The sequence below is a fragment of the Anoplopoma fimbria genome, chromosome 12 (genome assembly GCF_027596085.1).
Source record: "Anoplopoma fimbria isolate UVic2021 breed Golden Eagle Sablefish chromosome 12, Afim_UVic_2022, whole genome shotgun sequence".
NCBI classification, from domain to species: Eukaryota; Metazoa; Chordata; class Actinopteri; order Perciformes; family Anoplopomatidae; genus Anoplopoma; species Anoplopoma fimbria.
In genome coordinates this window covers 26,046,086-26,117,172 of record NC_072460.1, presented here as the reverse complement: position 1 = coordinate 26,117,172, position 71,087 = coordinate 26,046,086, and the positions used below count along the sequence as shown (strand labels likewise).

General features: G+C 39.8%; 4 protein-coding genes across 10 annotated transcripts; 3 read left to right on the top strand and 1 right to left on the bottom strand.

Annotated features, from left to right (window-relative positions):
• Nucleotides 1-18,873: 18,873 nt before the first annotated feature.
• LOC129100238 (uncharacterized) lies at nucleotides 18,874-23,981 on the bottom strand. Of its 3 annotated transcripts, none has more exons than XM_054609817.1 (7): nucleotides 23,912-23,981; nucleotides 22,373-22,690; nucleotides 21,157-21,489; nucleotides 20,837-20,953; nucleotides 20,164-20,259; nucleotides 19,855-19,895; nucleotides 18,874-19,518 (listed from the first exon to the last, which is right to left on the bottom strand). In XM_054609817.1, exons 1-7 carry the CDS (start codon nucleotides 23,949-23,951, stop codon nucleotides 19,402-19,404), a joined length of 1,062 nt encoding a protein of 353 aa, XP_054465792.1. In that variant the 5' UTR covers nucleotides 23,952-23,981; the 3' UTR covers nucleotides 18,874-19,401. The 3 variants fall into 3 exon arrangements, with proteins under 3 accessions (XP_054465792.1, XP_054465794.1, XP_054465793.1); XM_054609819.1 differs by having other exon boundaries at nucleotides 18,932-19,518; nucleotides 20,837-20,911; XM_054609818.1 differs by having other exon boundaries at nucleotides 18,932-19,518; nucleotides 22,373-22,687; nucleotides 23,912-23,975.
• Nucleotides 23,982-29,065: 5,084 nt separating this feature from the next.
• Nucleotides 29,066-37,753, top strand: LOC129100220 (uncharacterized). Of its 3 annotated transcripts, none has more exons than XM_054609800.1 (8): nucleotides 29,066-29,135; nucleotides 30,306-30,623; nucleotides 31,517-31,849; nucleotides 32,095-32,169; nucleotides 33,422-33,517; nucleotides 35,674-35,711; nucleotides 35,801-35,959; nucleotides 36,527-37,753. In XM_054609800.1, the coding sequence occupies exons 1-8, from the start codon at nucleotides 29,096-29,098 to the stop codon at nucleotides 36,704-36,706; spliced, it is 1,239 nt and encodes a 412-aa protein (XP_054465775.1). In that variant the 5' UTR covers nucleotides 29,066-29,095; the 3' UTR covers nucleotides 36,707-37,753. The 3 variants fall into 3 exon arrangements, with proteins under 3 accessions (XP_054465775.1, XP_054465773.1, XP_054465774.1); XM_054609798.1 differs by having other exon boundaries at nucleotides 32,053-32,169; XM_054609799.1 differs by having other exon boundaries at nucleotides 29,070-29,135; nucleotides 30,309-30,623; nucleotides 32,053-32,169.
• A 5,811-nt stretch (nucleotides 37,754-43,564) lies between these two features.
• Nucleotides 43,565-52,475, top strand: LOC129100161 (uncharacterized). 2 transcript variants are annotated; one of them, XM_054609718.1, is made up of 8 exons: nucleotides 43,565-43,638; nucleotides 44,823-45,137; nucleotides 46,043-46,375; nucleotides 46,553-46,672; nucleotides 47,862-47,957; nucleotides 48,466-48,503; nucleotides 48,593-48,751; nucleotides 50,914-52,475. In XM_054609718.1, the coding sequence occupies exons 1-8, from the start codon at nucleotides 43,599-43,601 to the stop codon at nucleotides 51,091-51,093; spliced, it is 1,281 nt and encodes a 426-aa protein (XP_054465693.1). In that variant the 5' UTR covers nucleotides 43,565-43,598; the 3' UTR covers nucleotides 51,094-52,475. The 2 variants fall into 2 exon arrangements, with proteins under 2 accessions (XP_054465693.1, XP_054465692.1); XM_054609717.1 differs by having other exon boundaries at nucleotides 43,569-43,638; nucleotides 44,820-45,137.
• Nucleotides 52,476-52,781: 306 nt separating this feature from the next.
• Nucleotides 52,782-59,677, top strand: LOC129100217 (uncharacterized). Of its 2 annotated transcripts, none has more exons than XM_054609793.1 (7): nucleotides 52,782-52,853; nucleotides 53,768-53,863; nucleotides 54,579-54,749; nucleotides 55,065-55,166; nucleotides 56,085-56,122; nucleotides 56,216-56,365; nucleotides 57,673-59,677. In XM_054609793.1, the coding sequence occupies exons 1-7, from the start codon at nucleotides 52,817-52,819 to the stop codon at nucleotides 57,847-57,849; spliced, it is 771 nt and encodes a 256-aa protein (XP_054465768.1). In that variant the 5' UTR covers nucleotides 52,782-52,816; the 3' UTR covers nucleotides 57,850-59,677. The 2 variants fall into 2 exon arrangements, with proteins under 2 accessions (XP_054465768.1, XP_054465767.1); XM_054609792.1 differs by having other exon boundaries at nucleotides 53,768-54,097.
• The last annotated feature ends 11,410 nt before the right edge of the window (nucleotides 59,678-71,087 follow it).

Below are 71,087 nucleotides of genomic sequence, written 5' to 3'. Positions count from 1 at the left end.
CCCTTACAGAAGTATTTCCTGGATCCAGAGGTATTAAAGTAACATGCAACTAAGACATTTCCTCCAGTTCTTGAATAGAGGGTTTTTCTTCAGAAGGATCTCCATCCAGCAGAGCTGTAGACAAGATGAACAATCAATAGTTACTATCTGTAGTTAAGATGATGATTCACAGTTACACTGTTACATATATTAATATAAATGAAGTTCAGTCAGGAAGACTCTCTTCACACTCCTTTTCATTCATAATCTCAGTCTCTCTCTCCACGTGACTCCACCTTCACTTAAAGTTAACCAACCAGATTCTACAGAGGTTCCTTTAGCCAATCACATTGTTGCTGTCAAACTTTAAAATGTTCTCCTCTCTGCTGCTGTCAGTTGTCAGTTGTCCCTCACCTCCAGTCAGCATCACAGTCATACTCCTCATTCATCATCAGATGACTCCCTACATCACCACCACCACCAGTGTCTGGACATCAGGGGGATTATGACTGTCTGACCTCAGCATCACTGCCCCTCTTCAGGATGGAGTCCAATACTTTACAACATTTATATTAAGTAATAAATGAATGTCCATTCTAATGAACTCCTGATTGTAATATGTTGTGTTGGCAGGTGAACACTATTAGTACTACAACTAGTAAATAGTCTACTACCTCTTCAGAAGCACACCCTGTTGAAACTGTAACACCTCTACAGGAAAAAGTCTAGAAAATACCGTTCAAAGCATCCACAATGACACACTTATATCTATCAGCTTCTGCCACTGATATGAAATCAAAACAATAAGTGGTTTTGTGTGTAGTCCACTTATACTATGGATCAGTTTGATCAGTTATACTTAACAGCAGACCTGTCAAAATGTGACTAATTGAATCAGTATTAATGTTAAGGTCTTCTTCAGACAAGAAAGAACATTTAAATGACTTTAAGTAGAAACTCACCATCTACAACGAGGACTTCAATCCGCTGTGGTGAATATCTAGAGCCACACCTGTACAGTCCTGAGTCAGACTTGGTCAGCTGTTTGATGGTCACATAAACATCTCTGCTTTCACTCATCCATTCAATGCTGTATCTGCCTTTCTGAGCTCTGACATAGGTTGTTTCAATGAGAATGTCTTCTTGTTCACACGGTTCCTTACAGAAGAACTTCCAGCTTCCAAACGAAGAAGACGGACATTTAACTCTGACATCTCCTCCTTCAATTCCTGTATAGAGTTGGACTTTGACCAGACCGTTGTTTCCATCCTGCAGATCTGCTGAAAAGATGAACAATCATTAGTTACTGTATGTACTTCCTGTAAGATGCTGTAGTCTGATCACGATATTTCCTGCTTCACGTTAACAAAGATCCACAGAGTCACACTGGGAGCTGCCCAGTTCAACCAGTTAGGTCTGTGACTGAAGATTGGAGACTTTGACATCTTTGTTCTTCTTCTAGACATGTTACATTAACATAAAGTGTCCATGTCCTACTTAATGGGCTACATTAATGCAAATCATTATTATGAACTCTTATTTTTTCTTATTCTGTGAACATTTGCACACTCTTTAGTCCATGTTCTGCACACTCCATCTTTATTCATTTTAAAGACTTTACACAGTGAGGTAGAGAGCACAAACAACAACGGCTGCTTGACTTTCAACATTTACATGTGAAAGTTCACCTGCTGCCTTGAAAAGGCAATTCAACTCAACTTGAAGACCGCCTTTGATTCAACTCAGAAATTAAAGTTCGTTAAGTTGATTTAACTGCAATGGTCTAGTTGTCTCAACATTGTTTTTTATGTTGTCGGAGTTGATTTAACTTTTTGTCACTTAAAACAAAGAATTGTATTACATTATCAGTTTAACTCCTCCAATGAATCACCACCTTATCGTGGTGGAGGGGTTTGTGTGCCCCAGTGATCCTGAGAGCTGTGTTGTTGTGGCAATAGCTCCTGGTAGGGTCTCCCAAGGCAAAGTGGTCTCGGGGGAGGGGTCAGACTAAGAGCGATTCACCAAACCTCAATGAATCGGACGATACAAGGTTGAAACCGGGGCACCCTTCTGGAGCCAGACCTGGTAGGGGAGCTCGCCGGCGAGCGTCTGGTGGCCGGGCCTTGGCACATGGGGCCCGGCCGGGCCCAGCACGAATAAGCTACATCGTGCCGCCACCCTGTGGGCCCACCACCCGCAGGGATAGGCATTGGGGTCGGGTGCAATGTGAGCTGGGCGGCAGGCTGGGGCGGAGACCTGGGCGTGCTGACCCCCGGCATCACAGACTAGCTCTAGGGACGTGGAATGTCACCTCTCTGGCGGGGAAGGAACCGGAGCTGGTGCGGGAGGTGGAACACTACCAACTAGATATAGTTGGGCTCACCTCCACGCATAGCACCGGTTCTGGAACCCAGTGGCGGTTTTAGACACGGGCCACCCGGGCGGTGGCCCGGGGCGGCACTTTTTCAAGCCACGTGGGGGCGGAACGACCAAGTAAATAAATAAATAATAATCTGGGCTGCGAAGCGGTTTTCTATTATCTATCATATCACTGTGGGGAATTGGCGAATTGGCGCCCCCTGCGGCTGCAGGCGCTCCTGCTTGTGCCCCTGCTTGCTAAGAAGGTGACATCTATGTGTGAAAACGGGGAAGGGGAGGGAGGGCGGGGGAAAAGGGGTCTCGCCCGGGGTGTAATTCCATGTAGAACCGCCACTGCTGGAACCAAACTCCTGAAGAGGGGCTGGACTTTTTCCTTTTCCGGAGTTGCCCAGGGTGAGAGGCGCCGGGCGGGTGTGGGGATACTCACAAGCCCCCGGCTGAGTGCCGCTGTTCTGGAGTTCTCCCCGGAGAGAGAGAGGGTCGCCTCTCTGCGACTGGGAATTGCAGGAGGAAAGTCTCTGACTGTTGTTTGTGCCTATGCACCAAACGGCAGTTCGGAGTATGCGGCCTTCTTGGAGTCCTTGGGTGGTGTTCTGGAAAGGGCGCCGACTGGGGACTCCATAGTTCTTCTGGGAGACTTCAACGCTCACGTGGGTAACGATGGAGAAACCTGGAGGGGTGTGATTGGGAGGAACGGCCTGCCCGATCTGAACCCGAGTGGTGCTTTGTTGTTGGACTTCTGTGCTAGTCATGGACTGTCCATAACAAACACCATGTTTGAGCATAGGGAGGTTCATAAGTGTACTTGGTACCAGAACACCCTAGGCCAAAGGTCTATGATCGACTTTGTAGTTGTGTCATCAGCAGGCCCGGCTCTGGGCATAGGCAGTATAGGCGAATGCTACGGGCGCCTCCATCCGCCGGGGGCGCCGAAAATATGTTTTAATTTTTTTTTTTTTTTTTTTTTTTTAATAATTTTTTTTTTAATACTGTATTCATCCAACTTTAACTTCAATGTTTATATTTCTTAATACCAGTAGTTATGTCGAAATAAATATTAGACAACATAACATAACATGCAAAGAGCGCCTAGTTTCCACTTCCTCCGCGCCCCCCCTACCTATTTGCACATCACAGCTACCTATTGCATATCAAAGCTACCTGTTTTGTACATCACAATGTCAAAGAAAGCTAAACCCTCTGGCGCCCAGGGGAGGAAAAGAAAAAGAGAAGAGGAGGAAAAACGGGGGAAAGACAGAGGTACAGTAACTTTAATTTGTTTATCTTTAATGTAGGCCTTAATGTGTGGTTTTATTATTTGGTAAATATAAATTGTCCGCCGGCGCCAACAGGCCCCGACAACGGGGCGCGTTGCCAAGCAACCGGCGCGTAAATTGTACCGGCCTGCCGCCTACATCATCCATAGTAATCCATTCCAAACCTGCCTGGCAACAGACGATCGCACGTCGAATGACGTGGGAAGGTTCTTGAACATTCGCAAACTCGTTCATTGAGCGCGACAATACAGATAACACTTATTTTACAAATTACATTTATTAGCGTTCCTAACTTTATATCTGTATTGTATTGCATTGTATTTATCTATTTCCCTACACAGTAATAGCTACATGTTGAAGCACTTTGAGATTCTTGAATATAAAGTGCACTATAAATAAAATGTATTATTATTATTATTATTATTATTATTATTATGTTATGGGGATAACGTCAATAATAATAATAAAAAACATTTACCAGTTAGTAAATGCCTGCTCACCTATCTATCCATCTATCCATCCATCCATCCATCCATCCATCCATCTATAATCTATTCTCTAAATTAAATTAAGGAAATTAAATTAACACAAGCTAGCTAGACTATGATACACATTAAACACTCGAAATTCGATTAAACAATTAAATGCAATACAAATATAAAGTAAAAACAAGTGTTATCTAGCGATCCGTTATCTGTATTATATTATTTCGTCTTCGGCAACATGAGCGCGATTGAAACCTGCCTGGCAACGGACAACCCCTTACGTATACTCTTCTCTCTCCAGATGCACTTTTCCAGAGATTCCAGAACATTGCAGAGGTGAATGGCAAGTTTGGAGTCCTCCTGAACTTTCCAAACATGACCAAAGTAGAACAGCTACAGCACTGTGAAAACCTGAGTGCTGCTCTGACCCATGATGGACAGACAGATATTGATGGGAGGCAACTTGCTGCGGAAATGCAGAATTTTCCACATTTCCCTTCCAAAAAGATGTCAAACATGGACCTCTTGACCTTCCTGCATGATGGAAGGCTTACAGAAATATACCCTAATATGTGGGTTGCTCTGCGAATCTCTGCAACTCTTCCTGTCACAGTGGCTGCTGCCGAACGAAGCTTCTCCAAGCTCAAACTCATTAAAACCTATCTCAGATCTACCATGATGCAAGGACGTCTAAGTGGTCTTGCCATCATAAGCATCAATCATGTGGTATCAAACCAGCTGACATATGATGATGTTATTGACGAGTTTGCTGGAAGAAAGGCAAGAAGAGGGAGGTTTTAGCAAGGTGGGGTGAGCCTGTTGAGGTGTGAGATTGAGGTCAGTTCTAGATGTAGACAGATGTTACTTGTTGGAATAGCGGTAGAATTTCAAGATAGGTTTCTGTAAATATTATCTTTGTAATATAGTTTTTCAAGTGTTTAATTATTTAAAGTTCTAACGTTCTAACGTATGCATACCTTATTTATATTGTATTTATGATTAATTTGGTGTTTAATTTTCTATTTAAAATAAAAGAGTCTCAAAGACAAAGCTTTGCAGTTTCTCTGAGTGTATGAACATTGGTAGTCAAATTTACCGTGCGATCCAAAGGGGTAGGGGCGCCAGCAAAAATCTTGCCTAGGGCACCAAATTGGTCAGAGCCGGCCCTGGTCATCAGACCTGCGGCCGTATGTCTTGGACACTCGGGTGAAGAGAGGAGCAGAGCTGTCAACTGATCACCACCTGGTGGTGAGTTGGATCAGGTGGCGGGGGAGGCTGCCGGACAGACCCGGTAAACCCAAACGTGTAGTGAGGGTGAACTGGGAACGTCTGGCTGAGGATCCTGTCCGCAAGGTCTTCAACTCCCACCTCCGGAACAATTTCTCGTGCATCCCGGGGAGGCTGGGGACATGGAATCCGAGCGGGCCATGTTCAAATCCTCCATTGTGGAAGCTGCTGCTAGGAGTTGTGGTCGGAAGGCGATCGGTGCCTGTCGTGGCGGCAATCCAAGAACCCAAGGAGGCCGTCAAGCTGAAGAAGGAGGCCTTTCGGGCTTGGTTGGCCGAGGGTCTCCTGAATCAGCAGGCAGGTACCGGTTGGCCAGAAGGGCTGCAGCTGCGGCGGTTGCTGAGGCAAAACCCGGGTGTGGGAGGAGTTCGGCGAGGCCATGGAGAAGGACTTTCGAATGGCCTCAAGGAAGTTCTGGCAAACCGTGAGACGACTCAGAAAGGGGAAACAGGGCTTTTCTCAGGCTGTGCTCAGCAGGGGGGGAGAACTGCAGACCCGGACTGGGGATATTGTCGAGCGGTGGAAAGAACACTTTGAGGAACTCCTGAACCCGACCAACACGTCCTCTGTGGAAGAGGCAGAGTCTGAAGACTCAGGGGAAGACTCGTCCATATGCCTGGCGGAGGTCGTTGAGGTAGTTAAAAAGCTCTTCAGCGGCAAAGCGCCAGGAGTGGATGAGATTCGACCGGAGATGCTAAAGGCTCTGGACATTGTTGGGCTGTCTTGGTTGACACGTCTCTTGACTGTCGCGTGGAAGTCGGGTACAGTGCCTGTGGAGTGGCAGACCGGGTGGTGGTTCCCATTTTCAAAAGGGGGACCGGAGAGTGTGCTCCAATTATAGGGGCATCACACTGCTCAGCCTCCCCGGGAAAGTTTACTCCAGGGTGCTGGAAAGGAGGCTCCGTCCGATTGTCGAACCTCAGATTCAGGAGGAGCAATGCGGATTCCGTCCTGGACGTGGAACAGCGGACCAACTCTTTACCCTTGCAGGTCTGTTGGAGGGTGCATGGGAGTTTACTCATCCAGTCTACATGTGTTTTGTAGACTTGGAGAAGGCCTTCGACCGTGTCCCTCGGGGAGTCCTGTGGGGGTACTGCGGGAATATGGGGTACCTGGTTCGTTACTACGAGCCATTCGGTCCTTGTATGACCAAAGTGAGAGCTGTGTCCGGATACTCGGCACAAAGTCGAGCTTGTTCCCAGTGCGTGTTGGCCTCCGCCAGGGCTGCCCATTGTGAGGGCTGCCCCGCGACCCGGTCCCGGATAAGCGGAAGGAGATGGATGGATGGATGGATATCAGTTTAAGAAAACTTGCCTTACCTTGTCAAACAAACACACATTTCTGCATTATTGTAACTCACAGTTTCAAGTTAAAATAACTTCAAGCTAAGATAATTTAAATTCCAAATTTGTTTTAATTTACATACAGTGCCCTCCAGAATTATTGGCACCCTTTAGTAAAAATGAGAAAAATGAGATGCGAAAAAAAATCTTTATTGTTTATCCTCATGATCTTCCATTCAAAATATTCACAAAAATGTAACCTTTAACTGAAGAAACATAATTGAAAGAAACATTAAATTCTTATCATGAAACAAATATTTTTCTCAAAAATATATGTGCCACAATTATTGGCACCCCTTCATTTAATATTTTGTGCAGCCTCCCTTTGCCAAGATAACAGATCTGAGTCTTCTCCTATAATGCGTGATGAGGTTGGTGAACACATGGCACTGGATCTGAGACCATTCCTCCATGCAGAATCTCTCCAGATCCTTCAGATTCCAAGGTCGACGCTTGTGGACTCTCCTCTTCAGCTCATCCCACAGATTGTCTATGGGGTTTAGGTCGGGGGGACTGTGATGGCCATGGCAACACCTTTATTCTGTGGTCGGTGAACCATTTTTGTGTAGATTTTGAGGTGTGCTTCGGATCATTGTCCTGCTGGTATGTCCAACCACGGCCCATTTTAACCTTCCTGGCAGAGGCTGTTAGGTTTTCATTTAATATCTGCTGGTATTTGATGGAGTCCATGATACCATGTATCCTAACAAGATGTCCAGGGCCTTTGGAAGAAAAACAGCCCCAGAACATCAAAGATCCGCCACCATACTTCACAGTGGGTATGAGGTGCTTTTCTGTATGGCTATCTTTCTGTCTACGCCAAACCCACCTTTGATGTTTGTTGCCAAAAAGCTCTATTTTGGTCTCATCTGATCATATAACCCGGTCCCATTGAAAGTCCCAGTAACGTTTGGCAAACTGTAGGCGCTTTAGTTTGTTGTTGATTGACAGCAGAGGCTTTTTCTGGCAACCCTCCCAAACAACTTGTAGTGATGTAGGTGGCGTCTGATGCTAGTTTTGGAGACTTTCTAACCCCAAGACTCAACTAACCTCTGCAATTCTCCAGCTGTGATCCTTGGAGATTCTTTTGCCAGTCGAACCATCCTCCTCACGGTGCGTGGGGTCAATGTACACACACGTCCTCTTCCAGGCTGATTCTTAACATCTCCTGTCGCTTTAAACTTCTTAATTATGCCCTGATAGTGGAAATGGGTATTTTCAACTGTTTAGAGATTTTCTTATATCCATTTTCTGATTTGTGCAGCTCAACAACTTTTCGTCGCACATCGTCACTGTGTTCTCGGGTCTTTCCCATAGTGATGAATGACTAAGGGAATTTGGCCTGTGTCACCTCATATTTATACCCCAGTGAAACAGGAAGTCATGGTTGACCACTTAAGAGTTCCTAATCAAACAGGTGAATTTAAAAATGTAAAATATGACTGGAATTATACTTCAGTTAGATTGTAATCATGAGATTTTCTAGGGGTGCCAATAATTGTGACACACATGTTTTGGAGAAAAATATTTATTTAATGTCAACATTTTTTTTTTCTTTCAATAATTTTACTTCAATGCAAAGGTAAGATTTTTGTGAATACTTTGAGTGAAAGACCAAGAGGATAAACAGCAAAGACATTTTTTCACAGCCTGTTTTGCTCATATTCACTAAGGGTGCCAATGATTCTGGAGGGCACTGTATAAAAGTTAACTTGACTAATAATTGCAAGTTTGCTTGCTTTATCAAAAAAAACACCCAGAATTCTTACTTCTGTTCAAAAATACAGCATTTATTTGAAGAAAAGATAAACATTCTTAAACATGGGGTTTAAGTACATCTCAAACATGCCTACACCCCCGAAAAGCTGTGTTTAAAACATTGCTCCCACATACAAGTGGAGGCAATCTGACAGACAGACAGGAGGTGGGGTTGTGGACAGACAGACAGGAGGTGGGGTTGTGGACAGACAGACAGGAAAGGTAGGGTTGTACAGTGACAAATGTGAGATTATAACAACAGGTCAATAAAATCAATCAGAAAAATGTTGCATCCTGATACACCTTAAACATGCCTTAACATTGTTCTCCACATAAACACTGTTTATGTGGAGAACAATGCAAGAATCCTCAAATAACTTGAGATGTGCTTTCATTTTTTCAAAGGCGATAACTTAGCAGTTTGTTTCTGAGCCCATGGATTCTTGCTGAGCATTGGTCAGGTTGAATGTTCATGATGACCCTCTGGAGGAACTCAAATGTGTTCTTCATATTACGGGGGTACTCCAGATTAAGGCAGTACATTGCTCCCATTAACATGGCAAAGCCTGTGGGCAAGTCTCTGAGCTCAAGTAGGATGATCTTCTCCTCTGCTACCACAGCCACATTGAAGACTTCCAAAGGAAATGCATCATGCAAAATTCCTTCATGTCCAATTAACAGTCCAACCTGCATTCCTGTCATTATCACATCCAGGGGTTCTCCATGACTCTGAAGACATATAAAGACATTCACATCTTAACTGACGTCTCCAAATTAAAATCATAACTGCCACTTCAATGAATAGACGATAAAATGTATTTTTTATTTTTCAAATAATTTGAGGACTGAACATATCATTTTGAGTTTCTTCTCTCTCTCTCTCTCTCTGTTCGGTGTGTTGTGGTAAAGTAGGGTTTGTGCACACCAGTGAGAGGACTGAAGGATGTGGCATGGTGTTTTCCTACCACGAAACAAGTGCTCACACACCAATTCACATACTACTTTTAATATCGCCAGTTCTGCTGCAGTACAGCTCAACCAATAGTAATACAGGCGGAGAGCGCTGAAGGCTTATCTGCCTGGCTTATAAATGCAAAAGTGTTATGGGTCGAGCGAAAAACTTGCACATGAAATACTTAAAAATACGAATATTGCGGTCATATTTAAAAAATAAAACAATAGCTTATACTTCAACATGAAATACGTTTCATCAAAAGCATGACATATGAAATTTGTCCATTATATCTTGTTATGCCGATGAAAAAAACATTAGCAGCCGTTAGCAACTGTTAAGCTAGATAACATTAAAGCCAGAAAGGTTGCCTTACCAGGCCATAACAAAGCACGAACTACATAACTGTGATACATTTCGAACGTAACATATGATATTAATTAATTAATTTAAACTCACCTCCATGTACTGAAGCCAAGCACTCTTTTCTGTCCTTGTTGCTGGCAGAAAGTAACAATAAATTGCTCCGCCTCGATTCATTGGCCGTTGTCAGGTAATAGACTTTTTTTGTTTACCACAAAATTCATATATTTTCATCGGAATACAAGTATATGAATACCTGCAGTGTTTAACCAGTAGATTATGTCCAAGATTCACCTGGCCATGGTTTAAAAAGACAGTTCCCCTCAAAATCAAACGTTTTTTTATTTCATCCCCCATTCCCGCCTTTTTTCAGCCTTTTGTTTCAACTGATGACTAAAAACACCAAGTTCAATCAACACTTACAAATCCCCAAAAGTCAACACAGTGAATTACTGAAAATTTAACTTTAAAGAACTTGAAAAGTTAAGTTCAAAATCTAAAACTTGTCAGAGCTCTTTGAGTTAAAAAGAAGTAAATTGTCATAACTAAATAGGGCTGTGATGTTTCATAGTGCAGGGTGAAGCAAAAAATACAACAGAAGTAAACAAGAAGTCATTTTGTTACATTTGATAAAAGTAGAGCTACAACTATTAATAAACAGAACTACTTTGATAATCAAATAATCGTTTTAGTGATTCTTTAAACATGTGCTGGTTCCAGCTTGTAGAATGTCAGGATTCAACACTTTTTATGTCATATATCTGATATTTAACTGAATATCTGGGGTCTGTACTCGTTGAATAAAACAAGCTATTGAAATATTTAATCTTGGGCTGTGGGAAGTCTCAACGCCCATTTATTATTATTTTCTAACGCTAACTGATGATAAGTGAGTTTGTGCCGTTCATTTTCCTTCCTGATGTACCTTTTATTCATAAAGTCTTTTATAAGACTTTTTCAAGTCTGTCCTAAAACAATACTCACACGCTCATAATCACATTGAAATAGTTTTTGTTCTTCTTTCCACACTGGACACAAAGAGCATGAAAATATATTCTGAGCTCATGTGAGGCTTCAGCAGTCTGACTTAGATAAATCAAGTGAAGTGTCGTATTAACTTCAGATAAACATTTGAAGAAGAGAGAATAAAGAGTGATAGAAATACAAAGTTAATACTCACAGAGGAAGAAGAAGACGATCAAAGTGTGACGGACTTTCATGATGAGACTCTGATGGTTCACCACCGCCTCTCTTCCTTCTTCTCTGACAAACAGGAACTGCTCTCTTCTTTAAATGGATGAGTCCCTCCTCCAAACACAACTCTACTCTCCTCCCCTCTTCATCAGTCTGTATTTCTACTGCAGGGTCTGAGGTTACCTGTGTATTTATTTATGACTTTACACTGTCCTTAACACTCACTGCAAGGGAACGTATTGTCATATAGTTGTGATAAACCAGTATGGTCTTCAGCATGTCTACACCGTACATAATGATATCTCTTATTGGGATATATTGTTCATTAATGAATTCAAAAGCCATGTTTTTTTCTTTTTATGAACCCATGAATGGATAGTAAAAACTTTTACAATGATATTGTTTTTGGGTGAACTATTCCTTAAGGTGAAAGTACAGAGGTATTATCAGCAGAATGTAGTGTATCAAAAGTAAATGTACCCATGGCTCCTTTACTGTGTTATATTATAATAGAATATTATAGTATACAGTTTTTTATCACTAATGAATACAAGAACAATTTATTGTTGTAGCTACACATGTAAAGCTATGATGGTGTAGCTATGATTGGTACAGTATATACTCATAATGTGACCATTTAAACTTAATCTGTAATACTAACTTTTTTTGAGGAACAGTAATGAAACAGTAAACAAGCTTTTGATTTAAACAGGTGTTATGTTGATTTAACTGTTGTCAATGAAATGCTGATTCTATCAAATTAAAGTGCATGTTTGAGTTTGTACTGTGGAAAAAGAGGAACTTTCAAACAGAAACTCAAGAAATTATAAAGAAGAAGTTGAAGAGGCAACAATCTGTTGCTACAAAAGCTAAATGCTACAAACATATGATGATGTAATAGAAAATGATACGTTGGTTTAGATTAAACTACCAAACAGTATGTAAACGAGTTAAACAAAATCTACAGAAGTAAAATGCAACATAATAGCAGCAGTTATATTATAGTAATACTAATTTTACTGCACAATTAATACTTTTACCTTTCATACTTTGAGTACACTTTGCTGATAGTATCTTTTGCGCTTTAACTTTGGTGAGGTTCTGAACTGTGATTCTTTTCACAGTGTGCTATTAGTAGTTGACTGCAGTAAAGGATCTAAATACTTTTTCCACTCCTGCTGTTGAAAAGTCACCCATTGGTTTCATGAAATGTGGTTTTGACACCTCTAGTTCAGCGCTCACCATCTTGTCTTTTTGCAACCAGTGAACGGGAAGTGACTAAATTTGGGCTGAGGAGCAGTAACGTAGAGACGCCATATAACAGGAGGTGGGGTTATGGACGGACAGACAGAGACTGACAGGAGGTGGGGTTGTGGACAGACAGACAGGAGGTGGGGTTGTGGACGGACAGACAGGAGGTGGGGTTGTGGACGGACAGACAGAGACTGACAGGAGGTGGGGTTGTGGACAGACAGACAGGAGGTGGGGTTGTGGACGGACAGACAGGAGGTGGGGTTATACAGTGACAACTGTGAGATTATAACAACAGGTCAATAAAATCAATCAGAAAAATGTTGCATCCTGATACACCTTAAACATGCCTTAACATCATAACAGTTATATGTTTTAACACATGGGCCCTACATATGTTGTATAACTTTCATGTATATGTGATTTCTTAAACACAGTTTAAAATATTTTTTTTGTTTTCCTTATGAAAGTTAGTGCCTCAGAAAAGGTTTACATATTTAAACAATCAACCTACAGTTCAGAACTGTCTGTCATTTTTCAACCTGTCTATACCTGATTGTTGAATCCGGTAAAAACATAAACAGTGTTTATGTGGAGAACAATGCAAGAATCCTCAAATAACTTGAGATGTGCATTCATTTTTTCAAAGGCGATAACTTAGCAGTTTGTTTCTGAGCCCATGGATTCTTGCTGAGCATTGGTCAGGTTGAATGTTCATGATGACCCTCTGGAGGAACTCAAATGTGTTCTTCATATTACGGGGGTACTCCAGATTAAGGCAGTACATTGCTCCCATTAACATGGCAAAGCCTGTGGGCAAGTCTCTGAGCTCATGTCGGATGATCTTCTCCTCTGCTACCACAGCCACATTGAAGACTTCCAAAGGAAATGCATCATGCAAAATTCCTTCATGTCCAATTAACAGTCCAACCTGCATTCCTGTCATTATCACATCCAGGGGTTCTCCATGAGCCTGAAGACATATAAAGACATTCACATCTTAACTGACGTCTCCAAATTAAAATCATAACTGCCACTTCAATGAATAGACGATAAAATGTATTTTTTATTTTTCAAATAATTTGAGGACTGAACATATCATTTTGAGTTTCTTCTCTCTCTCTCTCTCTCTGTTCGGTGTGTTGTGGTAAAGTAGGGTTTGTGCACACCAGTGAGAGGACTGAAGGATGTGGCATGGTGTTTTCCTACCACAAAACAAGTGCTCACACACCAATTCACATACTGCTTTTAATATCGCCAGTTCTGCTGCAGTACAGCTCAACCAATAGTAATACAGGCGGAGAGCGCTGAAGGCTTATCTGCCTGGCTTATAAATGCAAAAGTGTTAAGAGAATTTTTTTTATTATTATATAAATTATTTCAATGTTTAGAGAGCCTTCATTATCTCTGTAGTGAGACTGGATGGACCTTTGTTGATCTAACACTGGAGAATCTTGTCTCCTGACGCAGAGACATTCCAAAACCCCCACTCTGGTATTTCATCTCTACAGAGGAGTTTTCGAATACACTTTCCAAGAGACTCCCCCATCATACCAGATGGTACCTCGACAAATCTAAACATAACTAAACTACTTAAGTCAAGAGAATAGTTGTCTTACAAGTATTCTCTGTAGCTCGGAATAACACTGTATAAGTCTTTAGAGTATTCAATAACCCCACTCAAGTTATTCCACAGTTGATTTCAGGAAAGTACATCTTTGTCCTGAAGCTGTGGAACAGAGCTAAATAGTTTCATGCACTTGAAAGACCCGACACACCATGTGACCATACTGCCATCCAGTGGTCAATTGTGGATAAGACATATATTTTTATTGAAGGAACGGAATGTTTTGTGCATTAGTAAAGAAACAGTAAATATTAGCGATAGTTATAAAATGTTTACACGCTAGTAAGTCACATGACAGATGCGCATTTCTGATCCGCATTACCTTTGTTAAATACTGTGTATTAAGTGTATGTAACCAAAACTCCATTTCTGTATACATACAAGTTGATCAGTGTGTAAGGTTTATTAATCTCATAGTGAAGGAAAGTATGTGATTTATTTGTTTAAAATGTTAGATTAATTAATTTACTAACCAAGAGCACGGCAACATTAGGAGACAAAGTAACCTGGAATCGTCACGGAGAAGTGTCATAAATCACGACCGCGCCTACGATTTGACACCAGTTCCTGCAATGGATAAAAACTGGTGAACTTTTCTTTGTCGCTCTCTTGTCTTTTCGTTCTTCGTTTGTGTTGGTTGAGCGTTTTGTTAAGTTTTAAAGAGCTCCATACACACTCCCGTTATTTTTATTTTATTTGAGAGCCGCAGTTATTGTCTGTGCTCTTTCTTCTCAACTACTTTTGAGCATCTTATAGTTAATCATTTTAAGCAAGCCTTTTTTGTTTTAGTGTACGTCTGTTGACCTTGTGAGATATCAACTTTAATTATTATCGTTTAGGCCGAACGAGATTAGTTTAAGTATATCAACGAGTAGCTTCAGTTATAAATTTATTCAGGGCAATATCCGGCCCAAGCACCGCGCTGGATTCAGAGCCTACTTCAGTGGATAAAGACCCGGAGAACACGTAAACTGAGATCCGCTTTCCAGTTCACTTTGCAACAGCGGTGTGTGAAATTCAGAGACTATTTGCCAGTCCACTCGGTGGACCTCCGAGGACAAGCCGAGAACCACATCTTCTTCACTCCATCAACCGGCAATCATCGCTTCCCGACGGAAAACAACATCCGCTTGGAGAGTCGAGAATCGTCAGCATTGGAGCAGAAACAGCCGGCTGAACCCACCGTAAAGTCATCTGCACAACGCTGCACAAAGTAGGAAACTGACCTCTTCTAATATGATCATGAGTTGGTGTCGGATAAGCCCTGAATAATAATAATTTAGATTGATAGGGAAGAGTAGTGTTTGGAGTATAAGGACATCACTATCTTCCCTTCACTATCTGACATGATTTGTGTGTTATTTGAAATCAATTCATTCATCATTCTGTGTGCCGCATATCTCCTCCCACAGCGTTGTCAGCACATGCGTCAAAATACATCAAATCGCGCGGCCTGGTCGGGAATCGTGTGCTATGACTTTTCTCAGAGATTCACCCACCTGTTTCCAAGGGAACTGGGAAAAACGGCGAGAAATTTCCTCATAGAGATGAATGCTTTTTCAGATTTTATAATGGGTGTGTATTGGATGGAATGTTCAGATTTAGAGTGGGTGATGAGCTGTAAAATCATCTGTAATTTTTCCAAACAACTTGCTCCTATCTCCACAATTGTCACTCTTCATACACCATTTTGTGGTAAAAGAGTAGGAAATAATGTGCTGGTCGTAGACATGTGTCTATGAAATCAATCAGACTTACACGTTTGACTCCATGTGCCTGAAAGCAAAATGAACTCCAACCAACTGCTCGATTAGACTCAATGTTAAATCTGACGTCAATTTCTCAAAGAAAGCAGATAGTTACAGTTTTCTAATCTGCTCTGAAGCTCATATTTCTGACACCACAAACATAAAAGTACATCTCTGCATTTGTCAGAGTCTTATCTCTCTGATGGTATCGATATGTTGTCCATTGAACTCGTGGTTTTACGATTGGAGGCAGGAGTTTGACAGCTAGTTTTGTTCAAAATCATGTGTACTGTAACCTCTGTTAATTAGTCTGCCTCTGCCCAGGTGCTCCCTCACCATGGCAACCAGTGACACGCACAGAAGCATGAGCGTATGCACCTGTGTGTGTGTGTGCGTGTGTCCTATGAATCTCTCATACGGAGATTAGAGGATTGATACTCCTCGTTTCAAGTGCAACTTTGGTCACATTTCAAACACCACAAACATAAAAATGATATCAACACGATCGGCAGAGTCTTTTCTCTCTGTTGATAATAATATCTTGGCGATTGGACTCACGTTTTTTTTTTCAAATGTACCTCAAATGAACTTCAAATGAACCCCAAACTCACCCTAAATGAACCTCAATGATACAGCTGTCTTAGAACTGTTAATATATGCAACGTCTTCGGGCAGTAGCAGCCACACAGGCAAAATTTATTGCGAAATGTTCTAGTTTAATTACTAATCTTGTTATCCATTCATTTAATCGTATTAGAAATTAAAAGGCATCGAGTCCAGACAGGAATGACTCTCTCTGAAACCCTCCAAACTGTCAAAGACCACTAGAATAATTAATATAGAATAGCCAGACCCTAACCCACATAATCTATCTAATTTAAGTTTATCAAGTCTAAACACTAAAATAACAAACCACATACTGTGGCATCACTGATCCTATCTGTCTCTCTGTCTGACGATGTGAAGACACACACTGCTGGTTATAGGAGGGGCTGGTTGTAACAATATATACAATATTTCAACCCTAACCTTCTGCTCTCTGTGACCACAGTGTGACCTCAGGACAGGGAGGAAGGAGAGGAGAGGAGGAGAGACCAAGGAAACAAACTATAAGATCCCTGTTTCATCTTTCTTTGAGCTGGAAGGAAAGTTGAAAATAGAGAGAAGACTTAAGACTCGACGGGGACGGATGAAAAGAGGAGATTTTAAACATGAAACCGTCTATGACAGTTAGATAAAGCGGAGTGACAAAGTAAAGGAATTGAGAGGATGGAGTATGAGGACAAAGTGGAGCAGGAGACGGCAGAAATGTCACAGAATCGGCTTGAAAAAGTAGAGATGACCCAGAAAGGTTGGACACCTTTGTCCTGAAAAACTGTGCAGGAACCTGAAGAGCTGAGTTACCTGTTGGAACATAAGTCCTGGAGGCTGAAACTGGGAACAAATGTGTGTTTTAGAGTCTGGATGTTGAGTATTCTTTCACTGAGGTGCCATTGCTTAACTCTACATCCAGCACTAGACTGGATCCGGATCAGAACTTCTTTGATCCAGGAATCAGGTGACGCTGTCCATTCACACAAAGACACATTGAAGGTTTGTTCTGGTTCTCTGCCCCCTTTGGACCTCATGAAGACTCTTCTCTGTACCTGGTGTGTTCAGGCAGAGCGTTGCATTTATATATAAAGCTGATGCAAAGACGCTCTGTGAGTTCAAAATGTTTTCGTTTTAACAGAGAAATTGTGAAAATCCTGGGACTTTATGAATCTTGCTCATGAATTTGCAGAGAGGTAAAAGGAGAGCAACAGGAGGAAGTATGGCAGAAAGAAATAAATGAAGATTTGAGCAAGGTGATGAAACGTCAGCCTGCTCGTCGCTGCCCCCGCTGGATGAATTCCACACTAACTGCAGTGTGACGTGAGATGAAACAGTTTCACAGTGTGGACACAGAGATGCTCAAGTATGTTGATAGGATGACAACCTTTATGAGAAGAACTTTCATATATGAAGAAACATTTCAGAGGATTCAGAGAAAGTCCACTGATGCAGATTGTTGCTTCACGTCTCAGAAGTTAAGCAACTTTATTCTCAGAGGACAGTGATTGTACAGAAATATATGATGGTGCTGCTTTTGCAGAAACATATTGACAAAATAGTGATAGAGCATTATTGATACACACGGCTGCACCATATATCGTTTGTTTGTCTTCAGCAGCGACATGGCGATCTGCACATGCAAACCCAAATGCTACAACTTATCTGCTGCTAGAAACAAAAGGAAATCTAATCCAGTGTTTACAAGTCATGGTAGTCTAGGTGACCCACATTTTCATAATGAACAGAATATTATACACTTCTCAACGTCCAAATCAGATCAAAGTGTTTACTGGATATTCAACCTTCATTTCTTTATAATACATTTCATTATTTCTTTACAGTCTTGTACAAAGGTCATAAAGTAGTCCATGAATATGAGATATGCGTTGGCAGATAATAACAATCAGTCCTCATCATTGTGGAGGTTGCTTTGTGTCTTCTTGCTTCTCCACACTTCATTTTGTTTGTACGCCCTCTGCTGATTCAGAGAGTAATGCAACGATCAATATGGTGCAGCCCTACTGTCGACCAACATTCAGAGCTCAACACTATGTGTGCATTTAAGGGCAAATCCCCACTTTTATATCTGATCTGTCAGATCTTAATGCTTTGTGACATTTCTTGTCTTCTTCTTTTCATTTACAGATGCATTATTTGTAGATCACTTTCCCAAAATGCCTTTTGAGACTATTTCCGCCTCCTGTGAGAGGAGACATTTGTGTCTGTCTCTTCTGAGGATTTATGACAGCATTTTTTTTTAAAGTGTTTTTTTAAATATACGTTATATTGATCATATTAAGTCTAATACTAATCTGTGTTGCTCATGGGGGTTTGGCAGCAGGATGGTTCAGGGTGTTTTGGGCTTCAGAGAAAGCTGCTTGTGTACTTCATTGTGTTGGACCTGTGTAAAATGAGATATTAACACTGAGTTATGAAATGCATGAAATAAGTATTGGACGTTATGGATTATTGGACATAACTCTTGAATCTAAAGTGGTGTAGTGTACAAAGCCTTGTGCAGACATTTTTAGTGGTGAAAGTGAAAACATGCAGAGTAAATTAAAATGAAGTGAATTAAGATACATGACGTGTTCCCTGGTCTTTTTTTAATTATACATAAATGAGTCAGAACATCAGAATCAGACATTGTTTTATTACCATTGACACATACAAGGAAATAAACTTGGTGATATATATTAATAGTAAAAGCCACAATTTAAAAATAGAAAATGTGAAAAATGTACGATAAAAAATGAGAAACAAACAAACAAGCAAATTAAGAGTATGTTTAAAACAAGTAAGACCGGTTGTCTTGGAGCAGGAAAGAGCAGAAAAATATATTCAACGTAGATCATCAAGACACACAAATACAGTCATCAAATCTCTGCAGATGATGGGTTTAACTGTATTTTAGTAGGTATAGCTATATCATCTCGTTGTCTATAGTATAACGAGAACATAAGAGGAAGGAGTGGTGAGGAAATAAACTAAAATGTTTCTTGAGGAAAGGGAACTGGGACAAATACCAGAGCAGAAAATAATAAAGAAAAACTAAAAACTAAAGAGAAATTAAAGAAGGGCAGAGAACAGAGGGAAAGATTAACCCATATGTTTTGGGGGTTTTTCCACATAAATACACAGCAACAGAATCCAGGTCATGTGTGTTATGTGTGTGTGAGTGTAGAGTAGGTTTGGTCCTGATCCCTGCTGGCTGGATCGAGGCTCTGATAGGTGGAGTCTTCAGATGGGGAGACTGGAGAACAGTTCTCATAGAGGGCAATCTGAGGAAAACAAATAGATATTTGACAGAGAAACAAAGCAAAGCTTAAATACAGTTAGAGCCCTTGGGTTATTAGTCCATGGTATCCTACCTGACTATCTCATGAGTTATACTAGTGCCTGTTATTGAAGACAAAGCTGGTAAACTGAACATATTTACAGACTTTTTAAACCTTGTAGCGTGTTGATGTTTGATATTAGATAAAACCATCAGTGAAGATTCTCCTTATGTGTGTGATGCAACCTGATTTAAACATCAGTCAGGATTGTAAAACTCCTGAGGTCTGAGCTCAGCTTTAACCAACAGAGAGAGTCAACAAAGAGTCAAAGAAAGTCACCTCCATGTTTGTGCCTTCTGAGGTTCCTCTGGTGTTCACACCTGTGGAAACAAAACGTATTTCTTTCACTTCCATAATAATAATTGAAAGTGTAGACAAGCCTGGAAATGAGAACAGAACAGATCCTGATCCCTTTAAACCCACTAATAGAAATGATTATATTCCTTTATTGATCCCCATGGGGGAAATTCGAGTGTTGGGGATCAATAAAGGAATATAATAATTTCTTATGTCAACATTTAAACCACTTCAGCAATGAGGAAGTTCCAGTTGTTGGTGTCACTGTGTAAGTTTGTCCTGTTGCCTCACCATCAGGTTTGGTGTTCCTCCGAATACAGAATATCATCAGCGCCAGTCCTGAGACGATGACAATGACGACAACAATCACTGCATACAACCACACACCTGAGTGAGGATGAAGAGGGGAACAGTTTGTTTTAACGGAGGGTTGCTGGTGGTTGCAGCTCTAAACACACTCATCAGCCTGCAGTTCAGTGTGCTCCCTGTTTCATCTAAAAAACACTGCAGAGTAATTTACTGTGAGATCATTCATCATGATATAATATTATAATAATTATTTGGACAACGATACGATATTTGCTGATATCACATAAAACCTGCCACGATGCGTTTTCGCTTCGGATGCTTGTCATCAATATGAGACAATATCATAAACCCATTTAACACAATCTGTTATATTTATATCAACTCACAAAAAGCAACTAAAATATGATGAGATCATTTCATAACTGGGCTCTGAGAGAGGAAGCTTGGACAGATATGGTGACACAGATGTGCCATGGGAACATAAACATAAAGACGTATCTTGAAGATGATGGTATGTATTGATGTTGTAACTTTGCATCAATGATATTTGATCGTTGATCATTGAGTCAGGAGTCCCACTCTGGAAATCATTTTCCAGGACATTTTCAGTGCAATACTTAAAGCTTCATCTATCACATACAGTGTGTGGATGTACCTCTAGTTGTTGGTCCAGAACTTCCTGAAGTGGAGTTAAAACTCTGAGTCGTTGTTGCTGTGGAGGCTGATGGGACTGATGATGAAATATCTTGGTTTGGTTTAGAAGTGGGCGGAGCTGTGAACATCAAGAACATGCTGATACAAAGAAGTCCTGATGAGAGAGATGAGATTCTCTTGTGTGTCAGCTGAACTGTTTTAAATGAGCATTTATCAGCGTTCACACTGATGGAATTTAAAACATCAGCTGCTGTCAGTGAAAACTCTCTTCAGACCTCCAGAGACATGAACAAACATTTTCATTCTGTAGTAGAAACTCACCATCTGTGACAATGATCTCAAACTCACGGTAAGGATCTGTAAACAGACGCCTGTCCAGAACACACCGGTACCGTCCTGAGTCAGACATGGTCAGCTGTGTGATGCCCACATACAGAAATACTCCTGATGGATCTCCTGGTACATATCTGATGCTGTATCTGTCTCTCTGAGCTGTGAGATTAGTTGTTTCAACAAGAATGTCTTCTTCTTTACATTCTCCCTTACAGAAGTATGTTCTGGATCCAGAGGTAGTAAAGAAACATTCAACTAAGACATTTCCTCCAGTTCTTGAATAGAGGGTTTTTTCTTCAGAAGGATCTCCATCCAGCAGAGCTGTAGACAAGATGAACAATCAATAGTTACTATCTGTAGTTAAGATGATGATTCACAGTTACACTGTTACATATATTAATATAAATGAAGTTCAGTCAGGAAGACTCTCTTTACTTTACTCTATCAGCTGATTGTGGGCGTTCACTTAAAGTTAACCAACCAGGTTCTACAGAGGTTCCTTTAGCCAATCACATTGTTGCTGTCAAACTTTAAAATGTTCTCCTCTCTGCTGCTGTCAGTTGTCATTGCAGCACGATCAGATGTGACCCTCCTCCACCCCGTCATCTCCAGTCAGCATCACAGTCATACTCCTCATTCATCATCAGATGCAGCGACTCCCTACATCACCACCACCACCAGTGTCTGGACATCAGGGGGATTATGACTGTCTGACCTCAGCATCACTGCCCCTCTGTTATACTTCAGGATGGAGTCCAATCCCCAAAGACTTTGCACTATTCATTTCTTATGCATGTGTAATAAATGATTGTCCATTCTAATGAAGTCTCTCCTGATTGTAATATGTTGTGTTGGCAGGTGAACACTATTAGTACTACAACTAGTAAATAGTCTACTACCTGTCGATGGAAACGTTCTCTTCAGAAGCACACCCTGTTGAAACTGTAACACCTCTACAGGAAAAAGTCTAGAAAATACCGTTCAAAGCATCCACAATGACACACTTATATCTATCAGCTTCTGCCACTGATATGAAATCAAAACAATAAGTGGTTTGGTGTGTAGTCCACTTATACTATGGATCAGTTTGATCAGTTATACTTAACAGCAGACCTGTCAAAATGTGACTAATTGAATCAGTATTAATGTTAAGGTCTTCTTCAGACAAGAAAGAACATTTAAATGACTTTAAGTAGAAACTCACCATCTACAACGATGACTTCAATCTGATGTGATGAATATCTAGAGCCACACCTGTACAGTCCTGAGTCAGACTTGGTCAGCTGTCTGATGGTCACATCAACATCTCTGCTTCCCCTCATCCATTCAATGCTGTATCTGCCTTTCTGAGCTCTGACATTGGTTCTTTCAATGAGAATGTCTTCTTGTTCACACGGTTCCTTACAGAAGATCTTCCAGCTTCCAAACGAAGAAGACGGACATTCAACTCTGACATTTCCCCCTTCAGCTGCTGTATAGACTTGGACTTTGACCAGACCGTTGTTTCCATCCTGCAGATCTGCTGAAAAGATGAACAATCATTAGTTACTGTATGTACTTCCTGTAAGATCACGATATTTCCTGCTTCACGTTAACAAAGATCCACAGAGTCACACTGGGAGCTGCCCAGTTCAACCAGTTAGGTCTGTGACTGAAGATTGGAGACTTTGACATCTTTGTTCTTCTTCTAGCCATGCTACATGTTACATTAACATAAAGTGTCCATGTCCTACTTAATGGGTTACATTAATGCAAATCATTATTATGAACTCTTATTTTTTCTCATTCTGTGAACATTTGCACTCTTTAGTCCATGTTCTGCACACTCCATCTTTATTCATACAACACTCCTGTCTTCAAAATGTCTGTATTTTTTGACCATCAAAGTGTTAAAGACTTTACACAGTGAGGTAGAGAGCACAAACAACAACGGCTGCTTGACTTTCAACATCTACATGTTATTACCACACCACTGTTTCAAAATGCTGTTTGCTTTGTTTTGGCTGGTTATTTTCAAAGGTTCCTATTTGTCTGTAGGAGGAGAGATATGTTTTATACCACATACAGCGGATATTCTGAATTTGGGGAAGTTACAACATCTCTACCAACAGTCAGGGTCACACAAACTCTGTTACTGTAAAAATACAACAGAAGTAAACAAGAAGTCATTTTGTTACATTTGATAAAAGTAGAGCTTCAACTATTAATAAACAGAACTACTTTGATAATCAAATAATCGTTTTAGTGATTCTTTAAACATGTGCTGGTTCCAGCTTGTAGAATGTCAGGATTCAACACTTTTTATGTCATATATCTGATATTTAACTGAATATCTGGGGTTTGTACTCGTTGAATAAAACAAGCTATTGAAATATTTAATCTTGGGCTGTGGGAAGTCTCAACGCATTTTTTACAGTAAATGCTCTTACTGATGATAAGTGAGTTTGTGCCGTTCATTTTCCTTCCTGATGTACCTTTTATTCATAAAGTACTTGTTATAATTTTTACAAGTCTGTCCTAAAACAATACTCACACGCTCATAATCACATTGAAATAGTTTTTGTTCTTCTTTCCACACTGGACACAAAGAGCATGAAAATATATTCTGAGCTCATGTGAGGCTTCAGCAGTCTGACTTAGATAAATCAAGTGAAGTGTCGCCTATATTAACATTTAATGTTTTCAGATAAACATTTGAAGAAGAGAGAATAAAGAGTGATAGAAATACAAAGTTAATACTCACAGAGGAAGAAGAAGACGATCAAAGTGTGACGGACTTTCATGATGAGACTCTGATGGTTCACCACCGCCTCTCTTCCTTCTTCTCTGACAAACAGGAACTGCTCTCTTCTTTAAATGGATGAGTCCCTCCTCCAAACACAACTCTACTCTCCTCCCCTCTTCATCAGTCTGTATTTCTACTGCAGGGTCTGAGGTTACCTGTGTATTTATTTATGACTTTACACTGTCCTTAACACTCACTGCAAGGGAACGTATTGTCATATAGTTGTGATAAACCAGTATGGTCTTCAGCATGTCTACACCGTACATAATGATATCTCTTATTGGGATATATTGTTCATTAATGAATTCAAAATGTCAAGTTTTTTTTCATGAGCCTACGAATATTTAATAAAAACTTTTTCAGGGACATTGAGATACTATGATATTGTTTTTGGGTGAACCATTCCTTTAAGTAAAAGAGCAGAGGTATTATCAGAAAAGTGTAGAATGGCTCCTTATAATGTGTTATATTCTAATAGAATATTATATAAAACATTTTACTTTTGTAGCTACACATACACTGAAGCGGACTTTTACTTTGAACAGCTGAAAATATGTTTTTTTCTTCTAGTCTAGTGGTCCGTCTAATCGCACTGTGGCAGAATATTATTGGCTACATCAAGTGATCTTACAATAAGATAAACTTTAATTTGACCTGTTCATCTTTGTACCTTCTTCTGTTTGCATCACACAGTTTGGATGTGTAAATGTCACTCTATAGGATTGGTGACTTTAAATATATATTTCTTTAAGCAAATAACTACCAAAAAGAGACTTAGAACAACCGCAAAGACTCAAAGAAATCATAAGAGACACAAGGGGCTTCAATGTGACTCACAACAAATACTAATGGAGTCAAGACATCCACAAAGCCACACAAAACCACCTCAAAAAGATGCAAAAACAACTGCAAAGACTCAAAAATATCACAAAGGGCTTCAAAGAGATGAAAAACATCCACAATAAGCCTTCATGAAGGGATGGTTATCTTTAGGATTTAGACTAGGTGCTACTCTCATCAGTACTCTGCTTTTCTACATGACTTAATAATTGCTTTTAAAAACACATCTAGAATTTCACAAATACATTCAGAAGAGGATTAGAATTGTTAATCTTGTCCGTTCTGGTTTGCTGTGATGCTGCAGGAGGATGTGTTAGCTTTGTCTGATGCAATAAAAAGAATAGAGAAGTTTGTTGCCGCAGAAGTTGTGTGAAGAGCAGAGTTGATCACAAAAAGGGAACAGACGGTCTCAACTCGCTTTGTAAGTAGAACTATCAGTCTACGACTTACCTTCTTTTCCTAAACTTTAACTTTTAACTGGAAGAGGCTTCTGACCTTCACTGACTCTCTCTTTGCTTCCTCGCTGATCAGACCGACAGAGCAGAAGGATGGAAGTGATCAGGATCTGTTTCAGAATGAATATCCATCATGTTCTGTTCTTCTGCTTCTTCTCAGGTGAGGACTAACTGACTGGCTCTTTGCTTTTAGATATTTGCTGTGTATATTTGTCAAAATGTAGTTTTTTTTAGTTGCTGTATTCTTATTCAGATGTCCTGTTGTTCTCTGATGTATTTTGCTTCCTAGTGTCTGCTGCCCATGTTAACAGGTTAGAGGAGCCACACAGGCTCTGCTGCAGCTCATCTAGATGTTCAGCGTGTTGGCCCATTTTTAATTTGGCCGACTCGTGCGATTCGCAGCAAAAATAGACATTGAAAAAGATCTGTGGGCATATATTGACATCATTACACCTCTGTATAATATGTCACAAACATTACAAAATTATACAAATATTTATTTTTAACTGAACGTTTTTTGTTTCCATTTCAAATTCTTAACCATTTTATCATCTTCTTCGTCTTCAATAAATTTGACTGACATTTATATATAAATGAAATTATTTTATTGATGGCCATATTTGAAGGCAAATGAATGGAAATAAAGTTCTTAATAAACTTAATATAAATTCTTCAACCAAGAAACCGCTCGCCGACTGTGATCGTCGGTCGTCTGTCAATCACTACGAGGATCGGCAGTTTGTTCCCCGGCTCCACTAGTCCGTCGATGTGTCCTTGGGCAAGACATTTAACCCCAGATTGCTTCTGTAAACTGTGCCTACGGTGAATGTTAGTCCTGATGTGCAGGTGGCACCTTGCATGGTAGCCCCTGCCATCAGTGTGAGAATGGGTGTGAATGGGTTCGAGTGGTCAAGAGACTCATAAAGCATTAACCATTTACCATTTACACTGTCTGGCATGCAAACAGCAAGGCTTCTTCCCTGTCCACACTACTGGAGACGTATTTTCAGTCATGACAAAGACACAAAAGGTTATAAATCACCTCACGCAGTTCCTCAGAAAATAATCCATTTACTGGGTCAATGCATGGCTGTCCTGTTCGGACTGTCATGGCTGCTTTGTTTGGGTTTACTGGGCTGTCTAACAAGAGAGCATGGACGGATAAGAGATCAGGATTGAGTGTGGGAGGCAGTTTGTTCCTATGGAAGTTACTTAGTGAGGCAAAAAAAAGTTGGACTTCTGAGTACAAAATTCAAATGAAAATAACCTCTACTAAATCCATGGGCCCAAAGAGCAGGCGCACTAGTGTTTCCTTTAGCCCCGCCTCCCAGCCCTCAGTCCAGCCTAGGTCTGATTAACAGAGGAAGGAATCTAACTCAGCTTTACAAGTACAAGGACCAAATTATTTAAATATGGGATATTCAAGTGTTTGTAGTGGGAAATTGCTTTATACGTAATGGATCAGGAAGTTGTAATTCCACTGTTTGACCACTATGTAAAACTTGCTTCAAAGCCTGGCTCTCTTCCTGGGTGCTTGGTATGAACAGGGCATGCAAAAGAAACAGCCAACTAGAAAGTCCTCATCACAATGTAACCCAATTTAATTGCAACAAAATATTTTTTGCAGATTCATGCAGTTGATGAAAATGATGAAACAACCACAAAAAAACAGATGTTGCTTTGAGCTTATTCTGCAGCTGCTAGTACAGCTAGTGTCAGTGTACAGTTGATCTTTGCTCTGTATCATCTCTGTGAGGTGATGGTTTAACATTCATCAACCTGCAGTCAGTTTTACATTACCTCTACCACACAGAACGTTCTGTTCTTCTCTCCAACAGCACTGTGTGGTGGGAACACTCGGCTCGTCAGTGCCGCCATCTTTACAGTATCTGCAGGAGGACCGGCTTCCTTTACTTGCTACTCTTCTCTGTCTGGAAGCATGAAGTTCTTCTGTAAGAACGAATGTGAAGCAGAAGATATTCTCATTAAAACAGATGGCAACGCAGCTCGCAGGGGCAGATACAGGATTCAATACATAAACGGTTCTTCTGGAGGAATTCTGACTGTGGCCTTCACTAATCTGACCAAGTCTGACTCAGGACGGTGCAGGTGTGGTTTGGGCAAAGCTTTGGTTCCAGTTTCATACAGTGACTTTGAGGTCAGAGTTTCAGATGGTGAGTTTCAACTTAAAAGCCATTAAACCCAATAAATGTACAGTTTTCTTCATATTTACGCTAGAATATATTTAAATCTAACTGTGGGAAGAATGTGAGTTATTTATTTATTTATGTTTGATATGATGCTTATCCCCCCGGTCAGAGTCTGTGGTTGAACTGGGCAGCTCCCAGTGTGACTCTGTGGGTCTGTGTTAATGTGAAGCAGGATATAATAGGCCTGTTCAACATAAACTACGCACCGCCTGGACAGTGTATGAGAGCAGGCGGCTGCTGTGAGGGGCGTCGAAAAAGAACTGTGGTCAAGTCGGACAGTTTTAGCTGCCTTAAAGAATAAACAGGAAGTCACAGAAATAGTTACATCCTGTTAGATACGATCCGTAGGCTACTTCTAGTTTGAAGACCTCATGTGGATTTATTCATATGTGTTTGTGAATGTTTTATTTTATGTGGAAATGTGCGTGTATATGAATTGAATGCTATCCTTTGTCACCAATGGGTGACTTTTCAACAGCAGGAGTGGAAAAAGTATTTAGATCCTTTACTGCAGTCAACTACTAATAGCACACTGTGAAAAGAATCACAGTTCAAAACCTCACCAAAGTTAAAGCGCAAAAAATACTATCAGCAAAGTGTACTCAAAGTATGAAAGGTAAAAGTATTAATTGTGCAGTAAAATTAGTATTACTATAATATAACTGCTGCTATTATGTTTGTGTTGCATTTTACTTCTGTAGATTTTGTTTAACTCGTTTACATACTGTTTGGTAGTGTAATCTAAACCAATGTATCATTTTCTATTACATCATCATATGTTTGTAGCATTTAGCTTTTGTAGCAACAGATTGTTGCCTCTTCAACCTCTCCTTTATCATTTCTTGAGTTTCTGTTTGAAAGTTCCTCTTTTTCCACAGTACAAACTTTAAACATGCACTTTAATTTGATAGAATCAGCATTTCATTGACAACAGTTAAATCAACATAACACCTGTTTAAATCAAAAGCTTGTTTACTGTTTCATTACTGTTCCTCAAAAAAAGTTAGTATTACAGATTAAGTTTAAATAGTCACATTATGAGTATATACTGTACCAATCATAGCTACACCATCATAGCTTTACATGTGTAGCTACAACAATAAATTGTTCTTGTATTCATTAGTGATAAAAAACTGTATACTATAATATTCTATTATAATATAACACAGTAAAGGAGCCATGGGTACATTTACTTTTGATACACTACATTCTGCTGATAATACCTCTGTACTTTCACCTTAAGGAATAGTTCACCCAAAAACAATATCATTGTAAAAGTTTTTACTATCCATTCATGGGTTCATAAAAAGAAAAAAACATGGCTTTTGAATTCATTAATGAACAATATATCCCAATAAGAGATATCATTATGTACGGTGTAGACATGCTTGAGACCATACTGGTTTATCACAACTATATGACAATACGTTCCCTTGCAGTGAGTGTTAAGGACAGTGTAAAGTCTTAAATAAATACACAGGTAACCTCAGACCCTGCAGTAGAAATACAGACTGATGAAGAGGGGAGGAGAGTAGAGTTGTGTTTGGAGGAGGGACTCATCCATTTAAAGAAGAGAGCAGTTCCTGTTTGTCAGAGAAGAAGGAAGAGAGGCGGTGGTGAACCATCAGAGTCTCATCATGAAAGTCCGTCACACTTTGATCGTCTTCTTCTTCCTCTGTGAGTATTAACTTTGTATTTCTATCACTCTTTATTCTCTCTTCTTCAAATGTTTATCTGAAGTTAATACGACACTTCACTTGATTTATCTAAGTCAGACTGCTGAAGCCTCACATGAGCTCAGAATATATTTTCATGCTCTTTGTGTCCAGTGTGGAAAGAAGAACAAAAACTATTTCAATGTGATTATGAGCGTGTGAGTATTGTTTTAGGACAAACTTGAAAAAATAATTATAAGTACTTTATGAATAAAAGGTACATCAGGAAGGAAAATGAACGGCACAAACTCACTTATTATCAGTAAGAGCATTTACTGTAAAAGCGTTGAGACTTCCCACAGCCCAAGATTAAATATTTCAATAGCTTGTTTTATTCAACGAGTACAAACCCCAGATATTCAGTTAAATATCAGATATATGACATAAAAAGTGTTGAATCCTGACATTCTACAAGCTGGAACCAGCACATGTTTGAAGAATCACTAAAACGATTATTTGATTATCAAAGTAGTTCTGTTTATTAATAGTTGTAGCTCTACTTTTATCAAATGTAACAAAATGCCTTCTTGTTTCCTTTTGTTGTATTTTTACAGTAACAGAGTTTGTGTGACCCTGACTGTTGGTAGAGATGTTGTAACTTCCCCAAATTCAGAATATCCGCTGTATGTGGTATGAAACATATCTCTCCTCCTACAGACAAATAGGAACCTTTGAAAATAACCAGCCAAAACAAAGCAAACAGCATTTTGAAACAGTGGTGTGGTAATAACATGTAGATGTTGAAAGTCAAGCAGCCGTTGTTGTTCGTGCTCTCTACCTCACTGTGTAAAGTCTTTAAAATGAATAAAGATGGAGTGTGCAGAACATGGACTAAAGAGTGCAAATGTTCACAGAATGAGAAAAAATAAGAGTTCATAATAATGATTTGTATTAATGTAACCCATTAAGTAGGACATGGACACTTTATGTTAATGTAACATGTAGCATGGCTAGAAGAAGAACAAAGATGTCAAAGTCTCCAATCTTCAGTCACAGACCTAACTGGTTGAACTGGGCAGCTCCCAGTGTGACTCTGTGGATCTTTGTTAACGTGAAGCAGGAAATATCGTGATCAGACTACAGCATCTTACAGGAAGTACATACAGTAACTAATGATTGTTCATCTTTTCAGCAGATCTGCAGGATGGAAACAACGGTCTGGTCAAAGCCCAAGTCTATACAGGAGCTGAAGGAGGAGATGTCAGAGTTAAATGTCCGTCTTCTTTGCTTGGAAGCAGGAAGATCTTCTGTAAGGAACCGTGTGAACCAGAAGACATTCTCATTAAAACAACCAATGTCAGAGCTCAGAAAGGCAGATACAGCATTGAATGGATGAGTGAAAGAACAAAAGTTGATGTGACCATCAAACAGCTGACCAAGTCTGACTCAGGACTGTACAGGTGTGTTTCTGGATCTTCATCACATCAGATTGAAGTCATCGTTGTAGATGGTGAGTTTCTACTTAAAGTCATTTAAATGTTCTTTCTTGTCTGAAGAAGACCTTAACATTAATACTGATTCAATTAGTCACATTTTGACAGGTCTGCTGTTAAGTATAACTGATCAAACTGATCCATAGTATAAGTGGACTACACACAAAACCACTTATTGTTTTGATTTCATATCAGTGGCAGAAGCTGATAGATATAAGTGTGTCATTGTGGATGCTTTGAACGGTGTTTTCTAGACTTTTTCCTGTAGAGGTGTTACAGTTTCAACAGGGTGTGCTTCTGAAGAGAACGTTTTCATCGACAGGTAGTAGACTATTTACTAGTTGTAGTACTAATAGTGTTCACCTGCCAACACAACATATTACAATCAGGAGAGACTTCATTAGAATGGACAATCATTTATTACACATGCATAAGAAATGAATAGTGCAAAGTCTTTGGGGATTGGACTCCATCCTGAAGTATAACAGAGGGGCAGTGATGCTGAGGTCAGACAGTCATAATCCCCCTGATGTCCAGACACTGGTGGTGGTGGTGATGTAGGGAGTCGCTGCATCTGATGATGAATGAGGAGTATGACTGTGATGCTGACTGGAGATGACGGGGTGGAGGAGGGTCACATCTGATCGTGCTGCAATGACAACTGACAGCAGCAGAGAGGAGAACATTTTAAAGTTTGACAGCAACAATGTGATTGGCTAAAGGAACCTCTGTAGAATCTGGTTGGTTAACTTTAAGTGAAGGTGGAGTCACGTGGAATCAGCTGATAGAAGAAAAAGTGAAGAGAGTCTTCCTGACTGAACTTCATTTATATTAATATATGTAACAGTGTAACTGTGAATCATCATCTTAACTACAGATAGTAACTATTGATTGTTCATCTTGTCTACAGCTCTGCTGGATGAAGATTCTTCTGAAGAAAAAACCCTCTATTCAAGAACTGGAGGAAATGTCTTAGTTGAATGTTTCTTTACTACCTCTGGATCCAGAACATACTTCTGTAAGGGAGAATGTAAAGATGAAGACATTCTTGTTGAAACAACTAATCTCACAGCTCAGAGAGACAGATACAGCATCAGATATGTACCAGGAGATCCATCAGGAGTATTTCTGTATGTGGGCATCACACAGCTGACCATGTCTGACTCAGGACGGTACCGGTGTGTTCTGGAAATTCCTTTGTCTGGAGAATTTTACCGTGGGTTTGAGATCATTGTCACAGATGGTGAGTTTCTACTACAGATTGAAAATGTTTGTTCATGTCTCTGGAGGTCTGAAGAGAGTTTTCACTGACAGCAGCTGATGTTTTAAATTCCATCAGTGTGAACGCTGATAAATGCTCATTTAAAACAGTTCAGCTGACACACAAGAGAATCTCATCTCTCTCATCAGGACTTCTTTGTATCAGCATGTTCTTGATGTTCACAGCTCCGCCCACTTCTAAACCAAACCAAGATATTTCATCATCAGTCCCATCAGCCTCCACAGCAACAACGACTCAGAGTTTTAACTCCACTTCAGGAAGTTCTGGACCAACAACTTCAGGTACATCCACACACTGTATGTGACAGATGAAGCTTCAAGTATTGCACTGAAAATGTCCTGGAAAATGATTTCCAGAGTGGGACTCCTGACTCAATGATCAACGATCAAATATCATTGATGCAAAGTTACAACATCAATACATACCATCATCTTCAAGATACGTCTTTATGTTTATGTTCCCATGGCACATCTGTGTCACCATATCTGTCCAAGCTTCCTCTCTCAGAGCCCAGTTATGAAATGATCTCATCATATTTTAGTTGCTTTTTGTGAGTTGATATAAATATAACAGATTGTGTTAAATGGGTTTATGAAATTGTCTCATATTGATGACAAGCATCCGAAGCGAAAACGCATCGTGGCAGGTTTTGTGATATCAGCGTATCATTGTCCAAAGAATCATTATAATACTATATCATGATGAAACTTGTGATTTACACCCCTAAAGAATGTACTACTATAATTTATATAATTGGCGATTTGCGTATGGGATTTATTTATTAAAAAAACTTTTTTTTGTTAAATAATTCGGTTAAGATAATTAAACATGTGGGGAGCCAAGATAGCTTCCTGTGGTGCCACGTGTACAGAGTCTGAGTCCTTACTGCAGGGGCCCGGGTTCAAACCCAACCTGTGGCCCTTTTGCTGAATGCCATCCCCTCTGTTCTCTCCCCTTATTTAGTCTCTCTGTCCAATCAAACAAAGGTAAAAATGGCCAACACGATAATCTTTAAAAACTAATAATAATAATTTGATATGCTGCAAATAGCTTTTCATGTTTATTTATAATTCATTCAGGCTACTGATTATGTTTATCTTGAAAAACCTGCTTTATTTTTTTCCCATCGATCAATCGATTAAAGAGTAGGTAGAATTTCTAAACCTAGATTTTCTTTGGTTGACTACAGCTCTAGTTGACACAGTTGGTCACAGTAAGTTCTAATGATCTAAGGTACCAATGATCTATGCTTCAGCTGTTCTGTCCTGTGATTTTAATGGACACCTGCCGGCCAATCAGAAATGTTTAGTTTTGATAGAAACGGTATAATGCTGGTAAAGTATGTCCAACCCAACTCAAACTCTACATCACAAGGCCTGACGATGATTCTCTATGTATTTATAATCCTGTGTGTTCACATGTATAATATACACATTATATGTGTATGTTATGTATACTTTATGTATCATTAACACAACATTAATGTCAGTAAATGCAGAGTAAAACAAAGTTGTTCTTCTCAAACTGTTACAGATGTGCTGCTGTATGTGGGTCTGGCTCTGGTCGTCATGGTGATGTTATCACTGTCTGTGCTGTTGTTCTGCAGGAAGCGGACTTCTAAACACAAAGGTGAGGCAACAGGAAGCTCAAACACAGAGCCAGGCGGCCAATCACACCACTGTAACTTCCCATTTCTCACAGAAAAAAGAAGTACAAGTTAATATCTTGTGCAAGATATTAACTTGCACAAAATGCCGTCTGTTTATGTGTCAGGTCGGGTTCACACGGGTAATGGAAGAGTTTCTGTTCACACTGACCAATATGTGGAATAAGAACGTAACTTAAAAAGCACAATCAAGAACAGCAGTGACAGACTATTTCTGATGAATATGGTGGATGGATTTTGTAATTTCATAATGTGGGAGGAGAGGGAATCTGAGGAACTGAAGCTCAGGGAGAACAAGAGGGAGAGAGAGTGTGGGATGCATATTTTATCATTTATCAAAAAGAGATCATTTACAGTGGGTACGGAAAGTATTCAGACCCCTTTAAATTTTTCACCCTTTGTTTCATTGCAGCCATTTGCTAAAATCGAAAAAGTTCATTTTTTTTCGCATTAATGTACACTCAGCAACCCATCTTGACAGAAAAAAACAGAAATGTAGAAATATTTGCAAATTTATTAAAAAAGAAAAACTGAAATATCACATGGTCATAAGTATTCAGACCCTTTGCTCAGTATTGAGTAGAAGCACCCTTTTGAGCTAGTACAGCCATGAGTCTTCTTGGGAATGATGCAACAAGTTTCTCACACCTGGATTTGGGGATCCTCTGCCATTCTTCCTTGCAGATCCTCTCCAGTTCTGTCAGGTTGGATGGTGAACGTTGGTGGACAGCCATTTTCAGGTCTCTCCAGAGATGCTCAATTGGGTTTAGGTCAGGGCTCTGGCTGGGCCAGTCAAGAATGGTCACAGACTTGTTCCGAAGCCACTCCTTTGTTATTTTAGCTGTGTGCTTCGGGTCATTGTCTTGTTGGAAGGTGAACCTTCGGCCCAGTCTGAGGTCCTGAGCACTCTGGAGGAGGTTTTCTTCCAGGATATCTCTGTACTTGGCCGCATTCATCTTTCCTTCAATTGCAACCAGTCGTCCTGTCCCTGCAGCTGAAAAACACCCCCATAGCATGATGCTGCCACCACCATGTTTCACTGTTGGGATTGTATTGGGCAGGTGATGAGCAGTGCCTGGTTTTCTCCACACATACCGCTTAGAATTAACGCCAAAAAGTTCAATCTTGGTCTCATCAGACCAGAGAATCTTATTTCTCATAGTTTGGGAGTCCTCCATGTGTTTTTTGGCAAACTCTATGCAGGCTTTCATATGTCTTGCACTGAGGAGAGGCTTCCGTCGGGCCACTCTGCCATAAAGCCCCGACTGGTGGAGGGCTGCAGTGATAGTTGACTTTGTGGAACTTGCTCCCATCTCCCTACTGCATCTCTGGAGCTCAGCCACAGTGATCTTTGGGTTCTTCTTTACCTCTCTCACCAAGGCTCTTCTCCCACGATTGCTCAGTTTGGCTGGACGGCCAGGTCTAGGAAGAGTTCTGGTCATCCCATACTTCTTCCATTTAAGGATTATGGAGGCCACTGTGCTCTTAGGAACCTTGAGTGCTGCAGAAATTCTTTTGTAACCTTGGCCAGATCTGTGCCTTGCCACAATTCTGTCTCTGAGCTCCTTGGGCAGTTCCTTCGACCTCATGATTCTCATTTGTTCTGACATGCACTGTGAGCTGTAAGGTCTTATATAGACAGGTGTGTGCCTTTCCTAATCAAGTCCAATCAGTTTAATTAAACACAGCTGGACTCCAATGAAGGAGTAGAACCATCTCAAGGAGGATCAGAAGAAATGGACAGCATGTGAGTTAAATATGAGTGTCACAGCAAAGGGTCTGAATACTTATGACCATGTGATATTTCAGTTTTTCTTTTTTAATAAATTTGCAAAAATTTCTACATTTCTGTTTTTTTCTGTCAAGATGGGTTGCTGAGTGTACATTAATGCGAAAAAAATGAACTTTTTCGATTTTAGCAAATGGCTGCAATGAAACAAAGAGTGAAAAATTTAAAGGGGTCTGAATACTTTCCGTACCCACTGTATGTTGTTTATAGCAGATTATCACTTCATCTGTGCTCGTGGAAGTATCGCTGAAGATCGCGAGCTGGGTTCCGAGCCAGATGTTTCATCAGTGTTGTGTCAGTTTTCTAAATGTTCTGTTGTGTGTTTTGCAGAACCTCCTGTGGAAACACAGTATGCTGATGTAACAGAGGTGAGTCTGAGGAAACAGAGAGCATCTATAAACTGATATTAAGATGAACGAGCTGATATTAATACAAACCAAACTGTCCTCTCCTAAAGACCAACCGAGTGTACGAGGACATCAGAGAGGACGGACAGAGCCGCTCTCCTCCTGTGGAAATGTCTTCAGTTTACTCTTACGCCAAATATACCGAACCAAACGGAGCTGAAATCAACGACGACTACAGCCTCATCACTGCAGCTAATTCACAAAATACAGTGAGTAAACAATAGTGATATGATTTTATCTTTGGGCTCAGAAAGCTGTCTCTTCAGTCACAGACAGAGACAATAGACCTGGAAAGTTTTGTTGACATCTCTAGGTGACTTTATTTCTCATTTTAACTTTTTAAATGGCTGTTTGGGGTTTTCATTGATTATTTTGGACAATGTCTGCATATGACTGGAATATCTTTAAGTCTAAATATGAAAATAAGCCTAACCAAAGGAAAGTGTATGATGGTGTTTCTGTTTTTTCATGCTGGAGCGAAAACAGGGATGTTAAATATGCGTTATATGAATGCACTTTGATGCAGCACTGTTTGACAGTTGGTGGTGGTAAACCTGCCGAGAACTGTTGCAATGTGCCAGCAGAGGCAGGAAAGACAGAAGGAAACAATGCAGGTTAAAGAAAGACTTTAAAATTTGAAGATTTAACATGTTTTTACAGCTTCAACTGTGCTTGTTTGATAGAACTCTCCACATGCCACCTTTTGAAAAGTGATTCATCATAGTATCTATTAAGCTGAAAAACCAAAAACTTTGGTTCTTTGTTTCTTTCTCCAGGCTGAAGACGTCTCCAGTGGACTCACCTACTCTGAGGGGAATTTTTCAAAGCAGTCCGTTGGCTCGTCCAGCAGCTCCGTCCGTGGTGACGATAATGTCGTCTACTCGGTTCCTCGGGTAGAAACGCTCCACGAGGAAGATGATCCGTACTCTACTGTTAATGCAGAGCTGCAGGGATGACGTATTATTGTAGTCCAGCTGGAAGTTAGCATCTCTGGATCCCCTCCACAAAAAGCCAATGGGATTCTTCTATTAGAGTTTGGATTAAAGCAGAAAATAAACTCTGTGGCAGACAAACGTTTATGATACTTTTTATTTTTATTTTTTTATTACAGTCATTTAGCAGAAGCTTTTCTCCAAAGCGACTTACAGTCAGTAGTATGTTACATATCATTCACCCATTCACACACTGATGACAGGCTACCATCAAGGTGCCACCATCAGACTCTAACTAACATTCATCATCCAGTCCACACCGATGGCAAGCCTTCAGGATCCTTAAACAGCACTCATTCAGAGAAATATTAAATATTAACAAGTTTTTAAAATGCTTTAACTGGAATGGAGACAGTTCTATAAGCTTACATTTATTGAGTCTGCATTATTTATATCAGTATTTTACAGTATTTCTGCTCTAATGCTGGTTAAATATTGTATTTGGTTTGTTACAAATGTGAAATAAAAATCTATTATTGATAAGCATGAGATCAAAGGCCTGTAAAACTTCAGTCCCTGATCTTTTAATCCTTTATCCTTTCAGTATTTGTCAATATGAAATATTGTGTAGAAATAGGTTTTAGTGTTAAGAGTCCTTCAGACATGAACATAGTATCTTTGCAGTTAAGAAAGTTTGGTAAAATAACCACCAGAATAGAAGTAAATCAATATTTGTAATAAAATAAATTTGACATGAACCAAACCGTCTATTTACACATCTTTTATCTTTTACAAAATGTTTAATAGGAATGTCCAGCCACTAATCTTGTATTGAATATTAAACTGTCATGTATTTAACGGCACTTTAAACAGCAGCTGTTGAGAATGTAGTTTGCAGATAAAACAACTCTTTTCTTACAAGTTAACTCATCCTTCGTCTCTGTTTTCTGATTTCTCTGGATCACAATGAGTCATTAACTCAAGTTGCAACGACATCTAGAACCCAAAACAACACAATTAATATGAACACAGATTGTCTTCATGACTGTAAAGAGGCTGACCTGCAGCTCATCCATGTTGTCAATATATATATATATATATATATATATATATATATATATATATATATATATATATATATATACTTGAGGACCTTTTAAGACTCTTCTGAATGTCCACACAGATTTTTCTTTACTCTCCACTTTAACAACGTTTTTTGTGTTCTGCGTCGGTGTCTTTGTGTTCAGTGTAGAAGTTTAGTTGAAGCACGTTGATGTTACCAGCAGATGGCAGTAGGCACCGTGACAACTCATTTTACTCTCAGGAAATAAATGTGCTTTTCATCATCAGGTCTAATTGTTGTTGCTCCTCAAGTTATTATTTCATATATATGTTTGTATGTATAAGTTAAGGTCATTTGGCTTTATGTTGGGGATGCTTCTATCTTCTTTATTATTAATATTTTTCACACTGTTTAGCATTGTATCTGGATATGAACTCCAGTGTTTCCCACAAGACTTTGAGATGACTATGGTCTGTGGACCTCAGACCCTTGAGGGGATTCCTCATGCTCCCCTGGAAAAAAAAAGGTTTGTACATTTTAAAGTTAAATGCATCAATCTGGTGAATTTAAGAACAAAATGAAGAAGATATATCTTTTAAGAATGTTGTGTTTTTGTTTCAGCAGCTGTGAAATGTAACTAAGTGCTGTACTTCAATACAATTTTAAATACTTGTTCTTTATTCGAGTATTTCCATTTTATGTAACTTTTAACTTCTTGTCCAGTTCATCTGTGACGACCCGCATGGACCCTTTTTATTTTCACTTCCTGTTTTATTTTGTATTCTCTTGCCCCATCTTTCCCAGGTTGCTTCACTTCCTGGCATTGTTTAGTTTCCCTCCAGTTTTGTTCCTCACCTGTTTTCCACTATCTCACCAGCCCTCACAGTACTTATACCCCTAGCTGTTCACTGCACATTTACCAGATTCTCTCAGTTCTTTGTCAAAGACAAGTTCTCCAGCCATTGTTTGTTCCTAGTGATTTACCTCAGCTCATTTCTGGATTTTGTTTGTAGCCTACTTTTCCTTATTCTTTTATTCTCATTGGCTGTTATGGTCTGGTTCAGGTGTAGTGACGTTATCCAGATTTAAACTCCTAAATATCAAACATGTTGGGAGTGCGAACGGTTTGAGACTGGATCTGTAAACCCTCCACGTTACGGGATTATCTGGGCCGAACATCGTTTCCGACAAAGGTCCCAGACGGATTTCTTCTCCGTTTGTCAGAAGTGGTGAATCAGGGTTAAATCAGACCAAAACTCCTGTAGTCTGAGCTCATCTTAAAATGTACCAGTGCACTTGATGATCATTACAGATGTACCAAGACTATGGATCAATATGTTTCTGTAGTTCCAACAATTCTAGCAGAGTAAGACCTCTTCTTTCTAGTTGATCGTGTCACATCAAATTAAGGACTCACATTGTCCCAGTTCATCTCCATATTGTAGGAATGATTTGAGATTATAAACTCAATATTTCTGAAAAAGGGGCCTTCAGTTTTTGGATTAAGTAGCTCATGGCAGATTTAAGATCTTTATTTTATTAAATTCAGACTTAATTAAGGACGCAACTTATGGGGTGTCCATAGCACAGAAAAATGCAAATAGAGAGAAGGAAAGAAAAAAAGAATAAAATAAATCCACAAGAAACATTCCACAATGATTATACGTTTACATACAGGCTGGAAACCACATTCTGGATTTGAGCCAATGTTTGATTATGGGGACGGTTGTAGCGTAAATCCACAGAAAGATCTTAACTAATAAACTTATTTCAGGCACTGCGCTCACTACCAATAGGGCAATAAGTGGTTAGACTCTCAATTTACCATGTACGTGGGTAAACTCAATGTAAGTCTTGGGGTCAATCTTGAAACTCAAACCAGTTTAAGAACTATATAACGTTTGTAAAGTCTGAGCTTACAAGGTTTAATGACTCCACCTTTCTGATTTCACGAGCATCTACATTCTTGAGGGACACAGAGACACATCCAATTGTGAAAAAACAACTAAAAGAAACTTCATGCACAATAACATGTACCTTAATTGTTATGCTACTCCTAGTCTTAATAAGTCCTTGTGTTTATTTATATATATATATATATATATATATATATATATATATACATTCTGCAGCTGAGATAGCCCAGCTTTCAAATATGGGAGAATTAAATAGATTACGTTAAGTAATTAGTACCTGAAGAACCTGAAGAAGTGTCTTCCTTCACCTGGTTTCTAATTTGCTGCAACCATGATTGATAAATTTAAATCCTGCACACCAGATCTCTCCCTCCTGGCTCTGCCGGTTCTGCCTCTGGTTCTGGTCGACTACGGCCGTCCTGTGCCGTCTAATGCCCTCCAGTCCAACCTGTGATGCCCCAATGTGCTGAGGATTTATTCCAGACACTATTGAGAGAAAGAGACTAGAAAAAGGAAAGACTCTAACTTGCAAACCAGCAATTAGCATCCAACTGAAAGAGAGAGAGAGAGAGATGGAGATGGGAAAAATATGATTTTGTGTTATTGTGGTGATATAAAAGTAAGTTATGGTGCTGTTAGGTTGCTGCTAGACTGTCCGTTAATACAGCTACGTGCCCTCCTTGGACGAGCGGGAGAGAAACATTTTTTTGACAGTTTTTTAAAAGGCTAAATGCCAACAAATATGGTTTGAAGCTGAATATTTTGCTATATAAAAACTTGAATTTTGGAAATGATTACATCAGTCTTTTTTCAATAAACTTTGGCTTTAAGACTCAGCACAGACAATTACAGAGAAAAGGGCTGATAAGTAGAAGATAATGAATGGATGGATGTCAACGTTATGAATGAGGCTTCAAACTATTCGGTACAGCCCCAGTTATAAACATGTTTTTGATTGTGATATTAAATAAAATGATTAAGGGAACATGTTGCTATGATATAGTCACACAAAGCAAACAGGCTTTTAAAAGTAATGTTTAAATGTTTTAAATGACATATTCACACTCTGTCTCCTACTACTGCTCATATATCCAACAGTTGTATTATTATATAGAAATACTACGAAGGTTGTTCTGGTTAATTGGTGATAAGATAAGATAAGATAAGATAATCCTTTATTAGTCCCGCAGCGGGGAAATTTGCAGACTTACAACAGCGCAGAGTAAAGTGCACACAAGAGACATAGCAGAAGAAGACAAGCTAAAAAAAAATAAAAATAAAAAAATAAAAAATGAAAAATAAAAATAAAATAAAACAAGTATTATAAATGAGCAATAAAAAAAAAAAAAACAGTAGAAAAAACAACAATAACTGAAATACTATATTTACAGACAGAGAAAAAAACAACAACTATTTCAACTACTTTTAACTTTTTAACCATTATTGCACAGTGCAATGTGCAATGTATTGCACAGGTTTCTATTGTCATGTTATTATGTTATTATTGTCCTGTGGTCATGTGGTCTGCTGGGAGCAGAGCTGGTTGTGCAGCCTGACAGCAGCAGGAAGGAAGGACCTGCGGTACCTCTCCTTCACCACCGGGGGTGAATGAAGGACCTGCAGGGGTGAAGCAGCCGGTGGCTGAAGGAGCTGCACAGAGCTGCCAGGGTGTTCTGCATGGGGGGGAGGTGTTGTTCATCAGGGATGACAGCTTGGCCATCACCCTCCTGTCTCCCACCACCTCCACCGTATCCAGTGGACACCCCAGCACACTGCTGGCCTTCCTGACAAGCTTGTTGAGTCTCTTCTTGTCAGCTGCTGAGATGCTGCTGCTCCAGCAGACCACTGCATAAAAGATGGCTGATGCCACCACAGAGTTGAAAAAGGTCTTCAGGAGTGCTCCCTGCACTCCAAAAGACCTCAGTCTCCTCAGCAGATAGAGTCTGCTCTGACCCTTTTTATAGAGTGCCTTTGAATGATTAGTCCAGTCCAGTTTATTGTTCAAGTGAACACCCAGGTACTTATAAGATTGCACAATCTCAATGTCCTGTCCCTGGATGTTCACTGGTTCCGGAGGACAGTGCACGGAAGTCCACCACCAGCTCTTTGGTTTTACCAGAGTTGATCTGGAGGCGGTTCCGCCGGCACCATCCTGTGAAGTCCTGGTTCAGTTCTCTGTATTCCCTCTCATCGCCTGCGGAGATGAGATACAGTAAATCTAGACAAATGTTTTCCTCTTTGTTTCTGTCAATGTCCTTTGAGACTTGACATTGATAAAAAAGCATCAGTTCTTTTTATGTAATATAAATGTGTTACTGGTTGTATCTCTGTCTGGAGTGTTCACTCTCTTACTGCTGTTGAGTAACGAGTTTGTCTTTCACATCTAAAGAGTGTTCAATTTGATAATTTAATCATCACCCGTATGTACAAATCTTTGTTTGCGTTGATTGGAAGCTTGGCTGTGGGTGTTAATTAACAAGTGTAAAAAGTTAAGCCTTAGCTTCAAAAGTAACCCATTTAAAAAAGGGACTGTCGGGGCACACAAGAATAATCAAGTCCTGGGGAAACAATTTTCTTTCTTTTTTTTTTTCAGCCAATAGATCCTCCTAAATCCTACACAATGCATCTTTTAAGCACCTCATTTCTTTTTTTTTTTCCCAGACCTTGGCAGCTACAAACAGCGTACAAACAATGAATTAAATAAGGAGCTATCTAATCAAAGAAAAGTAACAAGAATTTAACCAGACAGAACAATGGGAGATTTACAGACTTTTATTAAAAACAATGTACAGTACACGTTCACATTTGAGCTAGCTAACATTAGACCAATGAGATTTACATTACAGTTACATTGAGTCAGATTCCTTTGGTTAATTCCAAGCAAGGATGATATAAAAGTGTCTGTTCTTCAGTGGCTTTTATTGTGAAGGATGTTACAGAAGTAGTGAGGCAGTGATGCGCTGCTGTTATGTTGCAGTCATATGGTTGTGAAGTCTATGGAACCCCAGAGATATTATTTTATTTATGTTCTATATTTCTATATTTTATTATTTTATAAAACTTGCACAATGAATGTATGAAGGCACACTATAGTGAGTCAGTAATGTAAAATGAATTTTGTATAACTTCAAAACAAGATTTGAACAAATGCAAACAAAACAGTTAAAATAGTACATTTTTGAATAACAAATATTTGATCACAAATAAAGTGAATTTGTTACACTGAGGTAGATTAAGAGTCTCTTTTACTTAAGTTGTTATTCACAATTGGATGTGTCTCTGTGTCCTAGCTCCTCCTCAGAAATGTACAACACTGAGAACAGTCTCTGGACAACGTTTATTAGTTAAGATTGTGTCATTGTTGTTATTATCACATTTCAGTTTCATCGTCTTTCTGTGGATGTCTGTTACAGTTGAAAAACTGATAATATAATATTCTATAATAATATAACACAGTGAAAGGAGCCATTCTACATTAGTACTTTTACTTTGATACTTTACATTTTGCTGATAATTCCTCTGCACTTTTACGTTAGGAATAGTTCACCAAAACAATATGATAGCATCTCAATGGTCCAAGAAAAAATGATTAACCATTCTTTGGCTCCTGAAAACAAATAGACTTAAATAATTCAATAATGGACAATATATCCCAATAAGAGATATCATTATGTACGGTGTAGACATGCTGAAGACCATACTGGTTTATCACAACTATATGACAATACGTTCCCTTGCAGTGAGTGTTAAGGACAGTGTAAAGTCATAAATAAATACACAGGTAACCTCAGACCCTGCAGTAGAAATACAGACTGATGAAGAGGGAGGAGAGTAGAGTTGTGTTTGGAGGAGGGACTCATCCATTTAAAGAAGAGAGCAGTTCCTGTTTGTCAGAGAAGAAGGAAGAGAGGCGGTGGTGAACCATCAGAGTCTCATCATGAAAGTCCGTCACACTTTGATCGTCTTCTTCTTCCTCTGTGAGTATTAACTTTGTATTTCTATCACTCTTTATTCTCTCTTCTTCAAATGTTTATCTGAAGTTAATACGACACTTCACTTGATTTATCTAAGTCAGACTGCTGAAGCCTCACATGAGCTCAGAATATATTTTCATGCTCTTTGTGTCCAGTGTGGAAAGAAGAACAAAAACTATTTCAATGTGATTATGAGCGTGTGAGTATTGTTTTAGGACAGACTTGAAAAAATTCTAATTAAAGTACTTTATAAATAAACAGTACATCAGGAAGGAAAATGAACGGCACAAACTCACTTATCATCAGTTAAGAGCATTTAGAAAATAATAATAAATGGGCGTTGAGACTTCCCACAGCCCAAGATTAAATATCTCAATAGCTTGTTTTATTCAACGTGTACAAACCCCAGATATTCAGTTAAATATCAGACATATGACATAAAAAGTGTTGAATCCTGACATTCTACAAGCTGGAACCAGCACATGTTTAAAGAATCACTAAAACGATTATTTGATTATCAAAGTAGTTCTGTTTATTAATAGTTGTAGCTCTACTTTTATCAAATGTAACAAAATGCCTTCTTGTTTCCTTTTGTTGTATTTTTACAGTAACAGAGTTTGTGTGACCCTGACTGTTGGTAGAGATGTTGTAACTTCCCCAAATTCAGAATATCCGCTGTATGTGGTATAAAACATATCTCTCCTCCTACAGACAAATAGGAACCTGAAAATAACCAGCCAAAACAAAGCAAACAGCATTTTGAAACAGTGGTGTGGTAATAACATGTAGATGTTGAAAGTCAAGCAGCCGTTGTTGTTTGTGCTCTCTACCTCACTGTGTAAAGTCTTTAAAATGAATAAAGATGGAGTGTGCAGAACATGGACTAAAGAGTGCAAATGTTCACAGAATGAGAAAAAACAAGAGTTCATAATAATGATTTGCATTAATGTAACCCATTAAGTAGGACATGGACACTTTATGTTAATGTAACATGTAGCATGGCTAGAAGAAGAACAAAGATGTCAAAGTCTCCAATCTTCAGTCACAGACCTAACTGGTTGAACTGGGCAGCTCCCAGTGTGACTCTGTGGATCTTTGTTAACGTGAAGCAGGAAATATCGTGATCAGACTACAGCATCTTACAGGAAGTACATACAGTAACTAATGATTGTTCATCTTTTCAGCAGATCTGCAGGATGGAAACAACGGTCTGGTCAAAGCCCAAGTCTATTCAGGAGCTGAAGGAGGAGATGTCAGAGTTAAATGTCCGTCTTCTTCGTTTGGAAGCAGGAAGATCTTCTGTAAGGAACCGTGTGAACAAGAAGACATTCTCATTGAAAGAAAGAAATTCAAAGATCAGAAAGGCAGATACAGCATTAAATGGATGAGGGGAAGTAGAGATGTTTATGCGACCATCAAACAGCTGACCAAGTCTGACTCAGGACTGTACAGGTGTGTTTCTAGATCTTCATCACAGCGGATTGAAGTCATCGTTGTAGATGGTGAGTTTCTACTTAAAGTCATTTAAATGTTCTTTCTTGTCTGAAGAAGACCTTAACATTAATACTGATTCAATTAGTCACATTTTGACAGGTCTGCTGTTAAGTATAACTGATCAAACTGATCCATAGTATAAGTGGACTACACACAAAACCACTTATTGTTTTGATTTCATATCAGTGGCAGAAGCTGATAGATATAAGTGTGTCATTGTGGATGCTTTGAACGGTATTTTCTAGACTTTTTCCTGTAGAGGTGTTACAGTTTCAACAGGGTGTGCTTCTGAAGAGAACGTTTTCATCGACAGGTAGTAGACTATTTACTAGTTGTATTACTAATAGTGTTCACCTGCCAACACAACGTATTACAATCAGGAGAGACTTCATTAGAATGGACAATCATTTATTACACATGCATAAGAAATGAATAGTGCAAAGTCTTTGGGGATTGGACTCCATCCTGAAGTATAACAGAGGGGCAGTGATGCTGAGGTCAGACAGTCATAATCCCCCTGATGTCCAGACACTGGTGGTGGTGGTGATGTAGGGAGTCGCTGCATCTGATGATGAATGAGGAGTATGACTGTGATGCTGACTGGAGGTGACGGGGTGGAGGAGGGTCACATCTGATCGTGCTGCAATGACAACTGACAGCAGCAGAGAGGAGAACAGTTTAAAGTTTGACAGCAACAATGTGATTGGCTAAAGGAACCTCTGTAGAATCTGGTTGGTTAACTTTAAGTGAAGGTGGAGTCACGTGGAGAGAGAGACTGAGATTATGAATGAAAAGGAGTGTGAAGAGAGTCTTCCTGACTGAACTTCATTTATATTAATATATGTAACAGTGTAACTGTGAATCATCATCTTAACTACAGATAGTAACTATTGATTGTTCATCTTGTCTACAGCTCTGCTGGATGGAGATCCTTCTGAAGAAAAAACCCTCTATTCAAGAACTGGAGGAAATGTCTTAGTTGAATGTTTCTTTGATACCTCTAGATCCAGAACATACTTCTGTAAGGGAGAATGTAAAGATGAAGACATTCTTGTAGAAACAACTGATTTCACAGCTCAGAGAGACAGATACAGCATCAGATATGTACCAGGAGATCCATCAGGAGTATTTCTGTATGTGGGCATCAAACAGCTGACCATGTCTGACTCTGGACGGTACCGGTGTGGTCTGGACAGGCGTCTGTTTACAGATCCTTACCATGAGTTTAAGATCGTTGTCACAGATGGTGAGTTTCTACTACAGAATGAAAATGTTTGTTCATGTCTCTGGAGGTCTGAAGAGAGTTTTCACTGACAGCAGCTGATGTTTTAAATTCCATCAGTGTGAACGCTGATAAATGCTCATTTAAAACAGTTCAGCTGACACACAAGAGAATCTCATCTCTCTCATATTTCATCATCAGTCCCATCAGCCTCCACAGCAACAACGACTCAGAGTTTAAACTCCACTTCAGGAAGCTCCAGACCTTCATCAGATTCCCCTATAACCATCGAGCAGTCTGAGATGGCGACGAAAACTAGAGGTACATCCACACACTGTATGTGATAGATGAAGCTTTAAGTATTGCACTGAAAATGTCACCATATCCGTCCAACGTATCGTGGCATGTTTTGTAATATCAGCAAATATCGTATCCTTGTCCAAAGAATCATTGTAATATTGTATCATGATGAAACTTGTGATTTATCACCAGGTGATTGATTGGCGGTCTGGCCGGTGTGTATTGGCTCTCATGTGTTTGTGTAACATTAAAAACCTGACCTGTGCATCACTTCTTCACAGGCTTTGAGTGTTAACATATCAGAATTGGCATACATAAATTACATTTGGACTTAAAAAAAAAGTTATTTTTTTAGCTTCTAGCTGCTGGCTCAGCTGTCTCCATGTTGAGAGCCGTGTGGAGACAATCCCTCATTCATAAATAAGCTCTGAATTCTTAATTTAGAACTTTTTTAGAGTTAAATAATTCGGTTAAGATAATTAAACATGTGGGGAGCCAAGATAGCTTCCTGTGGTGCCACGTGTACAGAGTCTGAGTCCTTACTGCAGGGGCCCGGGTTCAAACCCAACCTGTGGCCCTTTTGCTGAATGCCATCCCCTCTGTTCTCTCCCCTTATTTAGTCTCTCTGTCCAATCAAACAAAGGTAAAAATGGCCAACACGATAATCTTTAAAAACTAATAATAATAATTTGATATGCTGCAAATAGCTTTTCATGTTTATTTATAATTCATTCAGGCTACTGATTATGTTTATCTTGAAAAACCTGCTTTATTTTTTTCCCATCGATCAATCGATTAAAGAGTAGGTAGAATTTCTAAACCTAGATTTTCTTTGGTTGACTACAGCTCTAGTTGACACAGTTGGTCACAGTAAGTTCTAATGATCTAAGGTACCAATGATCTATGCTTCAGCTGTTCTGTCCTGTGATTTTAATGGACACCTGCCGGCCAATCAGAAATGTTTAGTTTCGATAAAAACGGTATAATGCTGGTAAAGTATGTCCAACCCAACTCAAACTCTACATCACAAGGCCTGACGATGATTCTCTATGTATTTATAATCCTGTGTGTTCACATGTATAATATACACATTATATGTGTATGTTATGTATACTTTATGTATAGTTACCTGCGAGTCCAGTACATTAACACAACATTAATGTCAGTAAATGCAGAGTAAAACAAAGTTGTTCTTCTCAAACTGTTACAGATGTGCTGCTGTATGTGGGTCTGGCTCTGGTCGTCATGGTGATGTTATCACTGTCTGTGCTGTTGTTCTGCAGGAAGCAGACTTCTAAACACAAAGGTGAGGCAACAGGAAGCTCAAACACAGAGCCAGGCGGCCAATCACACCACTGTAACTTCCCATTTCTCACAGAAAAAAGAAGTACAAGTTAATATCTTGTGCAAGATATTAACTTGCACAAAATGCCGTCTGTTTATGTGTCAGGTCGGGTTCACACGGGTAATGGAAGACTTTCTATTCACACTGACCAATATGTGGAATAAGAACGTAACTTAAAAAGCACAATCAAGAACAGCAGTGACAGACTATTTCTGATGAATATGGTGGATGGATTTTGTAATTTCATAATGTGGGAGGAGAGGGAATCTGAGGAACTGAAGCTCAGGGAGAACAAGAGGGAGAGAGAGTGTGGGATGCATATTTTATCATTTATCAAAAAGAGATCATTTATATTGTTTATAGCAGATTATCGCGAGCTGGGTTCTGGCGTAATGTCTCCATTTGACCGAGCCAGATGTTTCATCAGTGTTGTGTCATTTTTCTAAATGTTCTGTTGTGTGTTTTGCAGAACCTCCTTTGGAAACACAGTATGCTGATGTAACAGAGGTGAGTCTGAGGAAACAGAGAGCATCTATAAACTGATATTAAGATGAACGAGCTGATATTAATACAAACCAAACTGTCCTCTCCTAAAGACCAACCGAGTGTACGAGGACATCAGAGAGGACGGACAGAGCCGCTCTCCTCCTGTGGAAATGTCTTCAGTTTACTCTTACGCCAAATATACCGAACCAAACGGAGCTGAAATCAACGACGACTACAGCCTCATCACTGCAGCTAATTCACAAAATACAGTGAGTAAACAATAGTGATATGATTTTATCTTTGGGCTCAGAAAGCTGTCTCTTCAGTCACAGACAGAGACAATAGACCTGGAAAGTTTTGTTGACATCTCTAGGTGACTTTATTTCTCATTTTAACTTTTTAAATGGCTGTTTGGGGTTTTTCATTGATTATTTTGGACAATGTCTGCATATGACTGGAATATCTTTAAGTCTAAATATGAAAATAAGCCTAACCAAAGGAAAGTGCATGATGGTGTTTCTGTTTTTTTATGCTGGAGCGAAAACAGGGATGTTAAATATTCGTTTAGCAGACGCTTTTATCCAAAGCGACTTACAGGAAGTGTATTCAACATAGGTATTCAAGAGAACTACTAGTCACCAGAAGTCATAAGTGCATCTCCTTTCTTACACAAGCATCTTAAAGCATAAACCAGAGCAAAAGTATAGTGCAGAGGCAAATTACTACGAAAACAATAATTGCAACAGACTAATACGAATACAATAAGTGCTACAAACTACTACGAATAGGATAAGTGCAGTAAACTAATACGAATGCAATAAGTGCTACGAGGAAGGCTCAGGGTAGTACTTCATGAAGAGGTGAGGTTAAAGATGGGCAGTGACTCTGCTGTCCTGAGGTCAGTGGGGAGTTCATTCCACCACTGAGGGGCCAGGACAGAAAAAAGCTGTGACCGGGTGGATCGGCCGCAGGGACCTCTGAGCGACGGGCAGCACCAATCGTCCCGAGGCAGCCGAAGTGGTCGGGGGTGAGGGCTTGACCAAGGCCTGGAGATGCTGTTCCTTTCACTGCCCTGTAGGCTAGCACCAGAGTCTGTAACTGGATGCTCTTACAGGGAGCCAGTGTAGAGAACGGAGAAGGGAAGTTGTGTGGGAGAACTTGGGGCGATTGAACACCAGACGTGCTGCAGCTTTCTGGACAAGCTCCAGAGGTCTGATGGCCGACGCCGGGGCTCCGGCAAGTAGTGAGTTGCAGTAGTCCAGGCGGGAGATGACCAGAGCCTGGATGAGCACCTGCACCGTCTCCTCAGTGAGGAAGGGGTGAATCCTCCTGATGTTGTAGAGGAGGAATCTGCAGGAGCGTGTGACCGATGCAATGTTTGCTGAGAGCGACAGTTGGTCGTCCAGGGTCACACCCAGATTCCTCACAGTCCGAGTTGGCGTCACCACGGCATCATCAATGGTGATGGACAGGTTTCGGTGCGGGCAACCCTTCCCCCGGGAGGAACAGTAGCTCGGTTTTGTCCAGGTTGAGCTTCAGGTGGTGTGTCGCCATCCACTTCGAGATGTCAGCCAAGCACGCAGCAATGCGTGCCTCCACTTGGGTGTCACCGGGGGGAAGTCATGCGAGCGAATAACAGAACCCAGAGATGTTGTGTAGAGCGAGAAGAGAAGGGGGCCCAGAACTGAACCTTGTGGAACCCCCGTAGTCAGCATGCGTGGTTCCGACACGGCCCCCCTCCAGGTCACCTGGTAGGATCGGCCTGTCAGGTAGGATGCAAACAGGGAGAGTGCAGAGCCTGAGACGCCCATCCCCTCGAGGGTGGAGAGGAGGATCTGGTGGTTCACCGTGTCAAACGCCGCTGACAGGTCCAGGAGAATCAGGACAGAGGAGAGAGAGTTTGCTTTCGCGGCGTGAAGCGACTCTGTCACCGCAAGGAGGGCCGTCTCTGACGAGTGACCCACCTTGAACCCGGACTGGTGGGGGTCCAAGAGGTTGTTCTGGTGGAGGTAGGAAGACAGTTGTTTAGAGATAGAAAGGGTAGAAGAGAAACCGGTCTGAAGTTCTTGACATCAGAGGGGTCAAGTGATGGTTTTTTCAGAAGGGGGGTGACTCTGGCAGTCTTGAAAGCCGAGGGGGAAAGCATCCCGAGACGAGAGATGTGTTGATGAGGTGGGTGAGGAAAGGAGGAGTTCAGTGGCAATAGACTGATGAAGAGGGGAGGGGATCGGGTCAAGGGAGCACGTGGTGGGGCGGTTAGATGTAACAAGGTCGAGGACCTCGTTAGGGGAGAGGGGAGCAAGATAGGGTAAGATGTTGTGTGGAGAGGGGAGGAGGGAATTTTTCTACATGCCACCTTTTGAAAAGTGATTCATCATAGTATCTATTAAGCTGAAAAAAACAAACTTTGGTTCTTTGTTTCTTTCTCCAGGCTGAAGACGTCTCCAGTGGACTCACCTACTCTGAGGTGAATTTTTCAAAGCAGTCCGTTGGCTCGTCCAGCAGCTCCGTCCGTGGTGACGATAATGTCGTCTACTCGGTTCCTCGGGTAGAAACGCTCCACGAGGAAGATGATCCGTACTCTACTGTTAGTGCAGAGCTGCAGGGATGACGTATTATTGTAGTCCAACTGGAAGTTAGCATCTCTGGATCCCCTCCACAAAAAGCCAATGGGATTCTTCTATTAGAGTTTGGATTAAAGCAGAAAATAAACTCTGTGGCAGACAAACGTTTATGATACTTAAAAGTTATGTTGAGCGGGAGGATCTTCACAAATGAACAGAACGTTTATGATATTTCAAGTGTCAAGGAAAAAGCTAACGTAAGGCTATAAAGGAACTCCACCACGATCACATGACTTCACGTCTCCTCCACTAAGCTAAAGGAGGACTAGTGTTCTAGTGAGGTCTTCAGCTTTTGTTAACCACAGATATCAGTTCGGACATCTAACCAAAAACACACGAAGAGAACTCATCAACTTTGAGCCGAGGGAACCAGAAGTGTTAAATATTGACTCACTTCCTCATGTGGGACTCATTCCTGCAGCTCTCTATCAGCTCCACTTTGATGTTCTCAGTCGATGACAGAAAGCTGGTTTGATTTAAGTAACTGTGTAAATAATCTGAAACATTTTCACGTAAACTTGTGTCCTCAGTTACAAAACCAAAAATGTGCTGCCTCAACAATCTGCTTTTTTTACAGCTACTTTTTCTATTTCTGTCTAGTTTTCAGCTCCTTTTATTATCAGTCATTATATACGTTATCACAGTGGGTTATTTTGTTTAAGACAAATATTAAATGTTTAAGTTAGTTTCATCACAGTAAGTTATTGTTTAGGGATGCACTGATAGAGATATCAATCATAGCAGGGCTGATCTATTTCATTCAGTTCTATGTTTATATTCTATTTATACATTATATTCGGGAACTTTCATTTCTTTGTAAGTTTTTCGTGATTTGTTTCTGCGTTAAACAGGTTTACGCTTTTAATTAATTTAAAAAACATTTTTTACCAAGTTGCTGTTGAACGATTTATTATTTAAATAATAGAAAACAAATCTGTGAATTTATATCCAATTATTTATTAATTTAAATAAGTAAGTTATTTTGGTAAGAAATTGTTTTGGTAAAGTTAAATTAAGCAAATGAATTTGCACTTTTTATCATTTGGCAATTTAACGAGATATAAAATGATACAAAAATAGAAAAGAATAAGTAGGAAATGCTATTTTTCTGTGTGATGTGATCAGACCCAGTTCTTGTTAAAAGCTGGAATAAAAGATGCTCCGAGTGATATAAAGCTATGTAGATCATATACATTAAAATATGTAGTTCTCATAGATGTGTATGAATCGGACTGTTTAACCTGTTTGTATTGTGGACATTGTTTATATTTGTGATTTGCACCATATTGATGTCTTTATTTTTTAATAGTTTTTTATATTTGCACCTTTTCCTACTTTATACTAAAACAGTTTCTCTCTGGATAAATAAAGTTTTATCTTATGGATCATATTCTGGAGTCTCCTTTTAGAAGATTTCTGTCAAATATGTACTATTGGTAAATGGTTAATATTTACAATATCTGAAAAAGAGAGCAATGATAGACGAGGTGTTTTCACAGTGTAGACATCCTGTAGTTTATCACAGCGACATGACAGCAACCAGTAGAGTTTAAATGTGAAACCATGCATGATTCAGGTGGAGGTGATGGAGAGAGGAGGAGAGTAGCTGTGTGTTGAGTTTGGAGGAGGGACTCCATCATTTAGAGAAGTCAGAAGTTCCTGGTTTGAAGTAAAAAGAGAGTCAGCGGCAAAAACCATCAGAGCCTCATCATGAACGTCTGTCACATTCTGATCTGCTTCGTTCTCAGTGAGTACATTCACTTTCTTTGTGAATCTTCCTTTATTCTCTTTATGTATTCACCGTTGATCAGTGTGAGACGGCACCAGTGTGTTCTCTCACATCAGTCCTGTGCTATTTGTATCCGTCCTTCACTGACTGCTCTTGTTTCTGTGGTTAAACGTAGTGATCAATTATAACTGTGCACACATTATTTTCCTCATGAATCTGGAACAGGTGCAAACCAGAGCTTCATGTCTTAAAGCTGCATTCTCTCTAGTGTCCATCAGGGGGCGACTCCTCTGGTTGTATAGAAGTCTATGAGAAAATGACTCTACTTCTCTCTTGATTTATTCCCTCAGTAAAGCCAATCAGTGAGCTCTATAAAGTTTTTTCGTTTTGACAGACATACAAGTGACTGTTTACACATGTAACCTTTGAGAAAGCTTCCTGTTTGACTGAATGTGTAAACGGGAAGTTCAGTCACTTCTCTTTTCTAGAGAAAAGAGTGAAACCTTGAAGATGGTGTTGAAATCAACAGCAACAAGTACAGCATTTTAAAGCCTAGAAACTGACCTGCTGTTCTGCAGTATTTAATATTGATCAATTTTACATAATACTTCACCAAAAATGTTATTTTTCATATTTTATAGTGACCTGTTATTGACGATGTTGTTACTATTAGTTATGCTATGCCATGTGTTTTATATCTCTGTTATGTTTTGGTTAAAGATGATTTTCCATAAAACTCGAATGTTATTCGTTGTGCTTGACTTGTGTTTAGTGATTGTTGAATCAGTACTTTTTACAATATTGACAGATCAAACCACTGTCCGACTGTTATTGAACTGGGCAGCTGGCACTGTAAATGTGAATGAGGATTCTATTGTATCTTAGAGGACATTCAGACACTAACTATTGTTTATTGATTATCTTTTTAACAGCGCTGCAGGGTGGAAACACTCTGCAGGATGGAATCCTGAAAGTACCTGAAGGAGGAAATATTACACGTGGATGCTCCTTTACTTTCTCCGGAGACAGTATGTTCTTTTGCAAGGAAGACTGTAAAAAAGGCCTTCTCATCAAAACGACCTCTGCCAAGGCTGAAAAAGACAGATACAGCATTGAACATAGTCAAAAAGGCATTGTATTTTCTCAAACTGTGTATGTGAGCATCAGACAGCTGACCAGGTCTGACTCAGGACTGTACGTCTGTGGTCTGATAAGAAAAGGGTTTCCAGATTCAGAAGAGTCGTTTGAGATCATTGTTGAAAGTGAGTTTCTACTGAAATAACTGCTGATGTGTTAAGACACCAAATATATGTTATCTAACTATTTGCAGTAAAATACCATAACTGTTAAAATGTATAATCGCTCACTTAAAACAGAGGCAGTGTTTCCTATACACTTATTTATTCATGGCAGCTCACCACAATGTCAACAACATTGGCAGCCACACATTGATTCTATTTTTTTTTTTTTTACAATAAGAAAATAACTGTAATATTTAATGTGACAGAACATTGCGTTATGTTATTTGATCAGAGAAAGTGCTTTAATACAGATATAAAACAAAACATTCAATGCACCTATGTTGATTTGGGACTTTCTAAACAATGACCTGGTCCCACGTCTGAAATTAAATCTTTATAATCAAAAGCTGTGACACTTTACTTTAAGTCTTATTTATTATTATTAGAAATGTAATACCACAGAAAAATGTACTTCTCTTATCTTTTTGTTGTGTCTCTGCAGCTCCAAACACTTCAAAACCAAACTGGACTCTCCGCCCTTCCACATCATCAGCAACAACTCACAGTTTAAGCTCAAGTTCAGGAAGTTTCAAATCTTCATCAGCTTCCCCTGAAACCACCACCCAGTCTGTGCAGCAGCTGGAGAGGACGGCAGCACCACCTGCACCTTCAGGTACACTTTACAGTTTCAGTGTTCCCCTGAATGCCTCACGCATCACTGTGAGATTCTGAAGAGAGATGAAGATGAAAACTGATTCAGTGAAATGTCAAGGGAAACTGATTCTGTGCAGGAAACAACATAATCACAAATGTTAACATTGTTAGGACTTACTGCACATGTGAAAAAAGAGGAATAAGAACCAGAAGCTATTATACCTTAAAATGAAATAAATGATAATAATATAAATAACAATGAATGCACTATATACGCTGCATTAGTGTTTGCACTGAGCAGCTTATGTTTTCCTCATTGATCAACCTACAACAGGGAAGCTGCTGCTGTATGTGGGTCTGATTCTGGCCGTCATCATCCTCCTTCTGTCACTGGCTGTGCTGTTCTTCTTCTGCAGGCGGACGAGTGAACCCAAAGGTAACACACAGGAACATTTCACAGACCACATTCTGACTCGTGACAGGGAAAGCACAGGTGTAAATAATGAAATGAATAAAGGCCGGATTCCATTTAGCTGTGATTTCAGGTTCCTGGTGTCGTGAATTTATTATTATTTATTCCCGCCTCTTTCGGTCCTCACTTAGTTTGATTGCTATGTCAAAAGTACATTTTTGTCTTCATTTGTTTCGGGTTTTTTTGGTGTTCATCACTAATGGCATGAAGCAGAATACATTCATCAACATCTGAAGAGGAAGCGTGGGGATTAAGAGCAGCGGACTTTAAAACGATCACCGACCACGGCCGACCGACCAGCCAAAGGAGAGCGAGGAGAGCCAAATGATGCTAAGCTAACCCAGCTAGGACCTGAGGCTACTCCACTACCCAGCATGCTCCTGGCTGTCAGAAAGCAGCAGGAGGTCGGTGACTGTTGAGTCCACATCTTCACAGAGACCTGGATCCATCGATCATCCAGGATCAAGCTGCTCTTGACGGGCGGGCAGCAGGACAAAGAGCTGGACTCTGTGTTTACATCATGATGCCTGGTGCTCAAACACAGTCAGAGTTGATGGAAAATGTTTTCCTCATGTTGACTTTTTATTGTGAAGATGTCGGCCATATTATCTGCCCAGAGATTACTTTTGTTTTTAGTTTACATTCTTCCTTCGTCCTGTTATTCTCGTGTTACAAATGGACTGCGACTTCATTTGGTCGTGCATCCTTGTGTTGAGTTATGACTATAATTGATCCTTGAATCCTTATTTATAACATGAGCCAGAACCCAAGTCCCGCCCACATGCCAGAGCAAAGCGGACCGTTTGGTGGTCTGTTTCTATGCATTACATAAAATAAAAGATACAGTATGTATCTAATGTTTTTGACCTGCATGTCTTTCAGAACTTCATGTGGAAACAGAGTACGCTTCTGTTTCAGGGGTGAGTTTAAGGAAATTGGAGACATCTGAGCATCATAAGTGTTTGTGAATGGAGCTGATATTAATACAAACCAAACTTCATCTTCTCCTAAAGGCCAACCGAGAGGACATCAGAGAGGACGGACAGAGCCGCTCTCCTCCTGTGGAAATGTCTTCAGTTTACTCTTACGCCAAATATACCGAACCAAACAGAGCTGAAAGCGACGACTGCAGCCTCATCACTGCAGCTACATCTCAACACAAAGTAAGGACAAACTCCCAGATACACCACGCCAGTTAGAACAATGAACTTTTTACTTGTTTGGTTTGGATTCAGGCTTTTCGTTTGTGGCCTGAAGCGCAAGTGAAAAGTTGCCTCACTTTACAGCAGAGGAAACGTTGTTTCTGCAGAGGCTGATTACAGGAAGGAGCGACGACATGTTCTCACAAAATGTATTTATAAAAACTAGCAGCTTGTCAGTTTGTCTTTGCAAGTTACACAGAGAAGTCAGCAGAGTTGGAAACGTGGAGTTTTAAAGAGCAACTTAATGTTAAGCCCTGCTACTCTGTATTAGCATGTTTTATAATATAGATACTCTGTGTATAAACCTTTTGTTTTTTAGCTAGATCCGAAGGAAATTTGTGTTCCAAATTTTGAATATAGATCACAACAGAGGAATAGCACAAAAAAAAGCAATAGAATAAATATATGAACGTTTATGAACAATAGAATGTTCATCATGAGGACAAGAAAGAAAGAAACCTTGTGCTTCTTAGAATCAGGAACAGGCCGGTTGGTGATAGTCTCCCAAACCACAAACTTCCGTTATTTTGGTCCTCTGTCCTCAAACGGCTTGATGTTTAAATGTGACCAGTGAGAGGGAAGAAAGGTATTATTGTTATTAGATATTTATTTCAATTCTAATCTCAAAGTGATTTGGAGGAAAAAAACCTGTCAACAGTTTACACAAAGCAGCAAACACACTGCAGTCACATTAAGGGAAGTGTACGTAGACGACGTGACGTCACTCAGTGGTGTGTGGACATTTTGAAGCCTCATGTTTGGCGTTTTGGCAGTCGCCATCTTGGTTTTCTGCAACCAGTGAACAGGAAGTGACCATATATGGACTGAGGAGGAGCGACGTAGAGACGCCGTATACGTCTCTGGTGTGGACCTGTCAATCAGTGTGTAGCCCCGCCCTAAAGCATCCCCTGCTTTATGGTCTGTTTGACTCTAAATGGAGCATCATTTACTAAATGAACATCATGCTGTATTGAAGAAGACTTGAAACTAGAGATTGAGACCATAAACTCATGTTTACAATGTTTACTGAGGGAATAAATCAAGAGAGAAGTAGAGTCATTTTCTCATAGACTTCTATACAACCAGAGGAGTCGCCCCCTGGTGGACAGCAGAGAGAATGCAGCTTTAAGACACTTATGCATTGGCTTCACTTTTTAGAACCGGAGGGTTGATGTCTGATATACAGTTAGGTCGTCATGATGTAACGTCTTCTCTGAGGCCTTTGTAGATTATGTATATAACTTTGTTGTAATGTTTTCTTCTTCCAGGCTGCAGACGACTTGAAAGAACTCACCTACTCTCAGGTGGATTTTCAAGGCGTTCACTCCGCCTCACTCAACGGCGCCCTCACCAATGATGTCACCTACTCCATGCTTCAGGTGGAAGCGAGCTCTGAAGACGCTTCACCGCCGCTGTACTCTGCTCTCACTTTACCTCAGCAGTAACACACGTTTCCTCTCTCAGCATGACATTAGTTCATTTTAATGCTATCTATTTTATATAATTCAAAAAGGGATAAAATGAAATAAAATACATCAAGTATAGAACAGAAACACAGATGGAGTACAGTAATGAAAAAAATGTGGAGTAACATTCACACAAGAAAAGAGAAGTTCTGGCTCTACTTTTAATAAATCTTAACTTATGTCTGTTAAAGTTATTCAAGTAAATAATGTTTGTTTAAGTCGGGGTTCAAAATTCCATATTAGTCAGGATAATCCATAGAACTGTCTCCATTTCAGTTAAAGCATTTTAAAAATGTGTTAATATTTTATATTTCCCTGAATGAGTGCTGTTTAAGGATGTTTATAAATCTTTCAAACACATAAAACTATTAAAAGAATTGGTCACATAATCAACATCTACCAAGAACAATTAAAATGAACAACTACCCAAAACATGTTTGCTGTTAATTTAACCAAAATAATTCAGAGATAACACAAAAGATTACACAAAATAACAATAAATAATTAATAAAAATATTTTAAAAAATACTTTTGGTTTTATTCAGACTAATGCTGGTTAAATATTGTATTTGGTTTGTTACAAATGTGAAATAAATATCTATTATTGATAAGCATGAGATCAAAGGCCTGTAAAACTTCAGTCCCTGATCTTTTAATCCTTTATCCTTTCAGTATTTGTCAATATGAAATATTGTGTAGAAATAGGTTTTAGTGTTAAGAGTCCTTCAGACATGAACATTTCTCTGCAGTTAAGAAAGTAAATTTGGTAAAATAACTACCAGAATAGAAGTAAATTAATATTTGTAATAAAGTTAATTTGACATGAACCAAACCGTCCATTTACACATCTTTTATCTTTTACAAAATATTTGAATACACACTTTTCAGCCACTAACCAGAGTGTAGTTTTTAAACACAATTAATATGAACACAGATTGTCTTCATGACTTTGTGTTCAGTGTAGAAGTTTAGTTGAAGCACGTTGATGTTACCAGCAGATGGCAGTAGGCACCGTGACAACTCATTTTACTCTCAGGAAATAAATGTGCTTTTCATCATCAGGTCTAATTGTTGTTGCTACTCCAGTTATTATTTCATACATACCATTTCATTTTGTTTGTTGTAGTTCAGGTCATTTGGCTTTATGTTGGGGATGCTTTTCTCTTCTTTATTATTAATGTGTAACAGTTTAGCATTTTACCTGGATATGAACTCCAGTGTTTCCCACAAGACTTTGAGATGACTATGGTCTGTGGACATTTTAAAGTTAAATGCATCAATCTGGTGAATTTAAGAACAAAATGAAGAAGATATATCTTTTAAGAATGTTGTGTTTTTGTTTCAGCAGCTGTGAAATGTAACTAAGTGCTGTACTTCAATACAATTTTAAATACTTGTTCTTTATTCGAGTATTTCCATTTTATGTAACTTTTAACTTCTTGTCCAGTTCATCTGTGACGACCCGCATGGACCCTTTTTATTTTCACTTTTATTTTGTATTCTCTTGCCCCATCTTTCCCAGGTTGCTTCACTTCCTGGCATTGTTTAGTTTCCCTCCAGTTTTGTTCCTCACCTGTTTTCCACTATCTCACCAGCCCTTCACTGCACATTTACCAGATTCTCTCAGTTCTTTACACAAGTCCATTGTTTGTTTTTTGTCCTAGTATTTGACCTCAGCTCATTTCTGGATTTTGTTTGTAGCCGACTTCTTTGTATTTCCTTATTCTTAACAAGCTGTTTTGTATTTTTGGACGGGCCTTTCTGTATGTAGCGCGACTATTCATCTGACTGACTGTTTTGTCTTTTGTGACTCAAGTTCTCAATAAACTTTTGGATTTTTGTACTTCACTTTGTTCTTTGTGATCTCTGCTATTGAGTCTTTTTTTCTGATCAACACAACATCTCAGAAGACATCTACAGAAATACAGTCTTTAGAATAAACTTCTGTCTTCACAGCAAACTTAGGTTGGTTTAGACAACAAAACTATTTAGCCTTGGATAAAGATCATGGTTTGGATTAAAATAACTTTGACGCGTCGTCACTGAAGTACGCAAGTTACGTGACAAAAACATCAACGTTACCTTTTTGTTTCACACGAGGAACTAACAGTTGTCTCCTGAACAGATCACTGTTTGTTTAACATCCTGTTTTTGATTTAGCGATCTTTATACTTTCACATTCATGATTTCGTGTGATATCTATGAATTATGGCTCATTATTTTTCGTAGGTATGGCTACGAATGCTGGATGAAACCAGCCTGAAATGTTGAGATGAGAAAAAGTCGGTCATCGTGATCAGAGAACGATCGACTGAATCTGAAGCTCGTGTTCACTGAGCTTTGTAGTGAGTTTCAGCTGATTATTTACACGTATGACCCAAAACTTTACTGTTCTGATTCACTCTCACAGCTCTCATAGCATCGTTTTCAAAGAAGAAGAAGCTTTAAAAGCCACTGAACACAACCTGTTAGACTAGCTGGTTCATTGAGCAGCTACAGGTACATGTAGTAAAAGTACAATACTCCCCTCTGAGATGTGGTGGTATAAAGTAGCATAAAATGGAAATACCGAAGTAAAGTACATCAACTTTCTCTTAGATTTCCCTGCCATGATTCGCTGTCTGCAGGTTTGTCGATGTGATGCTGTTTCATGAGGTGCTGTCACATCAGTGCAGAATTCCCAGCATGCAGAGGGAGATGCTGTTCAGAGAGAGTCCTCTAGGTGGGGACATGAACACACAGAGACACTGAGGACAAACTTAGCGTGTGTGTGTGTGTGTGTGTGTGTGTGTGTGTGTGTGTGTGTGTGTGTGTGTGTGTGTGTGTGTGTGTGTGTGTGTGTGTGTGTGTGTGTGTGTGTGTGTTCTGTCTCCAGTCTCTCACATTAGTTGACTCTCTGTCAATAATGAATGAAAGTGTCTGTCACATGCAGAGTTGTATTTTAATTCTTAAACAGGATTCCTCAAAGTGTTTCCTGTCAGAGACTGAGCCGATATTTCTTCAGAGCATCGTGAAGAGAAAATCCTTTCTCCCCGTCAGTGAGCAGGTATTGATGAGTCACAGTTTGTATTGATTTGCTACAAAAATAATCATGTAAATCGCATTCAGGGACACATTCATGGACGACCTGAATGTTCATGAAAAGCAGAGACTAAACAGCATCCTGAAGCAATACTTTCTTTGTATAGTTTTTTTGTAGCGATACATTTATTTTATGGTCCTAAAGAGAAAGTTTGTGTTTAGCTACTTGTTGCAGCTGATGGTCATTTTTAAGTTCATGGATGTTGATATAATATATGTTTTTTTTGGGTCCAAACTTGTGGTACAGACATGGCATTTCGACAGACGTTCATGTTCCCCAGAGGATGAATCGTGTTGATCGTCTGACTTTTCATCTTGCATTGTTGAGGTTGTTGCAGTTGTGGTTTTGGTAGAAATACCTCAAAAGCTACTGGATGGATTGACATTACATGTTGGACAGACATTCATGATCCCTTCAATGATCCTTTAACTTTTGTATCTCACACCATCATCAGGTCAAAACTCCCAAACTTTACTTTATGACCAAATACCTGAAAACCAATGCACAGTCATTGGGAGCATGCTGGTGTGATGGGCGCCAAAATCTGCACAAATAACAGAAAAAAAGAAAGCGTGTAATTCTAAAATCACGAGTAGTTTAAAGGAGGGAACATGAAGACATTTGGCTCTAAATCGTCCCCTTTAGGTAAAAACATAAGACTCATCAAACGTTTCTGTCTGAAAGAAAACAGATAACTGTATTAACCAAGTGTCATATCAATGTAATATGCATATAGGTTTCTTTATGTAAGATCCAGATCAACGTTTAGATAACACCAAGGGTAGAAAGTGGTTTGTGTTATTAGACTATTAGGATCTGAGTGTAGTATGAGAGGAATTTGAATGAGATACTTTGAGTCAGGGTTCAGCATCAGGAAATGAATACAAGTACAAGAATGTGTGTGTGTGTGTGTGTGTGTGTGTGTGTGTGTGTGTGTGTGTGTGTGTGTGTGTGTGTGTGTGTGTGTGTGTGTGTGTGTGTGTGTGTGTGTGTGTGTGTGTGTGTGTGTGTGCAGTGGGTGCAGAATTCATAAGCCTAATGGGTCTAATTGCCTCACAGGATTTATTGTGTAATGAAATAAAAGTATTAAATTAACCCTTAAACATCAGATCTCTTTCTCCATCAGTGCTGCTCTTCCTCCTCCCTCCTCCTCTCTCTTCTGTTCAACTCTTCTTTTTCTCCCCTCGTCCTCCCTCACCCTCACTCCATCCTCCCACTCGAAATGACGGAGATGACAGGTCGTCTTCAATCCGTACAAGCTGTGTGTGTGTGTGTGTGTGTGTGTGTGTGTGTGTGTGTGTGTGTGTGTGTGTGTGTGTGTGTGTGTGTGTGTGTGTGTGTGTGTGTGTGTGTGTGTGTGTGTGTGTGTTCTGCAGTTTCTTGGTGTTCTGTATTCCAGTCATAGAGGCTGAGTCACACTGACGGTAAACCATATCCATATGCAAAAGTGTGTGTGTTTGTGTGTGTGTGTGTGTGTGTGTGTGTGTGTGTGTGTGTGTGTGTGTGTGTGTGTGTGTGTGTGTGTGTGTGTGTGTGTGTGTGTGTGTGTGTGTGTGTGTGTGTGTGTTTGATGACATGTCCCAGACAATGCCAGACATGAGACAAGGACATTTGAGAGGAGAGAGAGAAAGATCCTCATCTGCTGTATTGATCAATGCATCTTAACCCTCGGCCCTCCTACACACACACACACACACACACACACACACACACACACACACACACACACACACACACACACACAGTTGAGTGAATTAAGTCTTAAGTGAGGCAGGACATGGAGCTGGAGGAGAAGGGAGGAGGAGGAGTGAAGGTACTGGAGAGTGAGGGACAAACTGGAGGAGATAATGGAACTGCTGGGGAGGAAACTCGATTTACTGAGCAGAAGGGAGATCAGAGCCAGACATGGAAATAACCAGTGTTTGTCTAAAGGTCACTGTGGGCGGTATTTTACCTGCTAGGCTTTTTTTTTTTAACTGTGGCTACTTGTTTATTGATTGAGCAGAGATGATTATTGATCGTGTTTAATTGTCCTTTTGGTAGATTTTGGATAATAAGCACAATAACTACTGTGTGACTGCTGGTGTGTATTATTTTAATAAAGGAGGGACAGCGAGGAGAAAAAACGGCACATCAACAATGGCACAAACACACACACACACACACACACACACACACACACACACACACACACACACACACACACACACACACACACACACACACTGGTCACTGTTAAAGTGCTCCAACCGTATGTACCTTCCTGCCAAAGAGAAAACCCTGAAACCCAGACGCTCTCCCTGTCCATCTGTCCACCCATCACACATATTTATTGTCTTTTCATACACACACACACACACACACACACACACACACACACACACACACACACACACACACACACACACACACACACACACACACACACACACACACACACACACACACAGGAGGGGTGGAGGTGTTTTGGCTGCCTGCTCTGTTTGGCAGATAACAAAATGCCACCTAGGTGACACTGGCTGTTTATAGTTCAGGTACAACAAAAATACATTTCCATTCTAGTGATGGAGGAGGAGGAGGAGGAGGAGGAGGAGGAGGAGGAGGAGGAGGAGGAGGAGGAGGAGGAGGAGGGACCAAGCGGTAAAAGCATCTATGGAGACAAAGAGTGAAGGAGATTGATGTTAAAGAAGATGTGGGTTCTGCTGTCTGAGTGCTGATCTGAAGTGGCTGAACAGTCGACTGGAGTTCAACCATGATGTAGTTCTTTTCAAACTGTATGAGTCTCGGTTCCTTTAACCTGCAGCATCTTTAGATTTGAGTCCAGATGTTTTCCTGCAGTGTCCTCTGGTTATTTATCTGAGTCGAGCTGATGTGGCTTGAAGGTGTGGACCGGATTCAGATTGTCTCTCAAGCATGAACTTAATAAAGATTTTTATGAAGTTTGAAACCAACAGCGGTGCTTTAAAGGTGTAGTTCTGTCATGAGTGACACTGTGTAGTTTCCATGAGGGCTAAAGAATATTTCTAAACTCTGCATTTTTCATACTGTCAAATTGTTTTGCTGACATTAAGTCATATGCAACTTACTCCCAACTACAAACACGGCAGCGTGGTCAGAGGCCGTGATTTAAACTATGACGCTTTATCTACACTGTCTTTTCAAAATAAACTTCCGGGTCAGGAAAGGACTTGGTTTATGAAAAGGCTGGTCAGGGTTAAAATAAGTACTTTTACGGACACAACATAAGTTAAATGTGTAGCGTAACTTAACTTACACACGAAGAATAAAATAAGTCATTTTTACGTTGTCAATTATGTTTCAAGGGAAATGCTTTTTCTCGGGGATTGTGTTTATTTTTGAAGTCTCAGAAAGGTTGGTGTGGATGGATGGGTCAAACAAACACAGGACCTTCACCCAGGAGACCGCAGTGCATGTCTTCTGTGGAAAAAAAGAAAACATAGGTATAGGTATACTCAAAATGTAAGTGAGAATGCAGAGTAGTTTTATGGTAAAGTCATTTTGTAGTAAACATGGTTACCTGGATGAAAGTCACCTGTCTTGTAGATTGAGATGCAGCCTCTCACAAAATTGAAATAAACAAATTCAGCAATTCATCTCTGACCTACGTCCACCAACGCAGTTAAAACTAAATTGAAATATTGACAATATTTCCAATTTTCCTATTATTAAATGAGTAATGATATTTTTTTATTTTTTTTTGGGACTGTCTCACCATTAATGAAAGTTTGATTTAATATTAATTTCAAGCAAACAAACAATCTATATTTATATTATGTTTTATTTTGAAAGGGTTTCGTTACTTAACAAACGATTACATGTCGAAAATAATAACTGAAAGAATGAATTTGTTTCTTTCTTTAAGTCCAGCATGTTATGTTTTTGTTACTTTCTCAACGTGACCATTTTTACAAGCCAGTTAAATATATGTTTCATTCTCTGATGTTCTTACAGTCCGACCAGTACGACAAGACAACCAGAACAGAGGGGAGAAGAGATGGAGAGAGGTACAAATAGAGGGGGGGTTGCATGGAGGTAAAGAAGAAGGGAGGGGCAGGAAGTACCAAGGGAATACAGAGAGAGAGAGAGAGAGAGAGAGAGAGAGAGAGAGAGAGGCTGCTATGAAAGAGGCTGATGTCATCCCTGTGAGGCAGCCAATCAGAGAGCAGCAGGGAGGGCAGGAGGGAGGGAGGAGAGGCAGAGCTCAGAAGGGTGTGTTTAATGTACCACTGCAGCATCAGTGCAACAAAAAAGACACAAGAAAAGAGAAAGGCTCGCTGGACAGGAGAGACAAAATAAAGACAGAAGAAGAAGAAGAAGAAGAAGAAGAAGAAGAAGAAGAAGAGGAGAAGACAGGAAGCTGATAAAAGAGAAGCAGAGAGACGAAGAGCAGAGACGCCACACCTGCAGAGGTAAGAGGAAAACAATGGCATCCCCCCCATGCTGCCTGTGTCTGGGTCTCCATGCATCAGTGTGTGTGTGTGTGTGTGTGTGTGTGTGTGTGTGTGTGTGTGTGTGTGTGTGTGTGTGTGTGTGTGTGTGTGTGTGTGTGTGTGTGTGTCAGCGTTTACTATGAGGCTGATCTTACATAACGTGACGGCAGCTCTGTGCTGGGTGTGTTTGTGTTAATACTTCCTGTCTGCAGCAGCCTGTCTGTGTGTAAATCAGTCTCACTGACTTCATTCAGCTTTTCTCTAATATCTGATATGTCACCTGCAGCAGCCTGTTTTTATTAATATTGAATGACACGCCTCACTATACCACATTATAGTGTTCAATTATTCACCAGTGCTTTACAGCTCGCCTCCTCTCCGTGCTAAACCTCTCATGGCTGACTCAGAGTCTGGTTGGATTTATTTTTGTTTAATCAAATATAAAGTAATGGATGCAGACAGAGGTTGCTGGGTTCATACTGAGCTGGTGTGTGTTCACCTCCTGCTGTTGGAGGAGGAACAGGACGTTTAGTCTGAGTGGTGTTTTCTCATGTTGAGGAGTTTAGAGAGCTGAGAGTTCAGCAGAGACCTGGACTTCCTCTTCTGTCTCTTATCATTTCATGTTGGGCTGTAACTAAAATTATTTTTATTATTTATGAATCTGACATAATTATATTTGTGTTTATTTGTGTGCATTTGTATATATTTATATATGTATATACTGTATATATGAGCATTTATATATTTTTTTATAGTAAACTGAATCAATGGATTTTAGAATGTTAGTCGGACAAATTAAGATATTTAAAAGCGCCACCTTGGGATTCTTCTTCTTTTTCTTCTTCTTCTTCTTCTTCTTCTTCTTCTTCTTCTTCTTCTTCTTCTTCTTCTTCTTATTATTATTATTATTATTATTATTATTAGGAATATATTCATATTTTTACAGTTATATTGACATTTTAGGACCAGTATTTAGGTATTTGGGTATATATATATATTTAAAAAGCTACAATCTAAAATCATTCAGTTTATGATAATATGTCAAAAACCATGATAACGTTTACGGAGCTGGAAGCAGATTCTTTTGAATGATGATTATCACAATAGTACCAATGAATTTGCAGTTCTCATTTGATGCATAAAGTGCTTCGTCTAGAGGCAGACAAACCTACGAGGAGGTTTCATTTCACTCTTTCTCTTTCACTGCCGATGCGTCCCTTCAGGTTTCTGACTGTTTACTCTCGAATTCCTCTTTTTCACTCGTAGCAACGTCGTTGGAGCCTCACAAACACCTCTGTTTCCCCTTCTGTCGCTTGCATTGTGGGCTTTTCCCACAGCGAGAGCTTTGGCAGTGGACCGCCCCGATTTAGAACAGAACCTGAGAGGAGAGGAGGAGGAGGAGGAGGAGGAGGAGGAGGAGGAGGAGGAGGAGGAGGGAGAATGAAAGTTGATGAGGAGAGAATGGTGTAGATATTAATGAGACAAGCTAAAAGATTCAGCCCAGAATCCAAAAAGAGAGAGAATCTGGAAGAAGAGAAGGAGATGAAAAGAAAGTCTGGACTGGAATATGATGAGAGAGGAGGAGGAGGAGGAGGAGGAGGAGGAGGAGGAGGAGGGAAAGTTAGGAGCGAATGGCGCAGGAGGATTTTTTTGCCAATTTTTTCTCTTCCCTCCTCCTCCTCCTCCTCCTCTTCCTCCTCCTCCTCTTCCTCATACTTGGCATTAGACAAGTTGACTGAAACCATCTGGTGGGATTTTATTTCATCACTCTTTATGTTTCACAACCTCCAGACTGACAGACTAGAGGACACACATGGCGTCTCAGATAAATGAACCACTCTGTGTCGAAGTCGTTTTTTAAACAATGGGTAACAAAAGCTAGCTTTAACTCTGAGTCTCTTTAGAATATTCTATTGTGCATATTTATGGGTAAATCATAATCATGTCTCTTATAAAATTAAGTTCCCATACAATTTACCTGAATCACAATCTAGGAAAACATATTGTTCTCTGTTTTCTTGTCGTAGTTTTAAATATGTTACAAAACAAACAAAACTCAACAAACTACTTAAGTTATGTTTCCTAAAAACAACATCATGGTTTGGCTTAAAGTTTGTACTTTTGTTTCGTTCTTTAAGTTGTTGAATTTAAAATAAATAAATTGACTTTTGGACCACAGTCGCTGTCCCATACGACTTTCATTTGAAACGTATTTTGCGATACGTCAAAAACAAACGTGTTTTCCCTTTGTGCATTTCTTTGCATGAGAAAGTCATTTCATGAGAGATGAGGCTGAAAAGTCAGAGCCTTCACCAGTTGATGTAGAAAATATAGAAATAAAATAGAAGTATTTTATTGCAGGGAAGAGATCGCCCCAGTATTTTCAAAATGGAGGCTTATCTTGCTTTCGATAAAAGGTGATGGAGGACATTTCTTTGGGGAGGAGGACTAACGGGTTTGGTTGAAGCTGCTCTGGAGACCGTCTGACAGTGACTCTAGAACTTTAAGCACTTTTCTGACGTATTCTCTGCTTCGTGTATCTGTGCTAGTGTTAGTTGTTTAACTGACCATTGTTTATCTGTGATCCGTACTGATTCCACATTAATATTAAATAGATATTAGAGATGAATGATGAGCTGTTTAACTTCCTAACACTAGCTCTAAGAAGATTCTAATACATCATTCAAACTATTAACTTTAATCCATAAAACAACAATCTTATTTCCTTATTATTTAATTTCTGTGTTTTTATGAAGAAAGAAAACACTATAAATGACCATAACATAGTAAAAGTATAACATTTTGAACTTTTGCTGGTTTACTGACTTCAAAGTGGTTGAAATGGTTTTTGGGACGGTGGCAAACATAATAAAATATTCTGGATCTTTGTAGACCAGCTGCTATAATCAAACATCAAAGTGATCTGGATCTGACATTATGGATCATCAAAGATCGGTAATTAGTATCAGCGGCAAAATCTGTGACTCAGAGTTTTATGATCTGTTGCATCACTAGCTATAAAACTTAAAGTTTGTCTTTTCTATGAGTTCATCGAGTATCAACTTGCTGCCAACGATCGTGTGCGAGAGCGTAAAGGACATGAGTTTATCTTGTCCCCGGCAGTCTATAAAGTGGATAAAGTCCCTGGAGAGAGGTTGAGGACGGCGTTTGGAGGCTCTGAGCTGCAGGACGGCGGGTCGGAGGAGGTCTGAGCCCACGAAATCAGATTAGTCTGACTTCTGCTCTCTTCAGTTCCTGTCTCTGACTTCCTCTGTGAGTCCTCATTATGCTTCTTCTCATCCATCTTCATCCTGTCTCTCTCTCACGCCCCCGCCTCCCCCCCTCTCATCCATCCCTCCTCTCTTTTTTGGCCTTTTCCTTCCCCCTTTTTTTTACATTTCTCCTCCACAGAATGAAGCCTTTGTGGTGAGAAATGAGAGGAATGCCCCCTTCTCTCTTTCCCCTCTTCTTCTTCTTCTTCTTCTTCTTCTTCTTGTTTTCCTCTCAGCTCGTCTTCCTCCTGTCTTCAATGCTTCTTCCAGTGTGTGTGTGTGTGTGTGTGTGTGTGTGTGTGTGTGTGTGTGTGTGTGTGTGTGGTGGGTTGTGGGGGGGCTCCAATTAGCTGGGATTAGAGAATGTAGGAGGGTCTTAACAGCCCCTCTGTGTTTGTGGGTTTTAATCTCCTCAGAAACAGCTAATCTAACATGAATGGCTTCAACATGTACAGCGAGCACACACATGTGCAAAACACACACACACACGCACACAAACTTAATCCTGGAAAAGCGTGACTTCTGTGTGGTTGAACCGTGACGACGGTCCGTTCATGAGGTCGACCACAAACACAAAGGACACTTTTTATCAGCCCCAAATATCTGACCGACAATAACGTCCAGTCACTCAAATGACACACGACCACGTGGTGCAAAGAAACAGCACCATGACCACTCTGTGTTTACGTCAAGATGCTTGGAGATCAAACACAGTCGAGGTTGATGGACAGAGTTTTCCACATTTTGAATTTTGAATGGATTCTGGCCATTTTATCTGCGCAGAGTTCTTCTTGATGCTGCTGTTTACATCTCTAATGATGCAAATTTGTTTTTCATGTGTTTGCAGATTCATTGTGTTTGTTACAAATGGGCGACAACTGAATTTTGTTGTGTCACTGTGTTGCTTAATGAGAATAAATGATCCTTGAAAACTCCACATATTACATTTTACATCCCCGTACAACTGAACCGCATTATCAATCTACCAGAATACAGTCGCAGTTTTATGATGAAAAAACATCACTGTTTGTCTTAAAATAAGAATGTTTGTTAGGTTATTTAAGTTGTAAAGGTAGATCGAGATAAGATGGCTTTTGGTTTCACACGGCAAACAAACATACGACTACGGCAAAAATCAAACGAGGTTTCCTGGAAACTTAATTGACAGTGTAAAAAGTCAGCAGCTGACTGGTTTATGACTCACACCATGTCATGAGTGTTACGATCAATCGGAGTCTTCCGGTCTGCGTATCGGTTTGATTAGGAGATGATTAATTTGTGAGATATCCTAATCTTGTCTAATCAGCAATTAACCTGATCAATATTTCGAATTCCCCAGTAACGTGCATGTGAGGAAAGATGTGCACAAAGAGCTGAATCAATTTGTTCATCGACATGAAATGTTTGGGCAACATTTTTGATCGTCTTTTTAGTCATTTTTTAAGCAGAAATGTCAAACTTTCTTTGTTTATTTTTTTACTCACGTTGGAGTAAATTGAATATCTTTGAGTTTCTCATTGTTGGTCGGACAAAACAAGACGTTTTTCTTTAAGTTCTTTATTGTCATGACACAGAAACAGTCTTTGCAAAGGAAAAGTCTCTCAAACAACTATTATTGAAACGTGTATTTTAAAAAAAGCATTTCAATTTGAATTTTCTGACATAAAGTATAGCAAATAAAATGTATATATATAAAGGGATAAAATATGATATATTTCATATATTTAAAATAAAATGAGATGTTTTGGCTTTGGGAAGTTATCATTTTTTTCACCATTTTGAAAGACATTTTAAAGACTAAAAACTATCAATTAATCAAGAAAATAAACTACAGATTAATTGATAATTTAAATAATTGTTACATTTCTCTAATAAAGTTCATTTGAAGCACCAGTGACACCGGCGTCGTTCAGCAGGGACAGCTCGCTGCCTGAAGGTTTGAGTATTTAATGATTAACTAATGGATCTCCTATGCAACTATGAGAGCATCTTTTTAAAAACAGGAGAGCCTTTCTTGGATAAACAAATAGAATTACCCCTCTGTCTGTTTCATTCATCTCCTCATACATGCAGTGAGTCCCTGATAACTGAACTCCTCCCAAAGCCGACCGTCTGTTTGCTTCTATTTGTGAGATGTTGAGGAGTTTGTGTTGCTGCACAAAAGGAGAGACAGAAAAATAAAAGAAATGTTTCTGCAGACCGGTCGAGTCTAACTGAGAAGGAGAGCCAGGTGGGAGACAATAGCAAATGTGTGTGTGTGTGTGTGTGTGAGAGAGAGAGAGAGAGAGAGAGAGAGAGAGAGAGAGAGAGAGAGAGAGAGAGAGAGAGAGAGAGAGAGAGAGAGAGAGAGAGAGAGAGAGAGAGAGAGAGAGAGAGAGAGAGAGAGGGAGAGAGAGAGAGAGAGAGAGAGAG

Coding starts and splice junctions, on each gene's coding strand:
- LOC129100238 (XM_054609817.1), bottom strand. CDS start 23,951: ATGAAAGTCCGTCACACTTTGATCGTCTTCTTCTTCCTCT. Junction 22,691..23,911: donor GATCGTCTTCTTCTTCCTCT/GTGAGTATTAAC, acceptor TCATCTTTTCAG/CAGATCTGCAGGATGGAAAC. Junction 20,954..21,156: donor TGAGATCATTGTCACAGATG/GTGAGTTTCTAC, acceptor TGATGTTCACAG/CTCCGCCCACTTCTAAACCA.
- LOC129100220 (XM_054609798.1), top strand. CDS start 29,096: ATGAAAGTCCGTCACACTTTGATCGTCTTCTTCTTCCTCT. Junction 31,850..32,052: donor TGAGATCATTGTCACAGATG/GTGAGTTTCTAC, acceptor TGATGTTCACAG/CTCCGCCCACTTCTAAACCA. Junction 32,170..33,421: donor TTCTGGACCAACAACTTCAG/GTACATCCACAC, acceptor AAACTGTTACAG/ATGTGCTGCTGTATGTGGGT.
- LOC129100161 (XM_054609717.1), top strand. CDS start 43,599: ATGAAAGTCCGTCACACTTTGATCGTCTTCTTCTTCCTCT. Junction 45,138..46,042: donor TGAAGTCATCGTTGTAGATG/GTGAGTTTCTAC, acceptor TCTTGTCTACAG/CTCTGCTGGATGGAGATCCT. Junction 47,958..48,465: donor GCAGACTTCTAAACACAAAG/GTGAGGCAACAG, acceptor TGTGTTTTGCAG/AACCTCCTTTGGAAACACAG.
- LOC129100217 (XM_054609792.1), top strand. CDS start 52,817: ATGAACGTCTGTCACATTCTGATCTGCTTCGTTCTCA. Junction 52,854..53,767: donor TCTGATCTGCTTCGTTCTCA/GTGAGTACATTC, acceptor TCTTTTTAACAG/CGCTGCAGGGTGGAAACACT. Junction 54,750..55,064: donor AGCACCACCTGCACCTTCAG/GTACACTTTACA, acceptor AACCTACAACAG/GGAAGCTGCTGCTGTATGTG.